Below are 52,412 nucleotides of genomic sequence, written 5' to 3' on the forward strand. Positions count from 1 at the left end.
TGTGTGTGTGTGTGTGTGTGTGTGTGTGTGTGTGTGTGTGTGTGTGTGTGGTGTGTATATGTATTCTTTCCCAGGACATGGCTGATAAGACAATATGCTGTAACTTTGAGGCTCTCAGGGAGTTAAGTTCTCCCTCTCCCCTAACAGAAAGAAACGCAAGGATGTTTCCTGTCCCTGTCATGTTATACTATCACTTCCAATTGTCCAGAAACTGAAAGGAGCAGATGAATCTAGCTCTTCCTTCAAGGCCCCATCATGGCTGCCTGTGGCCATGAGGCTAATCACTCTGACATCTCCTCTGCGGCTTCCCTTCAGCTTCCTGTCTACAAATCATTGTATTGTTTATTCATCTCCTCATACTTTATCTGATGTCATTATGTTTGTGGTTGTATTTAACTCACCATCTTGCTGTCAAATGCCCGCCCCCACCCCCCGCCTTATATTTCTGATCATGGAATTCCCATTGGTACAGAGGGAGAGCAGGAGCTAGGATGTCATGTGACTTTCATGCAGTGGCATGCCACTGTGGATCCCAGAGCCACCCTATCACCTTAATCCCTTACATCCCACAGTATAGAAAACTGCTCTCCCCTCTTCAGAACCACTCCCCGCTGTGTGAGTGGTGGATATATCTGGGATTATCATCAGCTTCTCTGATTTACCTCAGACCATCACAACCCTGGTGAAAATATAAACCTTAATAACCTCGAGAAGATGCATTGCCTGCTATCCTAGAAACAATACGGTAGAGGATAGGGTACAAGGATTTCTGCTGCTTCTGTCACCGTGGGAGGGGTCAGCTTGGGAATGGAAGAGGTAAGCTAAGAGTCCTTAAGTCCATCCACAGGGGCCACTAGAAAGGGAGTTGCCTTTGATGAGTGGGGACAAGGGGAGAATTCACTTGTGTGCAAGGGCTTAAAATGCTAATTGAAAACTAGGGGGAAACATGACAACAGCAGTTGACAGTGTAAAGTGGAGTCCTTAGGAAGGTATGGGTGAAAGGAATGAAGACAGGGGTGAACTGCCTGGGTTCACAGCCCCCACAGCTCCAGTCCACGTGCAAGGCCCAAGAATCTGAGTGCTTGGCCACTCAGGTGGCTGCCATTGTGTGAACGAAGAGAAGACTGCTTTGGCCTCCAAAATATGAACACAGGAGTCTTGGCAGGCTCTATGCAACAGGAGAAATGAGAGCATCCATGACTTGCCACCAACATGCCCAGCCCTGATCAGCTGCTTCAGGAAGGAAAGCCAGGACACAGTGGGAACATGCCAGAGACTTTAATTTAAAAAAAAATAAAATAAAATAGAAAAGTGCGATAGTTTACAATGCTACGACAGCAGGTGATTCTCCTCTAAAGACATGTAAAACATATACAGCTTGTTTACTGCATTTGTTACAAAAAGAAAATTTAAAAAAAAAGGGGGGGGGGATGTAGTCCCTGCGTGAGGTACATATTATACATGAGCTAGACAGCTAAGATGTGTAAACATTGGTGAGACAGGTATGTTTGTTCATTTTTTTCAGGTTAAGCTACATAATAAATACATCTGATATTCACTTGATGGTTGTTGTGTTCTAAGGCCATTTGTGAAGGTGCTCTCTCCCGAAGGCAGAGCAGGCAGCGAGGATGAATACAGGACACACACAGGAGTGCAGATGACTCTGGAGTTGGGCAGGGATCGCTGGTGTTGCCTCTTCTGGTGCAGGGTTCCGCCAAAGGCTTGCTCTCTGTGTTGGACCTGTCATGCAAATGCACCCACAAACCCTAGGACAAAAAAGGTCGATTGCCCCCAAGGCTCAGGATGCACTATGGCACCCTCCTAGACCGTGACACTGGCCAGAGAGTTCTTCAACCCCGTTTCCTGTGGAACTCTCCACGTCTTCATCACCCTTTCTGTGAGGGCATTCTAGCCAGCCTTTGGCAGCTCCACTTTTAGAACCAAACCTAGGTACTGCACTGTACCATACCACACAAAAATACCCAATAATGCAACTCCCCAAAACAATAAAAGAAACAAAGCACATAAATCCAAAGTGACTATGTATATGTATGTTCTCTCTCTCTCTCTCTCTCTCTCTCTCTCTCTCTCTCTCTCTCCCTTTCTCTCTGTGTCTCTTTCTACCTTAAACACACACACACACACACATACATACACACACACACATACACACACATACACACACACACACACAGTTACATGAAGGCCCATACTCCCTTGTCCCCACCTCCCCACACCAGACCCTTCAATGAGCCCTGTGAATACATGCCAGTTACTTTAACAGAGATGTATTTGACACTCATTCAAACTTCACATCTGTGCCAGGGACCACATACAACAGGCATTTTGATTTTTGCTTTTTTGGCTGGTTTTGTTGTCATGAGGTACACAGATACACACTGGACTGTACAGCTATGAGGGGAATGGTCTACCATTGACCTGCTGTGATAGACTAAAAAGCCACCTTCACCACTTATCTACTGTGTGGTAAAACTTGTGTTCTTCATCTTGGACAGCCCTTGCTCCTTCTCTTCTCTGTATCCTTGTAAACCTTTCTATCCATGTATGAGAAAGTAAGAAAACACCCCAGATTTCTCCCTATGGGCCGGATCTGACTTCATATGCAAATTCTGCCCAGCGGGGATTCACAGTGTCTGCCACTCACTGCAGTGTTCATTTGGTTGGTGGGGGGTTCTGATAAGGCAGAAGATGGGCTGAGATGACCTCACAAGGGCCTTCCCAACCCAAAACCAGCTGTCAAAATGCTATTTGTGGCCTGAAGAAACAAATGTATAATTAGCCCTTTTCTGGGATATGTTCTTCTCTGAGGAGCCATCAAATTATAGAGAAATCTTGTTAATTGTGGGTTCTGCCTCACTGGCTTCCCGCTCACTGCACTTTTCCTGTTTCGTTTGATTTTTATTTTTCTACCCAACTTCTAAAGTTCCAGCTTGAAGCAATGAAAACAATTGTCAAGGCATGCTCTAGTTCCTGCCTCTGCTCCTTAAACCTACAGCAACCGTTCACACATCTTAGACTGCATTTGGTCTGCTGAGCTCACAGCCTCATGGGACCAGAGAGGGCGTTCCCTGTGGAGGGCCTCTCAAGGGAGTTAGATACAGTTGCTGCACCTGATCTGTGAGGGAAGGTGGGGCCAGTAGGTAGACATCAGCCAGTACAGCACAGAAACTGTCCCCAGAACTGCAGCTCACATCTGGAACTCTGTCATGCTCTCTCAGTGAAATACGGTAAGGACCCTTTAAGAGAAGGGCTTTGGTTACTGCGGTTACTGTCCCACTCACATCCATGCCATTGTTTGTGGGGGTGGGGAGCCCACTGGATGGATGATAACTGGGTAAAGGCAAGTTTTTTCAATAAGAAATTCACAATACAGCTCAACCTAAGAAAGGATAAGCCCCTAGGAAAGTGTAGTTGGCCTATTCTTAGGAACCTAGCCCATCTTGAAATGACTTGACCTTGTCTCTCCTCTGACTTCTACCACCAAAATGTCAGCAAAGAGTCTAGAGTCGGGTGACATGGGTTTCATCTCTTCTGTACCAGTGTGTATCTAAGAGATACCTGCTTCTGTCCTGGCCATTCCATTTTCTATAGAGGAAATGAGAAATAACTTGCCAAGGCCCTGTGACCCAACTGAATATAAGGAAGAAAGGGAAGGAAGGGCTGGCTCTAAGGAAGATGCCCCGAGGCCCCTCTCCCCACGCCCTAGCAAGCTGCAAAAGGCAGACCAACACTGTTTGCAGAGCCAAAGCTCTCCCTGAAGTTTACAAGACCCTCTCTTACCCCACCCCACCCCACAAATCATGTGTGCTCTCTTGATACCAAGTCTCCCCCAGAACTGGATTGGAGCCTCCAAAGAGGTCAGGATTCAAGAGCAATGGGAAGCTATAAAGCCAAATGAACCAAGTTTACTCAGGGCCCTTCCTCTTCTCCCACATCCCTCCAGACCATAAGCTAACCCCCTCTGGCAGAGCTCTTCAGCATATTAGTTGTCTCCATGTTGAAGGTAGGGGAAGGGGAAGATCAAGCCCACCCCTCCCACTATCCACCTTTGTGTCCCCACACAATTTCGGACAAAAGCAAGGTATCCTTTGAAGTCAGATCCTCAGCCCTGTGTCCTAGAAGGTCAGTTACAGCAGCATCTGCAGCATAGAGCTCTACCCCAATCCTTCCAGAACCATCCTTGGCAGGGATGACAGAATCGAGCATTTCTGTGTTCTAAGTCATTCTCAGGTCTACCTCTCAGGGTCACACAGTGGTATTGGAGGGGGTCCAGCAGAAGCCCTTTGTCCCGTGCAGGCGGAAGCCACTTTCTGCCCTGTACATGGATCTGCTGGCCATGCCAGAGAACTCACTACCGTTGGTCCTGGGTGTGTCCTCTGGGATCCATTGGTACCAAGATGATGCCTGAAGATAAATGTCTACAAGGTTAATAACAATTACAGGCTTAAACAGCACATGGTTCCCACCTTAGCCTTGATATTAATATAGGGAAAGGAGTTGGCATCTCCACCAGGTACATTCCTGGAAGTTGCTCCCCTTCGTTGGGGATCCATGCAAAGCCTCCTCCCCAGTGTGATCCCCACCCCTGTGATTTCGTAGGCTCCTCCCAAGCCCTCCCTCCTCCCTCTAAGGCATGCCCTTGTATCACTTTCTGTGTTTGAGGCTCCCCTCCCATCCCATTCCACCCCACCCACACACTTCAGTACCAGCCCTCTGGGATCCACAGACACCTGGCTTGGAGATCCAGTCTTGCAGCTTTTCGGAACCTTGTCAGCCACCTGCTGAACGGAAGTGCTCTGGCTGCCCTCCTCCCCACCACCCACATGCCCCGAGCTCGCGCGTGCGTGCCTACAAGACTTGCTTGGTGTTTCATCTGTACAGCGCTGCACCAGAGTGGCTCAGGAGTTACAGTTACAGTTTGGTCCCCCACAAAGCAACAGCCGGTTGATGCGAAGGGAGGCCCCGTGCTGGGCCAAGTGGACATACATTTCCGGGAGTAAAGCAGGTGCTCGGTAAACACTCACATGTAGTTCTCACAAGCACCGTGTGCAGTGTGAAAACAGGCGTGGAAATGGAGGGGTAAATCCACCACCCACCTGTCACGGACAGAGATTGGTCCCAGATGTGTAAAATACTGGCCCCAAGCAGCTTTCGGCACACCCAGCTGCTCTGGGGATGGGAGAGGGAACAAGAAGCAGGTGTTCTTGTCTCTCCCAGGGCTCCAGAGGTGCAAGGTCTTGTGTCATTGCGCATGATTCCCCCCAGCCACCCTACCACCCTCAAGAAAATGACACTACCCCACCTGATTCCCTTGTGATGTTCCCATCACCAGATCCCAACTACTACAGGGAGAAATATCCCAGCATGCTTCTATAGTCTGAAGATGTTCCCACCCCTCCAAAGCTGAAGTGCCTTGCTGTGTGGATAGCTCCTGGACCTATTGGTAAAGGCTCACTCAACTCCCAAGGCACGTGCAATTGAATAGCAAGCAATGCAATGCAAACCAGGATTTGGGTGTTTCCAGGGGTTTGCATTGGAATACCCCATGTCTACTTCAGCCAGATAAGTCATGCTTGGACCTGCTTTATCCTGGGGCTTCCCTCCCCTCTGTGGGCACTTCTTAACTTTCTGCACATAAGGCTGACCCATCGGGCATTTGCTTCTCAGTGTGTTCACCCATGAGAAGCAAACACACAGGAACACAGAGGAGGATCCCATAGGGGATTAAAGAGGGAAGGACTAAGGCATTTCATCTCTGCCTCCATGTTGCTTAGCAACAGGGATACCCTCTAGGAGGGCAAGCAAAGGTCGCATAGCCATAGCAGGTATGGGTCATGGGTTGGAAGGGAAAGGAATGCTCTAGTATATGCCAGAGCAAACATCTTGAAGGCAGAGATAACAAATGATGGCCTCTTGATGGGCAGGGCAGGCTAGTGACACGACAGTGAGGCATGTCTTCTACTGTAGTGAATGAGAGATTGTGTGGTGGTCATCGCCACTCATGAGGTTGCTGCTAGGTGCCAAGATTGCCCAACAGGTTTGCAGGCAAGGGACCCTACAAGGAGCATGTCTTTGTGCCTTCTGTCTAGGTATAGCTGGGCCATTCCCACAGGTGATTAGGGGAAAGGGTGCTGACACTCGCCCCTCGTGGAAGAGGTCCCCGGGAGAGGTCAGAAATCCGAAGCCTGCTTGGGCTTCACAGTGAGACCCAGCATCCATGGACGCCTCTCTTGAAGATGCAGTTAGGTCCCCTAACAGAGGAAAACAACATTTAATATGACTTATTTATTCACAACAAAGCAGTAACCACAGAGGTCCCCAGAGAGACAAACATCAAATGCATAAATCAGGGCTAAACAACATCAACTACATCATTTTCTTGTCAACAGTTCCTCAAGCCGAGGGAACAAGCAGACGACAGCAGATCATAGGCATTCTACAAGACTACGGGCCTGGGGTCCTCAAAAATATCAATTATCAAGAGACACAAACACAGTGAGGAAGATACCCTCAATTGGGGGGTCAGGGAACAACAAGACAAGCAGGTGTGGGGTGTGATCTTGGATGGCATCTTGGATTCACAAACAAGTTCAGCAGGACATTTTAGGGACACTTGGGGAATTCTTTATACAGTTTATATTATTATATTAGATATTCTTATGCTAAGTTTCTTAGGTGTGACAATACCATTACTATGTAAGAGAATGCACTTTTCATGGGAGATATACAATGTTATATCTTTGGCTGAACCACCTAAAAGCTGTAGACACCTTGATTTCTTATCTTCCAACCATCTCAGGGTTGAAGGGAGTACTGAGGTTGGGGCTCTGGGTGAGAGGTCTAGGGAATCCCATGGTACTAATCTATCAACTTTTCTGTCACTTTCAGACATTTTTTTTTTTCAAGGTTGGTGTCAGGGGAATCGTGATCATATACTTTCGTTTTCCTGAAGCAGCAACCTCTACCAACACGTAGTCAAGATGGGACCACAGAAAGTCAATCTAAGCCTAGCATTTTCGGGAACCCATGATGCATTGTACCATGGTCCAGTGCTCTGTGTCAGCAATTGTATCTTTTCACCAGCTCTCTTTTAGCTAAGTTTTTTTTTTTTGGTGGAGCAATCTTTATGTGTGACCAGATCATCCAAGCCAAAGGTCCTTGTGGGTCAAGCTCATCTTATGCAAAAAATCCCCACCATAATTGTACCATCAGATGATTAAAGAGAAAGCTACAGAGGCTCAAGGAATAAAATGACTTCCAAGAGCCCAGTGAGGCAAGGCAGAAGAACCAGTCCCTGCCCTACCACTCTTCCTCATCGAGGATGCCTTCTGGTCCTGATAAGACCTTGACTCTGGAGGAAATGCATCTCCCATTTTCAGAACTAAGTCACAAACTCACAGATGCTGACAAGCTAAGAGCTGGTAGAGTGAACACATTCCAGCATGCATCTCAGACCTCATAGCTCTGTAGACGCTCTCCATGAGTCTCTGAATTGGGCTCATTATTTTAGGAAGAATATATGGAGGTAAAGCTGGGAGCCTCCATGATGGGTAATCATTTCCTGAACTTTCTTTCTCTCAAAGCACACAGACAAGGAAGATCTCTGCGGAGCCCTTCTCCCTCTATGTTCCAGCTGATTGGCACTGGGATTCAAGATCTGTACAGTTTTCATATCTGGATGAAATTGATAAAAAAAAAAAAAATTCCCTGTCTCAGCTTATCTCCTCTCCAGATGTCTCCTTCATCGGGTACACAGAGAACATACAGGTGTGCCCATCTCACTATGGCCATACTGAAGCCAGCACCCCTGTGTCAGTCAATCACCCATCACGGGCTGAGGTCTTAGAGGCTACTGCCTTGGCCTCAAGACTGAATGGGGCAACCAGGAAGAGTAGAGCTGGTCCCAGTTCGGGGGCTAACCGAGAATCTCAAAACCCAGAGAGAGAAGTTCTCTTGAAGTTCAAAGTCTAACAAGCAGATGGGTGAGACAGCACCTCTTCCTGGGATGGGTACCTTTAAGGATCCAAGTGGGATGAACACTAGAAATCAGCAAGCCCAGAGCTCTGGGTTACTCCATATCGTTGCCTACTTCTTACTGTCCTTGATGAAATAAAGATGGAGATCACTTAGTGAAGAGTTCAAGTGAGTCAGATATCTTAAGTATATATATATACAAGGCAAATTAACTTCCAGGAACTGGACAGCAAACCAGCCTCCAGTTCCTGAGACTGAATCCCTTCTGCAAACAACCTGGCATGAGGTCTGTTGAAGGGGTTTGGTTAACTGGAGGGAAGGGTACAACAATCACTCGGCTGAAAGAAGCTGCCAAGTGTACAACAGAAGGAGAGGGGGTCTTGGCCAGAGACATAATAAAGTCCGGTAACAGGGAATCTTTGGAATGCTGTGCAAAACATCGACAAAGCAGCTAGGACAACAGCAAAAGGAAGCGTGAAGACCTATATTCTTTACACGTGACCTCGGATATGTTAACTCCCCTAAATCTCAGTCTCCTCCTCTGAAAATGAGGGAGCCAGTAGAGCTCCCCCTGCTTTGAACCCCTGCAACTCTACTGGTGGACTCTTCATAGAAATGGCCCACTCCCATCTGGTAAAACGGAGAGGCCTTCAGAATTTGACTCCTCCCTGCTCTCACCCCAAGAGAGCACATCAGTGGATGTGCCCAAAGAACAATCTCACCAGGACCTATGTTAAGGAACCAATCAACCATTGGAGAAGATCCACTTATAGGGAGATAAGCCAAGACTCATTCCCTCCCTCAGTGCTCTTATGTTGAGCTTGGAAGAAACAATCTGGTGCCCTTCCTTCCAAAGCTGAACTGGCAATTTAGCCAAAGACATGGGAGGGCTATAAGGATGATAACCAAGTACAAGTTGCTATATTACTTCCATCAGTAGCTATCAAGTAAGGAGGAAAGAGAATTCACTCTACAGCCCTTTGCCTTGCAAAAGGAGAGGGTCACTTCTGTGAGAATATAGAAGGTGTTGTCTATATTCCTCTGGGAAGAAGAGATGTACCTGTCATTCAATCCTTCCCACACAATGGTCACTGTATGACCACTTTGCACAGATACATGAATGGGAAGCTAGCTCTAAAGATAGGCTGAGCCTATGTCCCTCTAACTTGACTCCTGGGCCTAACACTTGGCCCTGTAAAGACACCGAGCAGAATCCATCCTCCACCGTAGGACTGAGTCAGGACACCTTGGTGTCGGGAAGTCCACCTTCTGGACCCTTCTGGGTAGGGACTGAGAGTGGATCCTTGGTTCTCTCAGTGCCTCAACGCCATGTACAGATCAGAGGTGATCACACATACCTACCCACCATTTGAGAGAAAATCTTACAACAGTCTCAGGGGAACTCCTACATATGTTCCAGGAAACCTCCTCCGAGGCATAAAGTACTCTGCATGTAGGCATCAGGAGTGTCACATTTGTGACCCGAAAGAGCCAACCATCTCTTTGCAGAGCAAAAAAAAAAAAAAAAAAAAAACATTCAAGAAGAGTGATTGCTTCTATTCTCTGGACAGACTTGAGAGCCCTGTGCAGGGCATTCCACACAACAACATCTCAAACAAGTGAACTGAGAAAGACCTCGAAGTTGGAATATGTCAACTTTGGCCAAGAGAGTCTAAGGTTCACAGACTCCTTTTGAAGGTCCCGTGTCCTAGACGAAGGGGATATTTCAACAAGGGGTGTAGCATTAAGTGCATGCATTGACTTTCCAGAGGAGTCCTGGATGCTCCTGGTTTCAGCCCAATGGCACACATGCTTGGGACTGGTGGCATTTGGATGCTGTGTCCTTTAAGAAATCTTGAAGACCAGTAAGTGCGCTCCTTGTGCGTGCGTAGTGTAGCCAAAGCCCATTTCCATCCAAAAGTCAGGAACTTCCAGTGTACGAAGAAGGAGTTGGGAGGATGAGTGAATGGGGTGACTTTTAGAGATGGTGGGGATGGCAATGAGAGAAATTAGAGTCCCTCAGTGACTATGGAGGCCAAGCTGCCCTCGGACTCCTGTGATTGAAAGGGCCTGCTTATGATGTGCCATATTCTCTAGCCTAAACTGTCCCCTCTAGGGTCATCCTTTATTGAGAGTGGGGAGGAATTTCTTGGCTACCTAGACGAAGCATCCCCTGAGCTTGACAAGTTCCCAGCGGGCCAAGATACAGCCTCTAAAACTTTCCTGAGACCAACGTGAGCTTCTCCCTATTTACAGATCAAATGCATTTAGAGACACTCTTTCCTGAAATATATACCTCTCTATATATACTTAAACAAGGAATGCCCTGTCGCTTTCTTATTAGGAAAAGAAACCACATCATCATTCTGATACCCATTCTCATCCAAGCATTCCAAAACTGGGATTCTAATCCACGCAGGTAGAGACTTCGCAGAGCTCTCCCCATCATAGTCATTCTTAGAAAGAGGGAAATAATAAAATAGATACTCTTGGGTCCCAACTATTTTCCTGTTTACCTTGACAACTCCAGCTGCAGGAAAAAGTGCTGGAACTAGAAATGCTGAAAATTCAAAATGTCTTCCATAAGTTGACACTAGTGGCTTTAGACTACTCCTCTGTGATCTCTGCTTTCTTGTGTCACTGATGCATAGCAGTTCCACAAAGTGCATGATTTCTTAAAGAGTTCGTTTAAACTGGCAAGGTAAACCCGATCCCTGTGGTCTTGCCCACCTACACCCTGAAGAGAAGTGAATGAGCTTTAGACGCTATGGCCATCTGATTCATCTTGGGTTAAAAGTGCTTTGTGGAATGTGCTCAATTTGGCAAGGTTGATAAATCCAACCTTGCAGGTTTGGCTGGTTTGGAAGCAGCCTCGAGGAGACTGTGAATGAAATTGTATGCGTGAGAAGGGAAGTGAATGCCTGATCCTTTCCACCTTGCTGCACAGCACACCTGCACACAGAAGCGCACACGCTCATTTTACACACGCGTACACACATATTACACACGCGTACACACAGCCACCCAGTCCTCGGGGGAAGAAGAGAGGAGTTAGGTCGGAGACATCACTACGGGTAGGCAGTCAAAGGCTTCAGTTGGCCATCCTCCCAGCTCTGTCTTGGTGCTCCTGTTCTCACATCTGTCCTAGGAAAGCCACCCCAGAGAGAGGAGGCAGGGTGGGGAGAAATGTAAGGCATAACTCTGGTGGGGAGAAAGGAAGGTATCCATGCTTCATGCTCAGGTGCGAGCTTCAGAGAGGATGGGCCTCTATTTTCCCTTTGGACAGCTCTGCCTGGCTGGAAAGGCCGGAAAGAAATGAAAACCAGGAAAGGAGGGAAGAGAGAAAGGAATGATGATGACCGTAAGCACAAAAAAAGAGAATAATAATAAATAAGGAGGGAAAGAGGAGTTGGGACAATGAAACTTACATCTGCATGACAAATGATTCTTCCGTGTACTTCCCTCCCATACTTAGATGGACTTGCGACGGAGGTGCAGCCTATGGTCCCCGCAGGTGTGCATTCCAGGAGGAATGGCGCCGAATACGGACCGGAAGTAGGTGTTCCTCAGCACATCTGGAGGGATCTCTTCAACCCTGCAGGAAACGGTGTGGACGGTAGCCCGGACACTCCTGATAGTAGCACCAGCAGCCACAACAGCAGGAGCAGGAGCAGGCGCAGGCGCAGGCGCAGGAGCAGAAATAGGAGCAGTAACAACAACATTATCGACGACATCATCATCATCATCATCGTCATCATCTTTACCCCAGTTGGTACCAGGGAAGCAGAGATAGCACAGGGTTCTGCCGTATTTCCTGAGGAAGTACATGGCGTGGTGCCTCTTGCGTCTCTGAGGCGCACGGACAGACACTCTGCTTGGATTTCCGGCAAGAATTTCTGCAACTTCTCCCTCCAGTAGCTCCTCATCGGTATTCATGGTCAGGAATCGCAGGACCACGAGATTGAGGAAGGCACCGATGACGGTCAGGCCCACCAGGATATACATGAAGCTGAAGGCCACATAGAATGGCTTCCTCTGCAGGGCACCCTTGGCCTGCAGGGCCACAAAATCGCCAAACCCTATAGTAGTCAATGTTATGAAGCAGTAGTAGTAGGCGTGGAAGAAGCTCCAATCTTCGCACTGGGAAAAGGCAGCTGCTCCAAGGCACAGGGTGCCCATGCAGGAAAAGAAGCCGACGGTCACCATGTTCTCCATAGAAACTTCAGTGTTGCGCATGCCACAGCACTTCTTGATACGTTTCAGCAGGTAACGCACGAAGGTGTTCATGCGCTCGCCCAGGCTCTGGAACATAACCAGCGTCAGGGGGATACCCAGCACAGCGTAGAACATACAGAAGGCCTTGCCAGCATCGGTTCCAGGTGCAGCATGTCCGTATCCTATGAAAAGGAGGAGAAGAAGAATGGGGACAATAGTTAGGAAAGGTTTCTGTGGGGTTCAGATACAGAAACATCAAACATTTCGAACAGACAGGAGATTAGAGCATAAAAGATTTTTAAAAAGAAGAAGAAGAACCATTTCAAGAGTCACATGAGCGCCGGGTTAGGAAAATGTCGCTACAAAGGAATTCGCTGTACAGATTAAGTACCTCTAATCTCAAAATGTAAAATCAAAAGTGCTACAAACCCCAAAACTTTATGTTTTGTTTTGTGTCAGAGTCTCATGTAGTTCAAGTTAACCTCAAACTCACGCAGATGAGACTGGCCTGGGACTCCTGATCCCTCTATCTCCACCTCCAAGTGCTGGAATTGTAGACAATCGCTCTCAAGACATTATTAGTATCAACATGGTGCCGCAAAAAGAAATTTCCATACAATGAAACTTTGTTTGATCTAAAAAATCTCCTTAAGCTACTTATTAGATAGGTGTGAAACGCAAATGGAGCATGCCTTGACGCTGGAGTCACTCCCCTAAAAGATCTCATTATATAGACACAAAAAAAATCCCCAAATCTGAAAAGGTCCCAAACCCCAAGCACAAAAAAAAATAGGCTGAAGCATTTTGGACAAGGGTTTTTTTCTCAGCCTTAACTGCCACCTAAGAGGCAGAGAAGACTCATTTGAGAAGACTCCCTTATACTAGTTTGATATCTGATAGACTGTGAGGCATGTCAATGTTCTTAGAGTAATACAGCATACTTATTCCTAAGTGCAAACACCCAAGAGAGAAAATGGACTATTCCTACCACAGATCCACATAAAGAGGGAAGACTGAAAGAATGGATGCTGTGGCCCACAGGAGGCTGACTTCTCATGTGCCATCTCTATCTAAAACTGTATAATGACCCTAAGCAGATAAGAGTAATGACTCCAAGCCCACAAACAAGAAAGCCAATAAGTGACTTAGCAAGTGAACTAAACTGGCATCTTCAGAGCTGGAGCCTGGTATTTTTGTCTGCCAAAAATGAGGCTAAAAGCAAGAGTCCACATTGAGAGAAGTCATAGCAGAGCAGGAGGAACTTTTTCTGTTGTTCACTTTGTCCAGGGATGTATCCCCACACCAAGACAGTGTCTCTAAGGTAGAACATTGATCTGGTAATAGAATTTAACCTTGTATCAAGAGTAACCCTGATACAGAGAGAACACACAACCCTCAAAGACCTCAGTACCAGTTCATTCTAGTCCAAGTTCTGAAATGAATATTGCCCAGAAAAGGAAAAACGAAAAAAATATCACGGAGGATGTTTGGACTGGGAATTTGGAGGCTAGAATTCAAACCCTGCCCCATGAAGGAAGGTGACATGTATGCTTCCCCAAGTGACATGCTCATGGTCACATACCACCTTTATTATGTTATATCCCAGAGAGTCTCTGTCAACTGACATGTGGGATGATGATGTGTCTGTAGGTAGACTGTTGGGCAGATCTTCTGAGGTCAGAGACCTAAGAGAACCTACCCAACCCGAGTCTCCCTCCCACTCCTGTTTCTATTCTACCCATATTCCTCTGCTGTCGTTTGTCACCTTTCCAGAAGATGTGACTTCATTCTCTCTAGTCCCCAACCCCATCCACCCCCTCCATCACTGAACTCTGTGGCTTCAGATACCCCTCATCCATTACAAAGGAAGATACAGGGCATGATGCAAAGTTGGAACCAGGCCAGAGTCGGGAGGCAGAAAAGCAGAGAAGGACCTCAATGTATATTTTGATACAAATCGCCCAGTGTGAAGAAGGAAGGGAGGAAAGGATTGAAAATAAGCCACACACAAAGCTCCAGGGACAAAGAGATATTCTAGAGGGAAAGATAAAATGAAAATGGGAGAAATGGTGGCTTCAAATCAACCACACATTTGGTAAAAGACAAATTGACAGAGTCAGTTATCTCTGCAAACTTAAGTAAGATAAATTTAAAGAAAACCACATACCAGTCACGTTAAAAAGAAAGCTAATGAGAGACCTGCTGAAAGGCATACGGGGGGGAAAAAAAAAATGGCACAACAGATTCTGCAAGGCCAACACCTCTTAGACTACTGATATCTAACCATAAACAATGAAGGCCAGGAAGCAATTGGAGCCGTGTCAATAAAGAGTCAGGGGGAAAAAACCATTACCCCAGAATCCCATGTCCAAAGGAAACGATCTGCATGTTCAGCTTTTCAGAGCTGGAGAGTGTAAACACCATCAGATCGGCACAGCATACCTACTGGAGGAGGGAGCTCTTCCCCAAAGAAGACACCAGATGAAAATTTAGGACTTCAGGGGAAAATGAATCATGTGTTGGGAAATATAAAACGCACAGCTGTTATTTCCTCCCCTCCCCCCCCCCCGCACGAAGCTCACCTGCAGAGCAGACACCGAAGCCAGATGGAGTGGACTCAATAAGAACTTAACAGTTCTACGTGAGATATCCTTAATGCAGGAAATAAACATAGCATCATATGACTCAAAAGCTTGAGTGCTGGGTCCCCTTATCTGTCACTCATGTTCTTCAAGGATAGTTCAAAGAGTGCTCCCCAAATCCTCCAACAGAAGCTTTTTTTTTTTTTTCCTGTTTTTTAATTCAGACAAGCTCTCACTCTCTAGTACAGTGTAACCTGGAACTCACTCCATAACCTCCCCTTGAATTTACAGAAATCCTCCTGTCTCAGCCTCCCAGGTGCTTGGATAATGAGCATGTGCTACCACTCCAGGCTTTCAAAAGCCATCTTTGAGTTCACACTACAACACAGTCTTGCCCATGGGTCAAAATTGGTCCCTACAGCAGGCCAGTTCAGCTTGAAGCTGATTGACCCCTTAGGGAGAAGAGTCAGCATCCTCCATTCCCCAGCCTCATGTTTATGCTTGCCACGTTTGCTGTGACTGCCCAGGGCCTGGTGCCAGCTAAGGGTGCAGTGCGTAGAGAAGGTAGTGTTGGGAAATTTGCTGCTGGAGAGGAGTAAAATATTTATAAAGGGCAGAAGGGGGTTTCTGACAGTAGGGATTAAAACAGGCACAAATCGCAATAACAGATGACTCAGGGTGGCTTTGAGAAGAGATATGCTAGGGAAGGGAGCTAACCTTGGCCCCTTGTGCTTCCAAGATGGTTCCTACTTCAGCCCATGATGCAGCTAGCCTCCCATCTACCCTCCTGTAACTTCCTAAATTCTCTAAACCTTTCTTCCCTTTTCTGTAAAAAAAGGACATGAAGTGAAGCAATCTCTTTAGGTTACCTAGCGTTTTATAGTGTGCTTTCCTGCATTTAGTCTTTCCTCTGGAAGGAGGTATCAATGTTTGTGGCATTCCACGCTAAGCCATTGCTTATTCACAGGGCCCTCTGTGTTCTGCAGAGGGAAACCTGGTATATTGTTTTATATAATATAAAAAGCATACCCCCCCATGTGTACTTTTCTTGATTCCCGGGGTGGGGGGGGGGAATAGGCTTCTTTTAACTTTGTATCTTAAGTGAACAAAGGAACCCCAAATACACTTTTTAACATGGAAGTGTGCAAAGCATGAATTTCTCATCGAACGTGGGCAAAGGGAAGGGCTGAGATGTCTCCCATCTGTAAAGGGGCCACAAAACCTTGTCTCACCGGGCAATGTTGTGCTGCTGAGACACCTGTCAATGCCCAGGCTGTGATGTGAGTCCATGCCAGACATAAAGTTGCCTGGGATGGGACACATTTCGGCCCCCAAGTATCTCAGGCTTGGATCCACTGCATCTCCATGCTTTGAGGAAAGGCTGGGGCTCCCTATCATCCTCCACACAGGCTTGGATTCACAGCCTCTCACTATGCTTTTAAGAAAGCCTGGGGCCCCCTCTCCTCCACAGAAGCTTGCTTTTTTACAAGCAGAGAGAGGAAATGCTGTCTGCAAAGAGCCCACAGGGTGGCAGGATGGTGGAAGCCTTAGCCTGTGGTCTCTCTCAGCCTGCCACCAGAGGTGCAAGGGTGCCCTCTGGCGGGTGATCTGTCACTGCAGAGCATGAATGCAAGCATAGGTCCCCACACCTGCCCAAGTTCCCTCCTGGGATGTGTGCAAGAATCACAAGGAAAAGTCACTAAAGTTTTTTGTTTTCTTTTTAATGGCAAAAATGTATGTTACCTGATGGATTTTTCTCTCAGAAAGTACCATCAATCAATGGAATGTTGACAGAGATAAAAACTAAAACTAGTAATGACCCGTGTTTACTGATAGCACGTGGTAAAACCTTTTTACACTCGATAACTCATCTTCTGGGGAAAAGAGGGGGCCCTTTCCAGGTAGCCAGTATTCTCCTCTACATGGATGTGGTAGTGTCCATGATCTTGGGTTTAGCATGTTAGCTTTCTAAGCTCCCATGTCAGGCTGATCTGGGCCTTGATCCTAATTTAGCCCCTGTTGTCAGCCACACCCACAGTGCAAATGAGGTGTCCCCCTTGGTCAGGAAATGGAAACACAGGTTCTCCTATTGGTCTTCTTGTTGCACCCACATAAAACCTTCTCTTTCTGCCGTGCTTTCCTGTATTCTCCACCATCCAAAAATCTCTACAAGAAAATGTGGAGCGACAAATCAAAGACTTATAAGAAAAAAAAAAATAAGAATAGAAATCTGGCTGATGTTCGAGAAGTCTGTGATAGGAGAAGAAAATCAGTAATAGTTGGAACCCACCAGGACTTGGGTTGGGATGGTTCAGTGGGAAGGGTTACACTCCCTCCCTCAGCCAATAGTGTTAGGCTCAGATGGCTTCAGGTCAGTTATAGTGTAGCAAGACTTGTGGGTGATCAGAGGTAAGCAAAGCTCTGACCTTGACACAGGGAAACCTCCACACTTTACAATATCATCTCTGGTAATCTCTCTACAAAAGTCCATTCTAGAAGCTAGCCTGTATTATTTGCACTGACTTCTGTTTTGCTTGTGTATCTCTCTCCAAAGAACCACGAGAGCACTGGATTTCCAACCCCTGAATGAAGACTTAAGCTTACAGCCTTACTATATGCTGGTTTATGATGCAGTGTCTCTTTGTGGGCTGTGATAAGGCAAGGAGTTGGATGGATTCCCAGGGTAAGGCAGAAAGGTCCCCAGAGGTAAACATCTACCTATTTGAGCTTCTTGGTTGAAGCTTCACAGGAAGAAAACCATGCTCAAGTGGAATATTGTCCTTGAGAGCCTTCCCAAAAAAAAGCAAGGATGACAGTTGCTGGGGTGGACACTTGTGCATCTGTCACAGCTAATTCCCATCAACCAGCATTGTGAGACACCACGAGCAAAGGGTAGAGGCAGGCATTGCCAGGGGACGCATGATAACCATAATTGCTGCATGATAGCAGTTAGAGACGGACGATCCTAGTCCTAATGGACTTTCTCCACGTCTCAGCTATATAACCTGGGTAAGACATCTAACCATGTAGGGATGGAGACATCAAAGCCCAAGCAAAAAAAGAGGTAAAACTATCCCCACCCACCCAATCCTGATTATCTCCTACACTTCCGATTATTTTTAGTGTCCTTTTTGCTTTTTAGACTTTTCCCCCTTTAAAAATTACTGGCTATAGGAGTAAAAATTCACATAATAGAAAGAAACAAGAGAAAACAGGAGATCAGAACTGAGGAACGTCTATGCACCGTCTTTACGCTCAGACCTGGGAAAGTTTCCTTATGTTTCCCAAATCCTATTCCAAAATACTTCTTCCATGGCTGAGAGAAAACTTCACATAAACAATTATTTTTAAAAAAATGCTAACGCTAGTCTATTGCCAATAGCATTCTTCATAAGCATCATTTTTAATTCATCCGCTCCAAGTAAGAGGCGCCACAATTTCTTCACCTAAATAGATGAAGTGTGGAATGTGTCGGATTCTAATTTGCTTCCATTACTAACAGCCATTTGTATTTTAGCCAAAAAGCACACAGTTCCTAGCCTCAGAGGTTTTATCCCAAAAGCAAAGGAGAGAAATCAAGTAAGTGCCAGCGAATGGGCTGGACTGTGTCCTAATGCCAGTGAGATGTGCCCTCCAGTGGCGTGCCCAGCGTTGTTAGGTGATCGCTTCTACTTCCTAGAGGAAGAAGTATTTCGAAAAATCAATTTATTTGCCTTGATCCAATGAATTATAATCAGTGAAACTAAGATGGCCACCATGGGTTCTCTTCTCGGGGTGTTAGGTGCATGGGTGTATAGATGTAAACAGAACTGCTCAAATCCATAAGTATATAAAATGTTCCCTGGCGGGGGGGGGGGGNGGGACTGAAATAAATGGAAAAAACACCTTGGAGACACACAATGTTTCATGCTCCTGGGAGATTTGGAGGAAGAGTAAAAATGGCAGAAAGATTATCTAAAGAAATAATAAACAAAGCCTTTCAAATTTTAATGATAATGTTAATCTGAACATCTAAAAAGCTTAACATAATGCCAAGAAGGATGAATGCCTAGATGCACCACATTTAAATTGCTGTAAGTGCAAGAAGACAATGATACAATGTTAAAACAAACAAGAAAAAAAAAAAAAAACCAACTCATTGTTAGGACTCCTCAACAAGGTCCATGAATGATTCTTATTTCAAAGGCAAAGTCCAGAAGACAACGGAATGACATGATCAACATGGTGAAAGAAAATGTCAACCAAGGATTTCATATCCATTTAAACTATCCTACAAATTCAGGTAGGTTAAGATGTTCTCAGACAGTGAAATGACATTGTCAAGGAGCCAAATGAAAGTGACAGTCAATCAAAAATTTTATATCCAACTAAACTATCCTCCTAAAAAAAAAAAAAAAAAAAGACACTAAGACATTCCTACATTAAAAAACAAAACTAAAACCAAAAGTGTTCTTTGATAACAGATTTTCACTCCAAAGAATATTTTTAAAAGTCCTTCTGATTGAAATGAAAGAACTACAGTCAATAGTACAAATTCATGAAAAGAATAAAAGAGTGGCAGTAAATATATAAGAGCATCAGATGGCTTTATTCATACCCTTTCTCCTTCTGTATAAAAGATAACCACTTAACTTATAAAGCAGTGTTGAAGGCAGCAACTTAATTATAAAGCAATGATAGATAGGTACATAAATATTTCACTTGTACAACAATAATGAAAGAAGAAAGGAACCTGTTAGGGGGAAAAAAAAAACTTCTGTAAACCACTGAAGTTGTAAGATACTATCATCTCCAACTAGCTGGTTTTAAAGAGGCCCATTGTTATTTCCAGAGCAGTTACTAAGGAGCTAATTCAAAACACAAAAGAAGCAACAGGAGAATGGAAATGACACACTTTCCGGTCTACTTATCACAAAAGAAACCAGTTATGGAGAAATGAAGGAACAAAGGAACACAGAACACAGGCAGCAGAATGGCAGATTTAACACCTTCCAGATCAGTAAGTACATTAAGTGTAAATTAACTACACACTCCAATCAGCAGTTGGAGGTTGGCAGATAGACAAAAACAAAACAAAAGCTACAACCCAAAGGCCATAGTCCAATTCTGCTCTCTATAAAAGAAACACCTAAAATTCAAAGACATGAGCAAATTTAAATAAATAAAAAGAATAGACACGAGGCATGTTCTGCAGACTGCGCACACACACCCCAAAAAAACGAAAACAACAACAAAAACCCGGCACGTCTGCCCTAGCACCAGGTAAGAAATTGGGTCCAAAATGAATGCTATCACTAGATACTAAAGAAGTGATAAAAGAGTTGGTGTTTCAAAAGATGCCACAATCATAAATGTGCATATATTCCAAACATAGTGTCCTGATACAATGGCTACCTAAACCTTGTCCCAGGCTCAACCAACAGCCACCCATTGAGACTGTCCTTCCCATTTTCCTTTGAGGAGACCTGAAAGTCTGTAATTTTGTATTCCCTCTCCAAGGTCCTGCATAGAACATGACTCTAACAGGGGCTTTCCATGTTAGACAGGAGCCACAGAGAGCTCAACTCTGGACCTCTGGCCACTGTCTCCATGAGTGGCACAATGTCTAGTGACCAACAAACTTGATGCCTCACCCCTTATTCTCCAGGGCCCAGAATGGAGATGAGTGTGTGCTATACATATGTGTCCAGTCCAGGATGGAATGAGGCCATCACAAATCAGTTGCCCTGGAGTGGAACCTGGATCCTCTTTCTTCTCTGGGGTAGCCAGGCAATTCCTTTGGTCTAACAGTTCCCAGAAATCCTGGTTCCTTTTCTTTCTCTTTCAGGGCCATGATTTCACCAAACCAGTACATTAATTCTTCCACAGTCTCATTACACTATTTTTATGTCTTCTCTGTACTCCAGCCTTGAGGTTCCCATTGCACTACTTCCTCCTCTGGAGCAGGCTACCAGAGAATATGAAACTTACCATTATAACAGCATAAGAAAAACCCAAACCCAGAATTGCCATGAAACCCAGCTTCTCCAGCCCTAAGAGCATAACCAAAAGAGGCAGGGAGCAGGAATCCTGGTAATAAGTATACATGCATGAACATAGACACATTCCTGCCCAGAGCTAGAAATCTCCAACCTCCTCAAAACCAGAAACATACAAACAGAGTGTGGCATCTTTCAGTAGAATAGCATCTTGATGTAAATTAGAAAGAGGAGCTAATGCTTACTATATGTGTGAACCCCCAAAATACCCTGTTAGTGAAGAGGCCAGACTCCAAAGGCCAAGTATCACACAGGATAAGACTGAGCTCCACAGAGACAGAAGATGAATTCATGGTTGTAGGGGTAGAGGAAGAGACAATGGAATGTGGTGTCTGACAGTGATACATTGCTTTAAGTGTTGAAATGCATACAACTAGACAGAGGTGATTGTTGCTCGATGTTGAAAGCTAAATACAAGGGCTGGTGAGATGGCTCAGCGGGTAAGAGCACCCGACTGCTCTTCCGAAGGTCCTGAGTTCAAATCCCAGCAACCACATGGTGGCTCACAACCATCCGTACAAGATCTGACTCCCTCTTCTGGGGTGTCTGAGGACAGCTACAGTGTACTTACATATAATAAATAAATAAATCTTAAAAAAAAAAAAAAGACTTGCCTCTCCATGTTATTCCCTAATAAATCTACACCTCCAGGTTACAAGCCTAATAACCCCCAATTAAAAAAAGAAAACAGAAGTTAAGTTTAAAAAAAAGAAAGAAAGCTAAATACAAACTGCATGCTTTCCAATAGTTCTATACTATGTATTTTTGCCTCAATTCAAACAGGGACAGGATAATCAAACATTGAATGAAATGATAACACAGTTGGGAGCAACAAAGAGTGTCCCAGAAATCCCATATTGTGCCAAGCCAGGTGTCCCACACAGCTTAGGACTTGGCACATGGACTTGCTTGACCTGATATCTGAAATCTATTGTTCCTATCTCCAAACTTACCCTCTCTCCTCTGCCTCTTATCATACCACCAAGATTTTGTTCTCTGTGGAATACAGATGCCCAACAGATGATGGTGGTGACCTCCAAATACGCCTAGTGTGAGTCAAAGATACTGTAAGTCAAAAGTGCAATGAATATGCCTGCTGAGCACTAACTCGGTAGCACATTACACCACAGGGTCTTTGGTCTTTGGTTGTCATGTGGACTGACATCTTCTACTCCTTAGATTATAAACAAAGTACTATCCCAGAAATCAGAGTTCCTCCTTATGCTCACATGGGAGCTGTAGAATCTTCCACCCCTTAGACTATAAACAGAATACCACCCCACAGAGCACTAACCCAGAGATCAGAATTCCTCCTTATGCTCACATGGCAAGTGGGAGCTGTAGAATCTTCCACTGTCTAGACTGTAGACGGAATACCACCCCACAGAACATTAGAATAGAGATCAGAATTCCTCCTTATAGTCACATGGGAGCTGTAGAATCTTCCACCCCTTAGACTATAAACATAATACCACCCCACAGAGCACTAACCCAGCGATCAGAATTCCTCCTTATGCTCACATGGCAAGTGGGAGCTGTAGAATCTTCCACTGTCTAGACTGTAGATGGATTACTACCCCACAGAGCACTAACCCAGAAATCAGAGTTCTTCCTTATGCTCACATGGCAAGTGGGAGCTGTAGGATCTTCCACTGTCTAGACTGCAGACAGAATGCCACCCACAGAGTACTAGCCTGAGAGGAGATAAAAATGCAGAATTTAAATTGTTTTTTGCCAATCATATATTACATTTTATCTATGATGGAGTCGAACCATAATAAGTTGAGACTGTCTGTATGGCTAAGGAAGAATACATATGTGTAATAAGGATTTCCCCTGCTCTCCTTGGTAACTTCTCACGCCTAACATTGAAACCCCATCCCTGCATCATAGAAGGAGACTTGACTAATGCTACCTGCCCTAATGTTTTTCTGGGGAACCTCATGCTGAGAGCTGGGGGTAGGGTTGGGAGTAATTAAGTGTCAACTTGTTTATCTTCCAAATGGAGGAATATGAAACTTACTGGTATTTGGGGAGTCCCTAAGAATAAAATCACTGGTACTGGCAAATGTTACTGACCCCTAGTGCCCAGGAAATCCTGCCTCTATGCGGTAAGGTCTAAGGCCTTTCCAGACCTAGCTGTCCAACCTTCAGTGGTCACCTGGGGCTCTCTAAGTCTGATGCTACCAAGACTGCAGAGCCCGGTCTGGGCTCTTACTCTAAATTTGTGTCAGCCTCTGAACTTGGTATGTCAAGATCTGAGGAAGAACTCAGCTGTCCACGCATATGTGAAGATGGTTTACTGCCGTATCTCATGAAGTTTGTAGGACCCCCATCTGTCATCTCCATAAAAGCACGCCTCAGCTACTCAGGGATATCCATGCAATGCTATGCAGAAGCAGTGATCTGTGTGTCCATTACCAAGTCCAACACACACCAACTACTAACATATTAATGAGGTCACAACTATCAGCCCTGTAGTTTCCAAAGGGGCAGAGGTCATTCATTGTCTTAATATCATAAACACGCTGTGTCCATTTTTATCATTAAAAAAGTAAGAAGAAAACAGGAAATATTTTTTTGGTCTTCTGAAGAAAGTCTAAGGAAGATTGAGGTTGCTTCTTTCATCCCAGCCCTGGACCAGTCTTGATTTACCCACTATATACAAACTCTTCACTTATTAAACATTCAACATTCAAATCAGAAGACTTATGAGGGCATACTTAAAACCTGTAAAACCACTCTGCAAATACAAAACAGCATTATTAGCTCAAGTAAAATACATCTTCTTCAGCACACAGAGGCCTATGCTGAGTACACACCACCCCCTCCCCCCATGCTAGCCAGCCCCACTCTCAGGTAACAGACTCCTGACATTTTCTGCTCCATGTTGTGTGAGGACTCACCTGATGCCCAAGTTCTAGAACCTCAGAGCACAAAAGACAAACTGAAATCCCAAGTACCCTCCTATTATTACCCGTGGGTAGCGGAGGCTCAGAAGTGTAGAGGCCACATGACAAGCTAAATAGAGACCTAAGATGTGCCTAACCCAGTGTCCCCAACCTGTGGGAGGTGAGAATGCTGTCACTGAAGAAAATGAAACCATCCAGTTGGAGCTAGTTGAGATTGATTCAAATTTCCTGTATAAACAGCAGGGAAGCTGGAACTGTTTCTATTATTTACATGAAAGGCATGAGCCATCAAACCTTTGGTACCCAAGGTCCATAGCATTGAGCTCACATCTCTGCAGTTGTCAAGGAACAGAGCTTCTAGAAAAGAAGCCAGCCTCAGAGCACATCCAGATCCTGCCAGAAGTCTGTGCCCGATAGGCAGATAGACAGACATTCTCCTATCTATTGTCTAGCTCCCCATATCTCTTTCCCCTTTTTAATCAACTGCCCCTCAGTAAACCAGATCCATGACTTTCTGGATGGTCCCTATAAGACCACAGAGGTCTTCCCTACTCAGGCCATTCCCCAAAGCTCTTCCCTCAGCTACAGTGAATGCAGAGAACAGAAAGACTTCTAAGTGGTCCTCAAGCTGAAAATCGATCTCCAAGAGTCTTTTTGCTCAGATGTCTATCTGATCCCTTCCATCTCTTGTCATAGAACCCTGTTCAAATCTTTTCAAGCCTCTAGGGATATTATGAGATTAACACAGTTGACTGTAGATGTCAAATTCATTCTCAGTGATGGTCGCTAGTAAGGAAAGCAGATTATCAGTGTATCTTGCATACCATCTACTTTGGGGTTCAGTACAACAGGAAACATAGATTACAACATTGGGTGCACATGGGTAGATAGATGAGGGATGAAAGAATGGCTTCTTGGAAATTGATGAGTGGGCCAATAGATGGGGAAGTGTGTGAATAGGTGATACATAGAAGGTGACTTGATAATAGATGGATACTGTTTGAAATATGGATGGAGGTACAATGGATAGAGAATTGGTGGATAGATGAGAGTTTGATGGAAGATGGAGAGTGGATGGATGGATAGACAGATAGATGAATGGATACATGGATGGATGGACAATAGATGAACAGGTAGATGTATGGAATAGAAAAGTGAGAGGATAAATGGATGGACTGATGGGTAGTTATGGGATGTATGAAAGAAAGATAGGTGAACAGTAGATAGACAGATGAGTGGATAATGGATAGATGAATGGATGGATGAACATTGAATAAAAAGATGAATGAGTGGGTGAACAAATAATGGAAAGATGGATAGATGTGTGTTATATGGATGGAAGACGGATGCATAGATGCATGGGATCAAGTTAAAAATGGATAGATGAATAAGGGATGGACAAATGGATAGATGGGGAGTGGATAATGAAGAGATGAGTGGATTTGCACATGGAATGTGGGTGGAAGGTGGATTAGTACCTAGATACTGGCAAGCAAAAGTAGACAGATCACTAGATGGATATATGGAATGTAGATGGAGGATAGATGGGCAGATGGGTAGATAGAAAGATGATTAGCCAAATAGTTTAAATGGGCAAATGAATGGAAGGGAGAAAATGAGTAAGCAAATAGGGAATGGCCAGGGAGGTGAGTGGAGTCAGATGGAAAACCTATGAATGAACCTACTATGTCAGAATCAGAGTTTCCTCTCCTCTTCTATTCTCCTATCTCAGATACTGCTGGTGAGCAAGCTGACAGTGATGAAAACTGGGGGTTAGACTCATGTGGCCTCTGGCTGTCATGCAGTATACCAGTCCATCTCCTTCCCCACTCAATCCCTGGTTTGGAACTCACTAGTTGTCTAGGACAGGAGTGCAGGGCTCCACTACCTCTGGTAGTCACGAGGAGCAAATAAAACAGAGCACTCTTTCCCCGACTTGCTCCCAAAATAGCCTCTCACCGCCCAGACACAAGGCTGGCTGGCTCTCCCCACTCAAACCTGACTCTGCACATTTCCCAAGCCCTGAGCTGGGTTGGGGGGACAAATGAAGCATAGGGTTCAGTGACTCCCAGCAGATCCAGGTGCGAGAATACCAAGGATGTCATGGCCTTGGGAGGGACAGAGGACTCAAGAGATTCCCAATCCTGTGTTGGGGATTTTGTGATCATCTATATTTGAAAAACAAAATCCTATGACAATTTCCCACATTCTCATGTAAGTACATTCAAAGAGAAATTTCTGGAGAAAAGGCTACATAGGCTAGAATGTAAGCAAACGCAGCCAGCCCCAATAGCTCACTTGTAGCTAGAGAAACATCCCCTCCCCACATCTCAAGGCTCTGCTAGTGAGAGTAGTCACCCCGGGTCACCAAGGAGGGGCTTCCCTGAGGAGAGGACAGCATTCAGAGAAAGAATTGTGCCTACAGCAAGTGAAAGATAAATCAAGGACATGGAACCCGGGGAAAGTCCCTGGAACCCTCTGAGTCTCAGTTTGCCCATCTATAGGATGGAACCAGCAAGGGAAAAAGGCAGTCAAATAAAGTGGGAATCGGAGCTCTGCTTTGCCCTCAGGCCCCCAAGCTTCTCTGTGTCATACTTTGCATGAGGATGGCAAAGGAGGTTGAAGATGGTCCCTGGGTATAGGTGAATTAGCTTCACCTAGTGCCTAGGAGTGAGCTGAGCGGATAATAAATGCAAATAGGTGATGGGGAGGGACTGCATTTAGAGCCTTGAAACCTCCAGCTTCGAACCCGCTCCTCCTTGCTTCCTCCGAACTAACCCCTACTCTCAGATGTCACCAGCACCTCCATTTCTGGCCTTCACCATGCTATTCTCTCTGCTAAAGGGCCCCTCCCCCTCTCTACTGGGGCATCTACTGTTCCCTTGCCATCTGTAGACAGGACCAGCCAGCAGCAGTCAGCTGAGTGAGCAGCTAGGAGTGCTAAATCTTGGCTGAAAACATCCCTGCAGGAAGACATCCCCTACCTTACTGTCCCCTAGTCACAGGGACACGTGTGAACCACTAGCAGGTGCAGACTGGTCAGACTGGATGCTAATCACCCGTCTGTCACATCAAGGAGTAGTATGTCTGTAGCAAAACCATTCCAAACTCTCTAGCTAGTCATTGGACAAGAAGTGAAACCAACAGGCAGCCCAGACAGAACTAAAAATCACACTCTAACATGATCTCAAAATAGACTCCAGCTCACAATCCCCATGGCAACGCCCTGGGTCTGAGGACTGTCTCTAAGGAAGGAGGACAGAAGGGTGCGGGACAGGGGAGGCCCAGACTCTAAATACTCCATGTAAGAGTCCCATTGCCCACAGCTGGCACACAGACAGAGAGGGGCCTGTGGGGTCTCAAGTTCCACTGAAAGGGAGCAAGAGTGGAGTAAAAGCTCGGTGAGTCCAGAGACTGGCAAACCCCCTGCACTGTAAGGGACGTGACACTGGGAAGGGATTTGGACTGTAGCATCTGGATCTTCTCTGATGCATCTGGATCCTCCTCATCTTTAGGGGTATCCACAATGCTATGTTTAACCAATCCCCGTCTAACCCACTCACCACTAGCTAAGTCTGTTCAGACTAGGATGAGGCCAGCAAGTCTTCCTGGGCACTTAGGTTTGAAGACTTAATTGTCCACCCAGCGCAGGTTCAAAGCATCACCTGGCAGCCTTATAGTGCCTTTGGGAGGTGAGATGTCAACTCTGTCTTTGTCTCTAACTTGTCTGCTCTTGGCCTCGGCCTTCTAGCCTCCAGAATTGCAGTCAATAAACTGCTGTTATTTATAAGCTTGTTACTATAGCTTGAACTAAGCTCCTCCACACCGAGGCTTCACCTTCCAAAGTCTACCCCTGCTTGAAAGCATATGTCTCTCGCATACTCACTTCCTGGCCTTTCTAATAACTAACTACCTTACAATGTCACAGCTGTATGGAAGAAGTGAGTGTCATCACTTGCTAACACCAGACCCTCCCAGACACAGACCCTACCCCACCGACCTCTTCCTTTGAGCCACCTGGTTCCGTCCCATGACTACAGGGACCTGGGAGTTGTGCCTGAGACTGGCAGGAACTGGCACCCTCTCTTCCTGCTGGCAGCGCCTCTACCTAGACCAGCCAAGAACTCAGGCGCAGCATTGGGACAGCAGTGGTGGGAAGCAGGGGCCTGAAGTTGCAATGCCTGCACCCTTAGTGTGGCAAAGACTCAGGTAGCCTAGCTGTGGTCAAGAGCCCTGGGGCCGGATCATAGAGCACCCTGTCTGGTCTCCTGCTCGACTTCCCATTGCCCTGATCTAGCATGTAGCAACTATGAAGGCTTGTGAGTCCTACAGCATACCTTGGAGGGGACACGAGACAGTCCTGTGCTGGAAGAGTGGCAGCAAGACAAGGCCTCCATCGCCCAAGCATAGTTCTGACATTCGTGGCTGTTTCTCGACTTTTGGAGCTGCAGCATATACCACTGCAGGCCATGATGTGAATACTAAAGAGACATGTACTGTCTGTCTCCCTGGCTCTGACCCAGAGCCTCATCTACTGTCTCATCGGATCTCACAGAGCCTCTGGGAAGCAGCCATTTCTACCCACTTTACAGGTAGAAACACTGAGTGTGAACAATAGTAAGGGAGAAAGGGGGAAGGTGTGACAGGTAGTCTGTATGCGCCCTAGTTTGGACCTGTCTCTGAAGATTCCCTTATGGCCCTGAAGGTTTATTTGGGACTGAAGCCAAGGCTAGTGGTAGAGGAAGTTTGCCCCCTAAGCAGAGGGTACATGATACAGAGCCACTGAATGCCTTCTGCCCTCAGACCTAGAGATTAGGGTCGGCCTCTCTAGGAACCCCACAGAGTCGATGGCCCATGGTGGTGAGGTCCCCAGCAACCTATAGTGCTGCCCTACCCATCTAGATTCCTCCTACTTGGCAAAGATGCCAGCACACTGACCCCAGGATTGAACTGACAGATGGACAGCTAAGAATGGGACAGTTAGCACTGTGCCAAAAGCTCAGAAATAGGAGCCACAGAGAGGGGAAGGGGAAGGGACACTTTCCTAGGGCTTCTCCTTCTGAAAGTTCCAACAGAACCTGGGAAGCCAGTAGGCACCTTGGACCATACAGAGCGTCAGAGGGGCACAGGATGAGCTCAAGCTCATGGGAAACAGACAACCTCCTGTTAGACCACCCACCACTTCTTGCGAACACCTGCTGTTCAGATTCGTGGGCTGCTGTTTTTCAAGATTTGCTTTTTTTTTTTTTTTGAAAGACCCAGAGAATATTCTCGAACAGTTAAATATAGCTCTCGTGAAAGCTGTCCCATTTACATGCCTATGTTCATTCAACAAACATTCTCTGAGGGCCTGCTTGGTGCTAGACACTGGTGGGCGGACAACTCAGCCACTGGCAGGTAACAACATGGTCCCTGGCCAGAGGTCCTGGGGGCAGTGCACAAAGTCTGGCTTGGGAAAAGCTGATATGACACAGGTTGACAGGTGCTTAGCTGGCCCGAGCCCTGAGGCTACAGAGACAGGAGAAGCATCTAACAGCCAGAGAGGGATGCTCAGAGAAGGGGTGTTGAGTGTTGAGGGAGTCCACCATAGCCCATGACTTGGTCTGCAAGGTGTAGGGGGTGAAATGAGAGTCAAGGCTACATCTCCGCAAGAGTTTGGACTTCAAAGGGCCATGGTAATCATTTATGTGGTTCACAAAGAGGCATTGATATCTGTCAAGCAGGGCACTGACTTAATGTATATTAATACCACCAGCCTTGAGCCCCCACAAATGGATGCAACTGGGAGGAGGCCAGGTGTGGAACATCGGCAGAGTACAATGTTGCATAATGCCTCTGTCCCTCCTCCCCCGCCAGCCCTTTAAACAAATGCTTAGATCATCCCCCAAAGGAAGCCAAAAACCAGACAGGGGACTTACACATGCCCAGAATGGATCTAGGCTGAGCTGGAGAGCAGGAGAAAAGAGAAAAGAGAGAGGGGGGGAGAGGGGGAGGGAGAAGGAGGGGAGAGGGAGGGGGAGAGAGGGGAGGAGGGAGAGGGAGAAAGCACTCCCAATGACTGGGCCTCCTGAATGTGGGGAAAAGGAAGACTTCAGTCAGGAACATCAAGGACCAAAGGGAGTGTAGCAGCTCTCTTCTAATGTATGGAGAGGGCAAAATCCTGGCGCTAATGGCAATTGCCACCTGTAGGAAGGAAAAATCATTTGGAGGGAAATGGGTGCTTAGCACCCTGCTTTATAAAGAAATACTGCTGGGCTCAGGACAGATGCTTAAGAGGATGGAAAAAATTATATTCTGTTAGCTTTTGAGTCCTCTCCTGAGGGATGGGGTACAGAACAGATGTCTAGAGAACAGGAGGAAAAGAAGTCAGCCAGAAAGAGGTTCACCCACCCCTCACCTCCCCCTTCTACTCTCAAGTACTCTCTGCCACCAGCTTCCTCCTGATCACCCTCCTCCCCTCTGCTCTAAAAAGTCCTCCCCTGGTGCCAGCTTCCTCCTGCTCACACCTCCACCTCTCCACTCTCAGGGGTGCTCCCCTGCCAGCACCTATTTTGGCTCCATCATTTATTCTCACTTTTATGGGGTCCCTGAGGATATCCTGAGATAGCAAAACAGCAGCTAGTGGCTTTTGCCTTCAGGAGCAAGTCCTAGGGCTCCATCATGAGCCATTACATTTAATAGCCAAACCTGTGTCCAGACTCATTTCATAATCAGAGTCTAAATCTCAAAGTGAGAAGGTAGATGTGGTCATGTGTCCCACTTCTAACCAATGGGATAGAGAGAGAGAGAAAAAAAACACATTGGGTAGGACTTCTAGAAAGGTGTTAGGATAATCTTGGCTAAAATAACCGTTCTGGCATTTCCCGTCCTTTCTGCCTTGAACAACAATGGGCTTGGCACAGGATCATGTCAGGGAAGATAAATTAGAAAAATCACAGGAGCTTAAGCCCCAAATAATCCTGAGCAGTGGGGCCTGAAGACTGATAGAAGCATCACTCACCTGGGTACTCCAAGGCCTTTCCTATTTCTGCAGCCTGGGCTTAGCGTAGTTCTCATCCATGTTCCACGTACGAATGCAGTGGCATTCAGTGAAGCCACAAGACTACATACCTGTGCAGCTCAGCGCCATTTGTCCCTAGTGATGTCACCTAGAGCATTTGTTTCCTTTTTGCCCCTTCTATCCAAGAAACCGTGAACTCTCATCACATCCTACAGGGGTGAGTGTACACGGATCCCCAGATCTTCACACTGACTTTTCACCTATATACCTATATTTGTATCTTTTGTTACAAGCCATGTCAAAAATCTTCCTAGAAGAAAAAGTGTAAAAATAAGCGAAAAACATTAACATTCACATAACAAATGCTAATGAAAGAAAGCAGACTCCGGAATCGTTAGGACCGAAAGGAAGGTTCAGACAAAAAGCATCATACACAATAAAGAATTTTGTTGTCTCTACCAAGAAAAACAGAATCACAAGCATGAACCTGTACGCATCTAACCGCATAGCCTCAAAGCACGAAAAGCAAAGTTTGGCTGCCTCAAAGAGACAGCGGTAAACCTCGGTAGCAAAGCATCTAAGGAGGTTCTACTGAAGCGTTCTCAGGATCCAAGCAGACCTAACGATAGCCGTGAACCGACTATAAAGCAAGGATCACACACTGAAGCATCCGAGGAGCGGAGTGACTGGGGTGTGTGAGTGATGGGGCCTAAAGTGTGGTGGTCCTGGGACAGTGGTGAGCCTAGAGAGCACATGAACCAGTTAGGCATACAAGTTAACATGATGATAGCCTGCGACACTCAGTGCATGTAAGCCAATAATCTTTTTCAACTCTTGAAAGAGAAAACGTGCGTGAGTTCAAATTAATCGAAATGTATATAACTTTACATACAATAGAGAAATAAATGTTTTCAAATAGTTGTAGGATTTAGTAAAAGATAAATTTTTAGCAACAAAGAACCCCCCCAAAAAAAAATTTAAAAGAGAGAAACTGTGAATTTGAAATGTGCTTATAGACTATGGCACACAGTACATGTTAGCTGTTTTAAATGTTTAGAATGCAATAAGAAATATATCCAACTATCCCAAACACCTTGTCAGCCATTTTGTGATTATTATCCTCCACATTTTATAAATGGCAAAGGCCAAAGCACAGAGAAGTCAAATCTCATGCCCAAGGTTGCTCAACAAGAATAGCCTATGACAATCAGTTTCAAAGTTCATGATTCTAATCTCTCTGGTAACAAGCTTTCATGTGCATGCATATTGCATGACTTTAAAACTCACACACTTAACCATTGAATTAAAAAAAAAAACCAAACTCACAAAGAATCTATAAATAATTGATTATAAGAATAAAAAGCTTATTTGAAAATCATCTGCAGATCATTGGTTGTAAGAAAAACACTTACTTGCAAATTCTTTACAAGTCGGTGAAGATAAGATCCAGCCAAAGTGGCAAACAGAGGACAACACATAGCCTTTTGTATTTTAAGGGACAGGAAAAGGCTTATACTTGAAGCTAGAGTGCAGGGAATAAAACTAAATAAACTAAAATAAGCTTTCCTAAATAGGAAAGCAAATATCAAGGAAACCTACTATAATAAAATCGATAGATGTTGTTAGCTAGTGCTTCATATTTTTGAACAGCATAAGAGCCAAATAAAGCACGTATGCCAATCAGAGCTTTTGAGCTAGATAGCTGAGCTGGAAGATATGAACTGAATCTCTGCAGGTATTTGCTTACCCAGGCTTCCCAATTTACAAAGACAACTACTATTTTCTCAGTTCAGTTTCTTGGGTTCTATACTATAAGCAGAAGTGTACATTTGCTGGATGATTCTAGAAGCTCACATGGACAATACCAAGAAAGTGAATGTGGAGAGGTGAGGGTATTTTTGTATATTCTGTAAGCCTTCTCTACCATCACTTACCACTTCTTCCCAGTGGTGAGATGTTCATTTTGTAACTCAATACACATTAGCTTCCACTTCTTTTGTGTTTAGGGTCCCCTGGCCTGAACATTGTCCTCAACAAACACCATACTAACCCTCTCAGCAGCCAGAATTCCTCATCACCCAGGTATTGTCAGAAAAGAGCTTATCTCCAGGACCTCCTACCATGGATGTCTTTTTAAACCAGTATCCCAAACCCTATTGCATCCTTACACTAGGACTCCATGCTCAGCTTTCCCTGCCCTGTCCTGCATCAGCTACCATCATATCCCACCCAGAATCAACTATCAGGAAGTGACCCAAACATCACCCCAGTTTGTGAGGGAGATTGCCTGGGTACATCAGGGTCTTATTAAATGTGGAAGTAGATAAAAGGATCAAAGTGGACAGAGTGATTGAATGGTGATGGAGAAATGACTACATGGACAGCTAAATGGTAGAGAAGGGGCTGTTAGATGTGACAGGTGCCCAAAAGCATGATATCATGGCAAATGTGAGAAGGAATGATATGAAAGATCTTAGTAATTTAATAGCAGATAAGGAAGTGGATGGTGAGTATAGAGTAAACCTTGAATACAAGGGAGACTTGGAGAAGACATGACAGGTATTTGAATGACAGAATGATACAGGAGCAGATAAATGAAAGGTGCAATTGTGGTACAATGGCCGGTGCAAATGAGGAGTGAGTAACATAACAGTAGAGGGTGGATGAAGATGAGGTTACACAAAGATGCATAGGAAAACAAATGGCAGAGTTGAGGGAGAATAAAAAAAAAAACAAACCACCAGACCAGAAAATTAGTGATACATGTATGAAGGAGAAAGAGACCAGCAGATAGGAGGATGAATACATTTACAAACACAATGGGAGATGTGGAAAGGAAGGAGATGAAGACCATGGCAGATACAGTGTCAGATGCTCCAGATAATGACAGGTGACTATTGGATGAATGTTGGTACAATGGTGGAGTGAAGAAGGGGTGACAGGGGCACTGGCAACCCAGTGATGTATTGGCAGAGGGGAAAATGAATGGCAAGGGCAGAGAAAACTGAGTGATGCCATGTAGAGGATGAAAGGATGGTGGATACAGGGAAACTTAGTGGTGCCCTGATGGGTAGGGAGTAGGGCCAGATGTTGAGAGTGTGAAGGACTGTGATATGCAATGCTAGAGAGCAGGATGAGCCACATACTTAAGAGCTGAGTGAAACAAGGCACAACGGAGAATGAATGATGAGTGTATAAAGAATTGAATGACATTGGACCCATTTGGGAAATGAATAGCATGCATGAAGAGATGAATGAGACAAAGTCAGCGAGGAGAATAAAAGACTAGCGTGTGCATGGTGGGGTGTTACCATGAATGGAAGGATGAATGGGTAGTGCATAGAAGACTGATAGAGCAGAGGATGGATTGACTTACAGGTGCATAGAGGACTAGGTGTGGCAATAGCAAATGGAGGAGTGAGGATATGGTGGAAGGTTGGAGAAGGGGTGATATGCCCAGACAGCGATGATGCAAGCAATCAAGAAATGACTGGCTCATATAGGGATGCAGGCTAAGGCTCATATAGAGATGCAGGCTACATCTGCAGAAATGGAGATGAATGATAAAATACAATGATGAGTGGAAGAATGAATTGTAGATGCATGTATAATTGATCAACAGTCAGGCACTGGGAATCTCAGCATTTGGGAGACAGAAGCATGTGGATCTCCATGAGTTTGAGGCCAGCCTGGTGTACAGAATGAGTTCCAGGACAGTCAAGGCTACACAGAGAAACCCTGTCTCAAAAAAATAATTGAGCAACATTCCAGAAAGTGATAAATGATGACAGGTGTATTGAGCATAATGTGACACATGGGGACTAATGGGGAAACTGTGACAATTGCATGGAAGAGTCAGTGACACCTTAACAAATGGAGAAAATGTGGTAAGCAAGTGAATGGCTGAAAGATTCAATGGCTGATGGGTAATGAATAATGGTTATGCGGAGAACCATGTAACAAAACAGTCCATGAGAGGATGAGTGGCAGGTGCATGGAGAACTGAATGATGTAATGGTGTACAGAGGAATGATTGACAGGAACATAGAGGATAGAGTGAAATCATTGGTGCTTAGAATGAGTGACAGGTTCATGGAGAACTGGGTGACATAATGATGTATAGGGGAGTGAACTTCAGGCACATGGAGGAAGGAATGGCAAACACACAGAGAACTAATGAGATGCTGGAAAGGACAATAAATGACAGGAGCAGGAGTGAGTGAATAGTGTGATGTATATGGGAAATGAAGAGACAGTGCATACAGGACTGACAGATTTCATGGTGTATAGGATAATTAATGATAGCTGTGTGGAGGACTGAATGAGGTTGTGATGTTTGAAATGAGTGATGTCACAACATAGAGGGAGGTAGAAGATGGGTACAATGAGGACTGAGTGATGCAATAGTTTTAGTGACAGAACATGGGACACTGGGGGATGGCATGGTCCATAGGGAAATGAGTGGCGAGTGTGTGGAGGACTAAATAACCCAATAATTCTTAGAGGGGATGAGGGACAGTTCTTAGGAGAACTGAATAAAGAAGGACTGCATGATGTAATGATGCATAGGAGAATTAATGACAGGTGCAAGGTAGACTGAGGGATTGATGGTGTATAGTGAAGTGGATGGTCTGTACCCTGAAGCATGAGTGATGTGGTGCGTCTGGGAACAGATGAGAGGTACAAGGTGGATTTAATGATGTAACAGTGCACAGCAGGCACATCTAGGAGTGAATGATATACTAGCAGATAGCAGAAGGACAGGACTGTGTGGGTGACTAAAGAAAGGGTAGAGGAGTGAATGGGAGGTGGCTAGACAACAAAGTAACACAATGGTGGATAACAGAAAGAGGGACATGTTTGGGTGACAAAAAAAATATCAGCTCGATGGCACTGTGGTATACAGGGAACAAGTGGTGAGTATAGGAAGAACTGGATGGCACAATTGTGAATTGAGGGGAAAAAAAGACAGGCGGAAGGAAGAACTACCTGGGCCCTGACAGATGGAGAATGAATGGAGAGCACTTAAAGAAATGAAGTGGCAGGAGGGAGAATGACTGTCGGGTGGACAATAACTGAGCAATTCATGTGAGACAGGGGACTGAATGGTGGGCTTAGAGAGATGCTGACACAGAGGGAGGCCATGGAGGTTGGAGGGGTTTAGGGTACGATAGAAAATGAATAGCAAATGAATAGAAGAATGTGTGGTGCAGTGATGAATGGATGGGGAAATGAATAAGAGGGAAGTTAGAGAGCTAAGAGTTACAGTGGTAGATGGGGGCTGAGTGACAGGTAGCTGGAAGTTCAAGTAACACAATAAAAGATGAGGAGATGGCACTGATAAATAGATATTAGCCCAGAAACTTAGAATACCCAAGATACATCTTGCAAAACACAAGAAAACCAAGAAGGATGACCATCATGTGGATACTTCATTCCTCCTTAGAATAAGGAACAAAATACCCATGAAAGAATATAGGTACAGAGACAAAATTTAGAGCTAAGATGAAAGGATGGACTATCCAGAGACNACCCCATCNGGGAATCCATCCCATCATCAGCCACNAAACCCAGATACTAATGCACNTGCCAGCAAGATTCTGCTGAAGGGACCCTGATATAGTGGCCTCTTGTGAGGCTATGCCAGTGCCTGGCAAACAGAGAAGTGGATGCTCACAGTCAGCTATTGGATGGAACACAGGGCCCCCAATGGAGGAGCTAGAGAAAGTACCCAAGGAGTTGTAGGGGGCTGCAACCCTGTAAGTGCAACAACAATATGAACTAACCAGTACCCCCTGAGCTNGTGTCTCTAGCTGCATATGTAGCAGAAGATGGCCTANTNGGCCATCANTGGGAAGAGAGGCCCCTTGGCCTTGCAATCTTTATATGACCCAGCACAGGGGAAGGCCAGGGCCAAGTAGTGGGAGTGGGTGGGTAGGGGAGCAGGGGTGGGGGGTGGTCTAGGGAACTTTCNGGATAGCATTTGAAATGTAAATAAAGAAAATAATAAATAAATAAATAAAAAGATGAGGAGATGGATATCCAGTCTGTAGGTGACTAAGAGGATGGTGGGCAAGGAAGTAGGTGATATGCGTGAAGAACTAAGTTACAATGGCAGGTGGGAGTATGGACACTTCCCAGACATATGAGTGATCATATCTCAGAAGGAAAGTATAGGAGATTATGGAAAGCTAAGACAATGGTAGATACGGGTGTGTGGAGAACTTAGTCAAGCCAAGACAGGATGGGGGATGAGTGACAAGTGAATGATGAGAGAACTGAATGATGAGATGGCAGCTGGATGTTTGAGTGACAATTGTGGGGAGGACTGTGCAAAAGAAGTATGTAAGAAGGAGATAGTTGAAGAGATAATGGTAGGGAGGAAGGGGAATGGAAAGTTGATAGGGATAAAGAAATGGATGATAGGTCCAGGGAGCACTAAGTGATGTGTAGTGAAAGGGGAGCACTATGGGAATGGGGGTATACATGGCATGTGGGTGGAGGGACCAAATGCTCCAAAATTGAGACAGAAATGAGTTGTTGTTCTATGGAAGATCACATGACATGATCATAAAGTAGAGGAATGGATGAGAGGTGCCCAGTAACTGAGCAATAGTTACAGCATCAGGTAGAGGAATGAATGACAGAAGAACAGAGGCTCCTCAAGTGACACAGTGACAGATGTGTGAAGGAATTGTATATGTGTAGAAAACTGGATGGTGCAGTGGTTGATGAAGTGGGAGGATGGCAGATGTACAGCAGACTGAGCAATGCACTGGTGGCAACTGATGACAGGTTATGTAGGACAAAGCAACAGCTCATGTCAGATAGAGGAGTTTCATGGGAGAATGGTGATATGAGAGTGGGTGGGACAGTGAGAGAAGTGAGTCTTCACTGGTGGCTAATAGGAAATGAAGGGTGGGCACATGAAGGACTGAGCAATACTGTGGCTGGTGGGGAAATGAATGACAGGTTCACAGAAGAGGAGTGGCAAGGTATCCAATGCCGATGTGCAAGGACCACGGTGTGCATCCATCGAAGAAGCTGGATGGCAGGTGAGTGGTGTGATGTTGGCTGATGGAATAACTGTCCAAGTGCAGGGAGGACTGGATGATGACTGGCTAATAGGGGATTAGTGATGTATGGGTAGGGATGACAGTGTTGGGTGGGCGAGGCAATGAATGACAAGGCCCACAGAATGATTGGGCGGCAGAATGATTGGGTGGCTGTGAGGTCACAAAGTGAATGAGTGCATGTGTGCATAGGCATGGGTGGATAGAGGTGTCCATAGTAAATACATGGGCAACTATGATTAGGGCACCTACCATAGGACATTTACCTCCTGCTCCTAATCTTCCCTCTGATCTTCCTAGGTTAGGTGAGCCAGGACAGAGCATGTGAATGTGGCAGATGCCTGCAGGGGTCCTTGCCTCTCATCTCATTCTTGTTTCAGGAGAAGTGTCTGTGATGCTACCCCAAATCAACAGCCCTGCCCCCTGCTTCCTCCATGGCACCCTGTAAGCAGGATGGTTGCTAGAGAGCCTTGAGCTGAGTGAGGATGGCTGGGGCTAGGACTAGAAAGGATCCAGGGAAGCAGAGCTGTCTACAGGCATCCCCTGCATCCTCAGCATGATGGCTGCTGGCTACCTATGGAGAACTCAGCACCCTCTTGCTCCCGGTGCTATCCATCACTGGGTTTGGCTGAGCAGGCTCCCTAAAGAGTGAGGTGGGGCATATAGTCCCACTGTGACCCTTGGAATGACTTCCCAGCTAGAGCCTGCAGTAAAGAGACCCTATTTGCATTATGGTCTTCTATGCCCTCCCCTTCAGTGCCCATTGCCTCATCTGCCTCAGTTTCCTCATCTGTCAATCACAGCAGTGTCCTCCTCAGCTCATGGGTCAGTAGATGGATGGAGAGAGAGACAGAGAGAGATTAGGTTCCATGATTCCTCAGACATCAGTCTGTCCCATTGATCCACCTTCAGCTTTGCAGTCCTTTGTGGGGATGCCTATTCTATGCTAAGTTCAGTGTGGGCCACTGTAGGTTCAGAGGACAAAGGCAGTTTAGACCTGAGGGAGAATGAACAGAATCCACAAGGCTGAGATTGACTGGAGAAGAGGAGGGTAAGGGTGGTGCTTGAAGAACTGGGGTGGGTAAGGATGCTGTGTGTGTGTGTGTGTGTGTGTGTGTGTGTGTGTGTGTGTGTGTGTGTAAAAGGATGCTGTGTGTGAGTGAGAGTGCATGTGTATGTAAGGATGCTGTATCTGAGTGAGTGTGCATATGTGTAAGGATTCTGTGCATGTGTGCATGAGTGTACATGTATGCATGTGTGCATATGTGCATGCACACATGTGGGTAAGATGTTGTGCTTGTGTGTGAGTGTGTATATATGTGTGAAAGGATACTATGCATGCATGTGCATGTGTATAAGCATGCTGTGTGTGAGTGAGTGTGTATGTGTGTGCATGTGTGTGCATGTGTGTGTAAGGATGCCATGTATAATCCAGTGTGCAAGTGTATGTGTGTACAAGTACATAAGCACATGTGTGTAAGGATTCTGTGAATGCATTCATGAGTGTTCGTGTATGTATGAGTGCACAAGAGTATGCACACATGTGTTTAAGATGTTGTGCTTGTGTGTGTGAGTTTGTGTGTGTGTGAAATGATGCTATGCATGTGTGTGCATGTGTGTGTAAAGATGCTGTGTAAGTGAGTATACATGTGTGTGTGCATATGTGTGTATGAGTGAGTATGTATGTATGTATGTATACACAAGTACATACACATGTGTCTAAGGATGCTTTGCTTGTATGTGAGTGTGTATGTATGTGTGAAAGGATGCTTGCATGTGTGCATGTGTGTGTAAGAATGAGGTTTGTAAGTGAGTGTACATGTGTATGTAAGGATTCTGTGAATGCATCCAAGAGTGTTCATGTGTATATGAGTGCACAAGAAGATGCACACATGTGTATAAAATGTTGTGCTTGTGTGTGTGAGTGTGTATGTGTGGGGATGAAAGGATCCTATGCATGTGTGTGCATGTATGTGTAAGGATGCTGTGTTAGTATGCATTGTGTGCAAGGATTCTGTGCATACATGCATGGGTGTGCATCTGTGTATGTGTATATGCAGACATATGTGTATATATATGTATATGTATATATATATATATGTATATATATCTGTGTATATGCAGACATATGTGAAAGAATGCTGTGCATCTGTATGTGTGTGTGTATAAGAATGCTGTGTGTAAATAAGTGTTATGCAGACATATGTGAAAGAATGCTGTGCATCTGTATGTGTGTGTGTATAAGAATGCTGTGTGTAAATAAGTGTGCATGTGTGTGTAAGGATTCTATGAATGTATCCATGAGTGTGTATGTGTGCATAAGTGCATAAGAGCATGTACACATGTGTGTGGATGCCCTTTTTGAGTGGGTGTGCATGTATAAGGATTCTGAACATGTGTGAGTAAGTGTGTATGTGTGCATATGTGCACAAGTGCATGTACATATGTGTATATAAGGATACTGTGCTTGTGTGTGTGTGTGAAAGGATGCTGTGCATGTGTGTAAGAATGTTATGTGCAAATGTGCATGTGTATGCATGTGTGCATAAGGATGCTGTATGAGTGTGTGTGTAAGGATTCATTGTATGCATACATAAGTGTGCATGTGTGTGTATTGTTTCACAAGTGCATGCACACATGTGTGTAAGAATGTTGTTCTTGTGTCTGAGTGTGTATGTTTGCATAAAGGATGCTGTGCATGGATGTGTGTGTGCGTGTGTGTAAAGGTGCTATGAGTAAATGTGTATATGTGTGTAAGGATTCTGGGTATGTGTGCATGAGTGTTCATGTGCAAGTGTGTATTAGTGCACAAGTGCATGCACACTCATGTATGTAAAGATGCTATACTTATATGTGTGTGTATATTTGAAAGGGTACTGTGCATGGGTGTATGTGAATGTGTGTTTAAGGATGCTGTGTGCATCTGTGTGAATGTATGTGCATGTGTGCATATGTGTGTGCATGTGTGTGTATATGTGTATGTGAAAGGGTACTATGTATATGTGTGTACATGTGTGTAAGGATACTGGGGGGGCGGTTAGCCTGGTGGTTGAAACAGGACAGGTAAAGACTCTCACTGAGCTTAGCTGTGCTTGATTCACACTGGACTACCACCAACTATCTGGGCTTCCAGAACCTCCTCTGGAGGCCAGACTTTATCTTGTCATCTATGCTGTCCTCAGGGTCTCAAAGCAGGCAGCACAAGCAAGTCAGAGCAGGTGCTTGACACGAATGTGGTTCGTGACCACCTCAAAACCTGTGATGAATGCTGTCCATTTTGTGAAAAGCCTGTTCAGTGATCTGCTTCTGACTTTGGGAAGGAATTTGATGTCTGTCTGGAACAGGGAAGAGCCCCTAGGGATCCTCTCAGCAGGTCCCATCTCTTTCTGCAGATCCCAATCCTAAAACAGTGACCTTCACTCCTATGTCAGCAACCTCAGTTTCAGAATGACTCAGAGAGAAAGTATGCACTTCTTCCCTGTTTCTCAAAACTGTAACTAGAGAGAAAAACCCCACAAGCCCACCCTCCTTCCCCCACAATAAACCAGCCTTTACGTTGTCCTCCACAGCTTGGCAGATGGCATCTGGTGTCTTCCTTTTTAATGATCCTAAAGGTAAACCAACCTAGATCACAGATGTTAGACAGTAAAAAATAGTGAGATGAAAATCCCGTCTCTGGTACATTCTGCAAAGAGGCTGACTGTGAGACAGTTTTAGCTTGAACCTCCCACTGTGGGAGGTGATAAGTTTATACCAGTCATATATTATGCAAGCTCCAAGACCTCATCCCCAAGCAGAAAAAAAATCCAATAAATCCCCTGGACCCATGTAGACTCTGCTCAGTACCATCTACTTCCCCCACTTGCCTGGGTCCCCACTGCACAGCCAATCAGGTCAGTGGGCTACAAGAAGGGGGGGGGGGTCTCACCCAAGTTCAAAACCAACCAGCAAAACTTCATTCAAGAGATCTGCAACATGAGAGCAATGTGAAAGGGCAGTTGTCTTGCACAGGACACCCAGACAGCTAGGGCTGGAGTTGACATAATGGTCCAAAGTCTTCAATGAAAGCATCATTACAGATTCAGAATAATGTGGTAATTACACATGGTTTCAAAGTCCATTCCAAAGAGTGAGTTAAAGCTATGTCTGAGACACAATGCTCTTTAGCCTGCTCCAGGGGCTCCTGCCACAACCAGAGTCTTGGTGCAAAGTCCATGTGCACACACCCAAGAAGTCACTCAAAGACAGGCAAAAAGGGATAGCTGTGACAGTGAAGCTCACTTGCTGATACCGTTGCCCAATAAAAGACAATTCCTATGATGGCATGGCTTGAGCTGCTTTGTATTCTAAGCCTGAAAGCACTTTCACTTCTACTTATATTTTTAAAGGAATAGAAAAAAAAACAAAATGAATTACAAAGGTGTTTTATTTCCTATAGTGCTTCAATGTGCAGGGCTGTGGAGTGATCCTACATGCCCATGGCTGATGATAAAAGGCAGCCTGTCAAGTGGTTACTATATAATAGCCCTTCTACAGGTGAGGAAACTGAGACTGGCAATCAGAAAATGACATCACTGTAGTCTTCCTGCATGGAAGGCTCCAGATTCCAGTCTTCTCAAACAAGCCCAGCTGCCTTCGGATGTGTGTGTGTGTGTGTGTGTGTGTGTGTGTGTGTTTGTGTGTGTGTGTCTGTGTCTGTGTGTGTGTGTCTGTGTGTGTGCATGTGAGCATATGTGTGTATGTGTGTGGATGTATGCATGGGTGTATGTGTGCTTGAATATGTACATTAAAGTATGTGTATGTGTGCACCTACATGTGTGCCTATGCATATATATGTATATGCATGAGTATATTTGAGTATGTATGCATTTATAAGTATGAGTGTATGTATGTATGGCTGCATGTGACTGCATGTGTGTAAATGTGAATACAAGTGTGTATTGTATGTATATATGTGTATATATGTGTATATGTATATGACTATGCATGTGTATGTGCATGCATATGAGTGTATATATGAATGTATATGTATGCTTATGAGTCTACCTACATGTGTGCAAATGTGCATGCAAGAGGGTATATGTATGTATATATGTATGTTTGTTTATATACCTATGCATGTGTATCTGCATGCATATGACTGTATATATGAGTGTACATGTAACTGTGTGTCTGCTTACATGTGTTTGCTTGCATGTATGTAAATTTGCATGCAAGTGGGTATGTTTATATATGTATGTATGTATGTATGTGTATATGTATGTGTCCATGTGTATGTGTGCATGTGAGTGTGTATATATGCAAGTGCATACATATGTGCATGTATGTGAGAGTGTATGTATCTGTGCATGTGTGTAAATGTATGTATGTATGCATATGAATGAATATGCATGAGAATATGGATGTATGTGTATGCATGTGAGCATACATGTGAGCACCTGTATGTATGTGTGTGTGTTTCCAACCTTTCAAAAGAACTCAGTAGAAAACCCAATAAAAGAAATTAGAGAAATCATCATTTTCCTCTTTCCCAAGTGGCCCTGATCCTGTACTGATGACAGCACCCTTCCTTCTCCAGGGTCCAAGACAGCAGCTGCATTTGCTCCTCTTCTGTTGACACCATTTTCTTTGGAGTTTCAAACATTAGGAGCTTATGTCCAGAGCTGCCAGTCATATCAATGACTGCAAGCTACCTCAAGCTCAGTTACTGTTTGTTTTGTTTTGTTTTGTTTTTTTTAAGAAATGCAGCAACATGACAACACTTGTTTTTAACAAACCCAGCCCTCTCACAGTGTCACCCACCTCTTGGGAGTAGTCAACAGTTTTCTGTGCTGATTTTGCTACGGGAAACTCTTGAAAACCAAAGTCTCTGTTGCAGACCCAGATCACAAAGGGCACGTTAAGGGCACCATGAGATCTCTCCCCTCTCTCTTGTCTTCCAGAATATATACCTGTCCCCAGAACACATTCATACATCACCACCACAGTTCAAAGACAGAAATGGCGCGGCGACCACTGTCCTCTCTTCCAACCTGGAAATGCCACAGGGTGGGGGTGGGGGCTTTGGGGCCAGCAGGGACAGCATGTCCTTTATGTTATATGAGTAACATAGAGGTGATGCCTTTTCCCCCAGACATGAAAACTTACACTGATTTAGTGCATATTTAAATAAAGCAACCCTCAAAAAGTATTTTCAAACAAGAAGGAAAGACAGGCTGTCCCAGGCTGGTGCTTCCTGTTGCATATGGCTGGCACCCTCAAATCCTATGTACCTCCCCACACACACACCCCAACAGCACAGAACTTTTCAGATAAAAAATTTTTTTTAAATTAAAAATGCATGGGAAAATTCGAGGGGAGATCCAGAAGAGGAAATAAGTGGAGAGGGGTTCTTGTCAGGACACAGGGGCACACATTTGAGCCCACATTCTGATTCCCACAGGTCCAAAGAGATGGACCAAGGCATTGTTCCAAAACAGGGCAAAGGACCAGCATTCTGCCTCCTGCCAGAAGGGTATTTACCATATCCCCTGGGATAAAGTCTGGCCTTCCCATTCCCACAGGTTTTCATGTGCAAATCTAGGGGTGTCTCCCAACCACCAGCTTCAGTGGGAATGCAGTCATAGGGATCCATCCACCAGAGACTGTCTCATCTTGTACTAGATGGGCTCTTTCCCAGAAAGGGTTAAACTCCCCCAGTTTCCAAACAACATCCAGACTCCTCTGGTCCACAGTCACAGTCCACAAGGGCAAACAAGCACTGCCCCATCCAACCCACCAGGACCGCATTGCAGGTCACCTGCTGCCACCCCCACCCCAACCATAGAAGAGAAAACTCTTCTCTCAGGACCTAACACTTTCGGCAACCCAGAAGAAGGATATTGAGTGCTGACATCTCAAAAGGTCCCCCAGGTGAGGGAGGATCAGTACCACCTCCTCCTACAGCTCCATAAACAACCTCCTGTCACCTTGATGTCCCGCCAACTTTGTCCCAAATTCCCCAAGAGATAGTAAGTTTAAGGCTTGGAACCCACTCAGGGAAGCGCAGCCAACACTGGGGCGTTAGGTGGGTGGGTGTTCGGCTGTGGGATTATTCTTAGCGCTCCACTCTTCGCAAAAGTGGCGCCTCCACCCTCAAGACAACAACAGCACTGACTCTGAGTTCACAAGCCTGGCCCAAACACCAGAACAGTCTGGGGCACCAGATAGGGTCCCCTGGAAGAATGAGGTCATGCCCCTGAGGGATGAGACACTGAAACAGGGTCTGTCTTGAACCTGGGGAGCCCCACCCCCACTGCAGTCTTGCTCTGTGTGCGCTACGTCTCCTGGACCCCCTCCCGTGTCTCCCATGAGCCCGGTGGCGGCACACCCATTCCTTACCGATAGTTGTAATGACAGTGATGGCGAAGTAGAAGGAACCGGCGAATTTCCACTGGACACCAGCGCGGTGGGGCTCAGACTGCAGGATTACCAGCTCCAGCTGCTGGTAGTCATCCGAGCTGATGTTGTACTTGCCTCTGAGACGGACTTCTTCAGCTTTAAGTTTCTCCTCCTCGCGCATCTCATGGTCAGACTCGAGGGCGTCGAACACCGCAGCACCGACCAGCAGGTAGGTGAAGGTACAGGCGATCAAGGACAGGGTACGCACGTTCTGCCGCTTCATGGCCGCGAAGAAGGAGATGCTAAAGGGGAGTTGAACCAGACCACGAGAATCCCAATGCAGCGCGGCGCTGACCAAGCCTCCTCTACGATGGAGTCGAAGTTGCAAGCGGTGGTAGCAGCAGATGCCACAGCTGATGTTGGAAATTTCGGTCTCATCTTGGGCATCATCACTCTCACGAACTTCACCACCTGAAGGCTGAGGGGCCTCCCCGGGTGCCGCGGGCTCCTGGGACTCAACGACCTCACCGGGCTCCCCAGACTCTGCGGATTCTGCGGGACCAGCGGACGCCCCGGGCTCGGCAGGCTCGGCTGACTCTGCGGGCGCAGCGGGTTCCGCGGGCGCAGCGGGTTCCGCGGGCGCAGCGGGTTCCGCCGGCTCAGCGGGTTCCGCGGGCTCAGCGGGTTCCGCGGGCGCAGCGGGTTCCGCGGGCGCAGCGGGTTCCCTGGGCGCAGCGGGTTCTGCCGGCGCAGCGGGTTCCGCGGGCACCGCGGGCTCTTCGGGAGCACCCAGTGCAACGGATTCCGCGTACACAGGGGGGTCCGCGGGCGTGGTGATCACCACCGGGGCGCGCGAGATGGTGGACATGTTGATGACATTGCTTTGGCGCGGAGGCCAGCGATCCTGGACCCGGGACACCCTATGCCAGGCCTGGGTCAAGCGGTTTGCCCCAGTGCGGATGGTCGTGCGGATGGATGGCCCAAGCTCGTTCCGAGCGGGCTGCCTGGTTCTCGGCACCTCGCCCCTCGAGCCTGCGGGCTCGGTTGGGACAGGATCGGTAGCCGGGACAGAGGGAGACCCGGGGAGGGGTTCCCCATCCCTGATGCGTTCCCCGGCTAGCGGGGCCCAGCTAATCGCCTCCAGTGTGGCGGTTGCCCCGCGGGGACCTGCTTCTCCCTCTAGCTTTCTTCACCCCCCTTGGGTTGGGGGAAATAGAAAGTTTGCTAAGTGATGGAGTCTCTAGAATCCCTGCAAGCAGGGATAAAGTCTATCTAGCAGGGGCAACGGGCGAGGAAACCCGATGCCCCAAGATCCGAAAGCCCCGTGCCCACCTGGGCGCGCGGGGCACGCGGGGTGCCCGCTGCGCGACAGCCGATCTGCGAAGTTTGTTCTGCTCAGCCTCTGAAGCTCAGGAACACGACGAAGCCCAAGACAGGAACCGCGACGGAGCTACCTCGGGGACGAAGAGGGAACTACGCGGCAGCGGCCGGCCAGCCAGCTCCTCGCCGGGTGGCGGGCGAGGTGGCGGCGGCGGGAGGGGTCCCGCAGCCCTGGAGGAACTGAAGGGTAGGGATAGGGACAGGCAAAGGCGCATCAGCTGCCCGATGATCCTGAGACTCTGGCGTCCAGGAGTCCAGAGAGGCAGCCGCCGCTCTGGTCTGCCTGAGGCGCTGTGCGTGCGCGCCGGAGGGAGCCCGAGTGTATGTATTCGCGGGTGTGCGTGCGCGCGTGTTTGCGTTTGACGGCCCCGCTCCGGCGGGAGGGACGGGGGGGGGCAGGCTACTCCGAGGACCGGCTTCCCTCCCTCCTCTCTTTTCTCCCTCCCTCCCTCCCTCCTGCAGCCTCTGGGTCGCGCCACCTCCCGCCTGGTCCCCAGCCAGCTGGTGAGGCGGCAGTGGCAGCTCCTGCAGCAGACCTGGTACTGCGCAGGGTGCACACGAAGGAGCCCAGGAGTGATGGTCAGAGAGAGAGAGAGAGAGGAGAGAGAGAGGGAGAGGGGTTAAACTAGGTGCCGCTAGGGTTCGGGGATGGAAGGCCAGCCGCTAGAGGGTTTGGGATGGGGATGGAGTGGCTTCCTTCTGAAAAAGTAATGCTCCCCTAAGAGCGCACCCAACCTTGGCAAAGTGAAGAGAGAGTTTGAGGGCCCTGCAGCTGGGAAACGAATTCGGCCAGTGGAGTCAGATTAACCTTTTATTGGAAACAAACAAACAAACAAACAAACACAAAACAGAACGGGAGAGTTGGGAATAGAAGAAGAAGGGGCTATGAACACTGGAGAGTGCAACAGAGTGGCCACACACTCCCCTTTGTAACACACACACACACACACACACGCACACGCACACGCGCGCACACACACACACACACACACACACACACGTCCAGTTGCAGCAGCCACCTGGCTCAGCAGCGCCCTACTGGCTGGGATACTGCCTTCTAGACTGTTGGGGGTTTGACAGCCTCCTTAGTTCCGATAGTGGCTGTGTCCCTGGTGGTCTTGCACCTGCTAACCCCGGCTACTTTTTCCTAGAGATCTGGCGAATATCGCAGACCACCACTCTTAAGAGTTACATCTCAAGAAAGGATGGACGGGAATTCTCATTTCCCCTCTCCAGCAGTAGCCTCCCCGCCCCCCCCGAACCCCCCCGCCAAGGTGCGCGCGCTTCTTCCCTGTTCATTTCTTGCTTCCTCTGCCGAGGAGCAAGCAGAGCGCAGGGACACCCCCCTGCGCCCCCCTACCCCCCTCCCGGCGAGCCACTGCGAGGCACCCTCCAGGTTCAGGCTTGGAGATGGAACAGGAGGATCTGGCCAGGGAGATACTAGTCTTGGAGTTTAAGGAAGAAGCCAGGATTCCTGTTTAGGTTTTCTGGGTTCCCCAGCCACCCATCTTCTTTAGGTTGCCCAGTGGTTTTTCCGCTTACAAAGCTTCCCTAAAGCAGTGCTGCTGCGGACTGGGACATACAGAACCACGCTTTTGAGACCCCGGGCTTTGCTTTCCTCGATCAGGCTTTCTTCTCTGTCCCTAGCCATGGATGCTGATGAAGAGATCTGGTGACCACCAAGCAACAGCTAAAAGGCGGGAGCTAGAAGCTGTTCATGGAGATAGGGGCAGTCTGTGAATCGGCCCCAGCTGTTGAAAGAGTTCGGAGATTTAGAAACCCTGTGTTCTTCAGCCTCCTAGACCATGCATGCTCCAGCCTTTGTCTACTCCGACGCATAGCCTAGGGACTTCATGTGGGTTCCCACGTTAAAAGCTTTCACCCCAACTTAAAGGATCATGGGTACACCACAGGGCAGGGGCATCGGGCGCTGTGAGCTATGCCTGAACAGTCAAGTCTCCCTGTGGTCTTCCCAGTACCCGGATGGGGAGCTCCCCCGGAGCAGGTGCGCTCCCCAAAATTCATTTTGGAAGCCAAGGTCCCCGTGCTTTGCAAGGGAGCCTGGCTGCGGAGTGAGTCACCACAAGCGAGCGACAAAGATTCCCAGCAGCTGGTAATTAATTGAGTCGTGGCTCAGCCTACGACGGAACCCCAGTCAGGCCTCCCGCTGCTCTGGCAGCGGTGGCACCCTGAGTCATGGCCTGACCGTCGGGCCAGCAAGAGGTCCGATAGGGCTTGTGTGTCTCGGCGCCACCAGGGGGCGCTAGACTCCGACCCACAGATCAGCTCACGTTTGAGCCAACCAGACTGCAGAGAGGTCCAAGCTGTCCCCAAAGACAAGTGCAGGAGCTGTGGGGGATGGGCCGAGCTCTGATGACTGGAGTCTAGGCTTTGCGCAGAGAAGCTCCAGTTCCACACAGCGTGTTTTGGAAAGACGGAAAGGCACTTCAGCTTGTTTATAGGTGAAGGAAAGGCCTCCTGTCCAAGACCACAGAATTACTCCCATCTAGAACCCATTGTCTCCGGGCTTCTTTCCAGAGTTTCCTCCAGGTTTCCCAGTTTCTTGTCCACATCGCACAACCCAGTTTTTGAATGTCTTTTCACTCCTTGGAGAGGAGTCTGGGTCCTGACTATTCTGCCTGCAACCCTAGTCCCCATTCTCTTGGGAAAGATGCTCAGCTCCCACTCCAGGTTGATGCTCAGTGAGTGCTAGGATGGTGGCAGCACACACACACACACACACACACACACACACACACACACACACACACAGCAGGGGTAGTTCTGGGAATCTCACCTCCTAGGGTTATGTGCTGAACCCACAGATTTTTTTTTTTAAATGCTCAAAAAAAAAAAAAAAAAAAGGTACAGTGTTCTTGTCTGTTGGATAATTGCCAATTCAGCTCAGAAATTCTTCCTGCCTTGTCTTTTGTCTGGCATGGGCTCCCCTGTCCACCTTTGAGTCAATGACAGCTCTCCTCCCCCAGTAGGGCTGCAGGTTCATAGGTGTAACCCTGGGGCATCTTGACTAGACTTGGGCATGAGTAAGAGGTTCAAGGAGGAGCTGAGACAAGGAGAGAAAGGCTTTGAGGGCATCAATGCGGGGCACAGCTGTGGCCAGTGAGTGAGCTCACAGCCTCTCTGTGCCCCTTCGGGAGTCAGTCCTTAGACCTCCCTTACACTTTGGCTCTCTCTTTAATAAAAGCAGATGCATCTTATTAGCTAATAAAACACATCCTGGTTTTATAACTCTGCCGCCTACTTGTTTGTTCTGTTCTGTACACACATGTCTGCAGCCCTTCCTCCAGCCCTTTCACCAGAGAGGGTATAGCCTAGCCCCACAATGCATAAGGACAGAACTCCCAAGCCAGTACTTCTTCACAGGCACACCCCACTGTGTGTCTGACCACAGGGGCTGCTGCTGAAGGGACTGAAGGAGAAAGGGAGAGAGGGAGGGAGGGAGGGTGGGAGGGAGGGAGGGAGGGAGGAAGCAAGAGAGGGAAGTACAGCACTCTGTGCCAAGTATCCCAGGCTGGTGCCACTGCTAGCCCAGGGCAATTTCTTTCGGCTGAGAAGAAGCCAGCACTGTCAGAGGCTCCCTGGACATCATGAATCGTTGGGAGTGCCAAATGCATCGTCAAAATCATATCTCCATCTTTGAATGCAGGCAGAGGGTACAGAACTATCCCCTACGTTCTGCAGGTGAAGCTGAGTTCTCTCGTAGCCCCAGCTGGAAGCCGGAAGCAGAGTGGACTCTTCCCACCAGGGAGCCCTGGGATGGTTACTGATTGTCAATTTGATAGAATCTAGAATGGGCTAGCCTTTGGGCACAGCTTGGAGGGATCACCTACAGTAGGTTGATTGATATAGGAAGACCCACCTTAATTGTGAACAGCATCTTTCTTTAGGCTAGAGTCCTGGACTGACTAAGAGGGAGAAAATGAGCCGGGCACTAGTGTTTACTCTCTGCTTCCTGCCTGTGGATGTAATATGACCAGCTACCTCTAGCTCCTGCCATCATGCTGTCCTCACAATGATGAGCTATCTACCCTGGAAGGGGGAGGAGCCAAAATAAGCCTTTGCTTCCTCAAGTTGCTTTGTCTCCGAATATTTTAGAATGCCAACCGGAAACAGTAGCCAATAGAAGCCCCCTAAACAGGAGCTCCCTCCAGCCTTAGACATGCTCCAAAGCCATGCAATCAGTGCAGTGAGTCGTCAGTCTGCCTTCATTTCAACCTTCCAGCCGCATCAGATTCCAAGAAAAGCACCCCCCCACCACCACCATGTGGGGCATACAAGCTTACCCAGTGTTTCCCAAACTATTCATATGTGAGTAAGTGTGTTCTGTGGGTACCCCATTTCACCAACACTGAATTAAGCAGGGGAGAATATGGGTCTTCTGAAAAACTTTGGTCTGCTAACAAGGGTTGTCACACACACGCACACACACACACACACACACACACACACACACACACCACACCACACCACACCACACCACAGTAGTACTAGTACTGTTATGGGAGATTCCCAAACTCACTCAAGGATGGAACTACCTGTGGGTGAAGTAGCACCAGGTCCCAGAAAGCCATTTCAGAAGCCACTGCTCCAGGCTAACAGTATGCAAGGAAATGAGCAGTCTTGGTTCTCGAGACTAATTTAGACTCTCTTTTGACTTGAACCAGCTCTGTAGCAGTCTGGAGCGTCTATTGAGTACCAGGGCCTGGCAGATTCCCTCTTCCTGGGGTCTCATCTGCAGTTGAACATGCCCCCCCTCTCTGTCAGGAATCCAGAGCTCTCTATTGAACACACTAACCTTGCATGTTCATGCTGAAAGTCCACTAGCAAGGCTGACCCCTCCTCATCATTCCTAACCCCAAATCCAGACTCCAGCAGACCACCTGGTCTGAGCTGCTGTTCTTTGCCTCCCAAGAATCCAGTGCCACATATGGTGCCTCAAAGAATTTCCTTGTCCCCCAGGCTGGAGTGTCATGTCTGAGGGGCACTTGCCTATTGCTGTAGTTGGAGACATCCCAATGGAGGCCATGGAGGCTACTATTATTGTCCCTGGTTAGTAAGAAGCCAAGATATCAGAAATTAACACAATGGTTGGTACTTCAGGCTATGGCAGGCTGGGAATTGTGTCTTCTCCTTCTCCTCCTCCTCCTCCTCCTGCTGCTGCTGCTGTTGCTGCTGCTGCTGCTGCTGCTCCTCCTCCTCCTCCATCATCATCATCATCATCATCATCATCATCATCATCATCATGCAGGCACAGGCCACCAAGGTGAGGCCATGTGATGATGAGAAGACATAAAGATTGAGAAGGAAGATGGAAGCCTACAGATCCTACCTATTATCCAATAGGTTTCCCAAGCATTTTTGTGGCTACTGCATTAAATTCAAAAGACACTTAGACGAGTCTGCCAAGTTTGGTGCTGATGCAAAGACCTGAGGTAATGAAAAAAAAAAAAAAAAAAGAGGAAGGTTGCTTAGAACTTTAGAGACACAAGAGGCAAGCCAGTGATGGGAACACAGAGACTGGGTCTTACAGAGGCTCGGGGAACATGACTTATCAAGCTCCTGGCCTCCAAGGTTGTGGGTGGCATGGGGACATAGGTTACCAAGTCCTAGTGATCTCACTAGGTATTTCCAATTTTTAAACTTGTCAGTATGCTGTTCATGACTTTCCATATGGGCAGAGGATATTCACATGTCCATTGTCAGAATGAGATTCTTTGGGGGTGGATGTGATCTGCTCAGAGGGTTAGAAGACTTTTTTTTTTTTTTTTTTTTTTTTAAGTAGCCTGGCTTGCAGGATGCAGTAGTGGTAGATGTTT

The 52,412-nt window shown here is 46.7% G+C and overlaps 1 protein-coding gene across 3 annotated transcripts; it reads right to left on the bottom strand.

Annotated features, from left to right (window-relative positions):
• Nucleotides 1–4,824: 4,824 nt before the first annotated feature.
• Kcnk9 (potassium two pore domain channel subfamily K member 9) lies at nucleotides 4,825–45,802 on the bottom strand. 3 transcript variants are annotated; one of them, XM_029531095.1, is made up of 3 exons: nucleotides 45,196–45,571; nucleotides 11,424–12,392; nucleotides 4,825–6,272 (listed from the first exon to the last, which is right to left on the bottom strand). In XM_029531095.1, the coding sequence occupies exons 1-2, from the start codon at nucleotides 45,476–45,478 to the stop codon at nucleotides 11,467–11,469; spliced, it is 1,209 nt and encodes a 402-aa protein (XP_029386955.1). In that variant the 5' UTR covers nucleotides 45,479–45,571; the 3' UTR covers nucleotides 4,825–6,272; nucleotides 11,424–11,466. The 3 variants fall into 3 exon arrangements, with proteins under 3 accessions (XP_029386955.1, XP_029386954.1, XP_021072886.1); XM_029531094.1 differs by lacking the exon at nucleotides 4,825–6,272 and adding an exon at nucleotides 6,299–11,291; XM_021217227.2 differs by lacking the exon at nucleotides 4,825–6,272 and having other exon boundaries at nucleotides 6,299–12,392; nucleotides 45,196–45,802.
• Nucleotides 45,803–52,412: the final 6,610 nt, after the last annotated feature.

This window comes from Mus pahari, chromosome 17 (genome assembly GCF_900095145.1).
Source record: "Mus pahari chromosome 17, PAHARI_EIJ_v1.1, whole genome shotgun sequence".
Lineage (NCBI taxonomy): Eukaryota > Metazoa > Chordata > Mammalia > Rodentia > Muridae > Mus > Mus pahari.

What these genes read in the sequence shown, in the direction of transcription:
- Kcnk9 (XM_029531095.1), bottom strand. Translation starts at nt 45,478, where the DNA reads ATGAAGCGGCAGAACGTGCGTACCCTGTCCTTGATCGCCTGTACCTTC. An exon ending in CACTGTCATTACAACTATCG is followed by an intron (nt 12,393 to 45,195) that starts GTAAGGAATGGG and finishes TCCTTTTCATAG; the next exon opens with GATACGGACATGCTGCACCT.